Consider the following 72,089-nt stretch of genomic DNA (forward strand, 5'->3'; position numbering starts at 1 on the left):
TTGTGGAATGATAAATTTGGTGGAGGAACTTGGAAAAGAGATCTCTGAAAACTGCTTTAATAACTGCAATATAGTGATACTGCTCTTGAAATATATATTTAGGTAGATAAGTGTTTATGCTAAAAAGATAATGTTCTCGACTATCATTTATCCCAGACTGTAAAAGATAAACTTTATTTTACACCCACATTTCTCTTCCCACAGAGACCTTCTACCAAAGGTACATTAAACATAAAATGTGAGAAAAATGAGCCTGACGTTTCCATAGCCCTGAAATTCCTATCATTCACCCCATAAGTATAAATCTCAGCCTTGACAACCTAATTCATATCTAGCAATAAGACTGCTTTCCAAATTCAGTGTCTTCAGATTGGCTATGGCACATACACTATAATATCTTCCTAATGTTTTTTAACTCTTATCTATCAATATAGTTCTGTAAATCTGGGCAAGGGGAAAACTGTATCTGTCAATTTTAATTTTTCTTCTGTATCATTAGGCTGTTTGTAAATGTTATGAATGGTTTTTGTAAAAATAAAACATGTAATTATAGTTTATCTTTATTGGTGCCTTTACCTATACATCTTGTGTATAATCATATTTAAAAGAGATTATATAAAAATGTTAGGTATATTTCATTTTCAAAGATGATGTTTGTTAGCATAAGTTGAAACTGCCTTCTTGATAATATAAATTTGGGGCTTCCCTGGTGGCGCAGTGGTTGAGAGTCCGCCTGCCGATGCAGGGGACACGGGTTTGTGCCCCAGTCCGGGAAGATCCCACATGCCGCGGAGCGGCTAGGCCCGTGAGCCAATGGCCGCTGAGCCTGCGCGTCCGGAGCCTGTGCTCCGCAACAGGAGAGGCCACAACAGTGAGAGGCCCGCGTAACACACACACAAAAAAAAAAAAAAAAAAAAAAAAATTAATAGGCAACAGTGAGTTTTCATTGTAGAAGAATGGTGATCCCTTATTTTCAGATTTCCTAGAACACAACAGTTTGCTTTCTCGTAGTGTGATGCAAAGCATAGTAATACCTACGGGGTTCTTATTAAATGTTTATTAAGTGGTATAGATTCTCAAATGTATAACATTGTTTCTTTGAGAAAATGGCTTCTAATTTATTGCAGTTTATGATTAAGGGGAATGATAGCAGTAGTACCTAATTTCTGTAGAATTCTTTGCAACATATAAAATGCTTATAGGTGATTAAATGAAGATACTTAAAGTGTTCTTATTGAAGGAGAGTTTAATTGTAGAAAGTTCATGAACTCAAAGAAAAATAAGAAAATTTAATTCGTCTCAGAAGGAGAGAAGATTATGTTTCTTTATTTAAGACTATACTTTTTAGTTCCTTAAGAGGGCCTGATTCTTTGATTAAAGATACCGATTTTGCTGTCAGGTCACAGTTACATTATTTTGAAATAGTCCAGACACTACATGACAACAAAGATTAATCCATTGTCTTGCTTTTCAGGTTTGGATAATATGATATATGGGTAGATAGCACTTCTTTTAATTCAGTGAAATATGTCTCTGACACTCTTGAATGCTGAATTATACCTTTTAAAACTGTCTTGGGAAATATTGAATTCAGAGGATATTTTTCACGTGGACCTTCAGACTGAATTTTATATCAGTAGCCTCTAGTGGTCCTATAAAAGCTAGTTGAACTTGGCATTGCCCTAGAAGCATCTTGAGGTTGGCTGAAAAGCCTCACTTTCAGAGACATGCTGGTCTAAGATTGAATCCCAATCACGTGATGTGCATTAGTTACACTGTAATATTTTTGACCCTCAGTCTTCTCTATAATGGGTTTAATAAAATCTTCATAGAGGTATTGTGAGGAAAGTGTCTGACACAGTGAGATGATAAAAGAACATTTTAATAGCCTTTTGAAGGGAAATATATTCCTAGAGAAAAAACCTGGCTGATGTCCTCCTACCATCCAGCTTTCACAGTCCCATTCTAGAAGATGCCACAAATATACTTCTTTGTCTGTTTCTCTGGTGCATTTAGAGCAGCTGTTTTTTCTCTTGCCATAGCACTAGATATTAACAGGGCATCTTGGTACCAGTGATAAGAAATGAGACCATCATTTTAGGATAAGTATCAAGCAATTTTAGGGGACCAATTTCATATTAAAACAGGTTTGGTGCATAATGAATACAGGTACTCCCAAACTGCCTTTATAACTGGTATGAAAAAAAGACTTCAGGTATCTCCAATATCTAGTACCACTTGAGAGAAAAAGATTGTCTCACCCAGTTAACTGGGCAAGGTGCTTCAATCCATATACATTACACTAAAAAGATTAAAATCTGATTGGTTGTTATTTCTATGTACACAACAATTTAGGAGTCCTGAAATAAGCCATAATTAAACTTGGTTATCAATTAGAACCTCTACTATTAAAATTTGTTACTTTTCTGTTTTAATTAGAAAAACAGGACTTTATTTCTCTGTTAACTGGTATCATTTCACTACTTGTTGCATCCATTCTGCTTTAATTTGGCATCATTTTGCCATTACTTAGGCCTGATTCTCTTGTAGCCTCCTAGTTTGTGCATTTGCCTTGCTACACAAAGTGTGTTCCAGGGACCAACGGTATGGGCTTGTTGTTGGAAGATTCTTGTCCCACTCCAGATGGATTGTATCAGAATCTACATTTTAGCAACATCCCCAAGTGATCCCTATGTTTGAGAAACACTGTTATCAGTGTTTTGTATTTTGTCTAGTGAAACTGTGTTATAGGGAACATCACTTCTGAAAAAGATGATTGGCTACAATATGGGATCTTGTTTTTGATTCAGTCTTGCCATTTATTGTTAAGTTTGATGTTATGAATCTGATGAAGCAAAGGGTTATTCTGGAATACATTATCTAAGCTTGTGGAATGTAGTTTAGCAGAAAGCCCTCAAAACCTCAGCATCAGACTTCCTGGCCTTACCATCTGAGACTCTGTGTCTCAAGTTTTCTTTTGCAAAGTAGAGCGGTAATGCCTGCCACACCTGTTTTTCTGAGGGCTATTAGGAGGATAACTCAAGTGAGATCATGTGTGTGAAAGTGTTTGGCAATACCGCAGAGGTGTACCAGTATAGCTGTTGATACGGATGAAGATGTTGTTCCTTCAGGCTATCTGAGCCCTGCATTTGTCAAGGATAGTGATGGCTTTGCTGAGTGGTTACTGTGGTAATTGGAACATGTCTGTGTATTCTCTTCAACATTACCTCTAGATTTTAACTTGACAGTTTTCTGGCCACAAAAAGTTATGGCTTCCAATTGCAAGGAGCTACTAAGAGGCTTTCATAATGCTTTTTGGATGTTGAGCCACCTAAATAGTTTGATGGCATCTTTTGGGTAAATTGTGTGTCATTAGCATATTTTCACATGTAATGTGTTGATGAATAAAATTTCCATAATTCCAGCAGTTCCTACTATGATTATATGATAGCATTTCCAATGAGATACTACTTTTAAGTCTTTGAAGCAGGGTAATTTCCTTTGATATTATAGGGGTAAGTGTCCTGAGCCCAGAGTAGGATGTAATTGTTTGAACCTTCTACTCACATGAGCTCTGATGACTTTTCTCTTTACATGTGATTGAAATGCCTCTATATTTCTTCTCTGTATTCTCTGTTTAATGCTTATGAAACTAGTATGATACTTTTGGTTCATAGATAGCTTTGGTCCAACAAATAATAATTTATGTTTCCCAAAATTTGGAAGCTGGGAGGTAAGATATATTGAAAACCTTTTTCCGAATAGTTTGTATTCATCTGTTCTTGCTCCTTAAATCCTTTTTGATTTCCTGCTTTATCCAGTTATTTGATATATTGTGTAGGGTGCTATTGTAAGAAAGCAGATATATACTGGAAGACAAACAATTAAAAATGCATCCAGTGAAGAGATGACTGTTTACCCTTTAAGGTGAAATAAGTTTGCTTCTGTTTTTGCATTTTAATAATAGTTATCTTCTGTTCATTGTTAGTCACTGTGCTAGAAACTTTATATGTTGTTTCATTAATATTTTATTACTATGAAGATGGCACATTTGTAGTAAAAGTTGCAAGCAGTACAGAAAGTAAAATGTGAAAGTCTTCTCTACCCTTCCAAATGGCCCAGTCCAACTCTCCAGCAGGAAACAATGTTAGCATTTTCTTATGTCCTTCTAGAAATTATCTGTGTATATACTAACCATACATGTGTGTTTCCGCCACTTTTTTAATGAAATGGATTCATACCACATAGGCTCTTCTGCAGTTAGGTTTTATTCACACATGAAGATGTACTTTGGACTTCTTTCCCTAGCAATAATCCTGATTTAATTCATTCTTTTTTGTTGTGCAGAGTACCCAAGGTATGGATATGACAGAATATAAGTCCCCTATTGATAAGTTAGGTGGTTTCCATTGTTTTTTTTGTTTTCATTGTTACAAGCAGTGGTGCAGTCAGCATCTTTATCCAGACATTTATCTTTACACATTGTTCAAGTATATCCAAAGGGTAAACTCCTAGTAGAATTGTGAGTCAACGGATGAGGGTATTTCAATTTTTGATCAGTAGTGCCATGTTGCTCTTTTAGAAGGTTGCACCAATTTGCATTTCGAACAAATTTAACTCTAAGAAGAATCAAGACTTAGAGACTCTAAGAATGTAAGTAACTTGACCTAGGTTCTCAAAGTTAGTAACCCGTAGAGTCAGCTTTCAAATTCAGACCCACCCAGGTCATTTCTTCTAAGCCACAGATATCTCTGATGCCATTTTAAAACATAATTTCAGCTTTGGAACTAGGAAGCATCATTCCATATTTTTTTATATTCTCATCACTCAGTCAAGCAATAATAATAATTCTTCCATTGTAAATACATAGCCCTTTATGGTTTTCAAAATATTTTTACATTCTCATAGTAATCCTATGAGGTGGACACTGGTTCCCATCCTGATTTCTACGTGTGAAGAGCTGAGGCTCAAAGAAAAATACCTTAAATTTTAAAATGCAATCAAAAGATGGTCTTTGGCCAAAGGCCTTATAGTCAGTCCCCAAACAGCTAAAGCACTCAGGACATAAAAATGCTAGTATAGAAAAGGTGAACTAGGAGGTGTGAGATTAGTGGCTTCGGATGTATTGATATTGGCATGTTATATTCATGTACAACAGGAAATACACTAAAATATCTGGCCATGGGGCTCCATCACACCTCAAGCCAGTGTCTCAAGAATAGCTTTCTTTTGGCAGTCCCTGTGTGTTATGGCCCTGGGGAAAACAGGCGATTTCAACAAAGCTCTTTTAAAATTGTTCATTATATTTGATCCAAAGCTTATTTTAAACTTCCCGCATAAATACTATTATCACTGCATTTATAATCACATAGCATTACATTTATCACAATAATTCATTTTTATGATGTTGAATCTTCCACTCTCTCATCTCTTTTCCTGTTCTCTCAGGCTCAGACCAATTTTTTTTTCTCATTTGTCTCATTTCTAAAGAAATAAGGTCTTTCTCTGTGTGGCCTTAAGGTCAACTCTTGACTTTATTTATTTATTTTTTTTTTTCGCTGTACGAGGGCCTCTCACTGTTGTGGCCTCTCCCGTTGCGGAGCACAGGCTCCGGACGCGCAGGCTCAGCGGCCATGGCTCACGGGCCCAGCCGCTCCGCGGCATGTGGGATCTTCCCGGACCGGGGCACGAACCCGTGTCCCCTGCATCGGCAGGCAGACTCTCAACCACTGCGCCACCAGGGAAGCCGTCAACTCTTGACTTTAGATCGAAACTTTGCTGTTCCCCTGGTCACCTGAATTCTTACACAAATACATCCACTGAACTTAATCTGTAAACATTTCTTAGAACAATTTTTGTCTGCTTTTGCTTTTTTATTATTTTTTACTTATAACCCACAACTTATTTATAAAGTCAATTTGATTGTTCCCATTTTATGATTGAAGAAAGTGAATCCTAGAAAGCTTATATGACTTTCTTCAAATACAAGCCAAAGTCAGAGTTCAAATTATTCTTTACTCTCCACTTGTACCTACTTCATTACAAGAAATCTCCAAGTTACAAAACAAGTTGTGCTCCAGAAATCATTCGTAAGTCAGCTATTTGGCACTTGAACTGCATTTTACCACACTGGGGAAAAAATGTTCTAAATGGTGATTAGGCCCCTTGGCTGGCCTGCAAAAATCTATTTAACTCTTATGTAACTACAGTATGATGCATTTGCAATAAAAATAAGAGAGAATGATAGTTGTAATTCTTGTTACAAAGAAAAAGGAAAATTATTTTTCCTGACGAAAAGCAGATTTAATTAGAAGGTAGGGAAACAGATGAAATTTCAGAGAGTCTAGAGAGGATTTCAGGGTACTTTGATGAGTGTTCCAGGTTGATGGCACTCTGTCTTAAGCCCAGTTTCACTTGAAAACTTTGAGGATGTTTGTTAAATACTTCTCACTAGCGTAACCCACCTGACAGCTGTGATTATAGTCAATAGGGCTGATTGAATTGAATACCAAAAATAGGCTCTCTGAAATGATATTAACCAACCTAGGATGGTCAGAACAAATCGACAAACTAGAAAAAGTCTTCCTTCTGTCCTGATGGAAGGGCCAAGAGGAGGTCTTGATTTTCCCATTCAGCCTAGAAGATTGCATCAGCTCCGGTAGCTTGGCTGAGGTCTGAAGAGAAGGCTTGGGAACATGAGTCATGGGTAGAGGCAAGAGAAAGCTTATGCCCTCTGTGATTTCTGTGGAGTATTTGTACAATGAGAGTTTCTAATTCCAAGAAATGGCAATTTATCTCATCAAGCAATTGCTTCTTACATTTTCTAGACTATCTTTCACTTAACCATACAAATAAACATCTTAAATTTCAATTAACTTTTTAAAAACTCTAGTGCCTTTTTAGATGGCCTTTGATTAATATGTTTTATTGTTTTCAGAACATTTGCATACAGCTTTTTCTTTTGTTAACAACAAAAGGTAGGATATATCCTTCAGTAAAAGGAAGCTTAAGGGAGCAGATCTTGCTGAGATGGCACGTTAAGAAAGTGATGGAAAAAAGATTAGACTTTCTGCCTCCTGGGTCACTTTAGGGCTCTTACCAGTTTATCTACCTTACCTTCCCACTAGTTGGATAATACTTTCAACTACCAATGCTTTGTGTTGGGGATATCATTTGAGTGTTTTATAGGAGGTGTTTATACCCAGGAGTGATTTACTGAAGAAGAGAGCAACTGTGTTTACTACAATTCAAAATCCTTCTCAGGGACTTCCCTGGCAGTCCAGTGGTTAAGATTTCGTGCTTCCACTGCAGTGGCTGTGGATTCATTCCCTGGTCGGGGAACTAAGATTCCACATGCTGTGTGGGTTGGCCCCCCAATAAATCCTTCTCAATGCTCATTATAAAAGGAAGTCGGGATTGCCAGACTACTTTCCAAAGTGACGGTAAGGCTGATGAGAGAAGTGACATCTGCTTGATTTACATGTATGTTTTGATATTTATAAATGCTTTGTCTTTTCCACTACAATAATTTATGAAGAAACTTTTTAATGTCTACATTAATTCTTCCATTTCTTACAGCGTTGATGTTTATATAGCTGAATGGCTGTGTGTGTGTGTGTGTGTGTGTGTGTGTGTTTGAGTGTTTGATGAGCTCTATCTGAGACGAAAATAAGTCAATAATGCTAAATTTGTATCCTAGTACAGTGAGTATCTTCTGGGCATTAGTGTTCACATTGAAACGCTATGCATCATTCTGGCATTCCCTGTTCAGAAATACCCCTGTTGAGCAGTTTATAAATTGGGTGAAAATACGCATAGGAATCTTCCTCGTGGGCGACCTAGGTTTGTCATTACATGTACTCAGACTGAAAAGAGACGATTTCTTCTAGTACCTGTGTGTCTGACAGAGGTGGGGAGAGACTGGAGAGAGATTTCTCCAGAAGCTGTTTTGTCCACTCAGAAAAATGCCATGCCAGAAGGGTTAGTGAGCCAAACAATGGTTTTCTTTTTTTCTTGTTGGCTTTCAAGGGTAGGTTAAATAGACCACTAGCATTTGATGACCTATTTTTCTTATTGCACATTTCCACATTTTGTGTGTATGTTGGTCAGGAGGTGATAAGTGGGCAAGGGGAGAGGAAGAAGGCCGTCTGGTTTTGCCTTTGTTTGTTGACTGGACAGAAAAATATTACTGGTAATTTGAACACGAATTTTTCCTTTACATTGAAGGCCTGGACCCTTTGGTGGAGGGGAAAAACTTAATAACAAAAATCTCACTTGAAGCAAATCCCAGCCATAGTATTCTTTTTCTTATGTGCAAGCATTGTTACCTGTAGGACATAGCATAGAAAACAAATTATTAAGTTCATGGCAACTTATGTGGCATGTTTTATTATTTTTTTAGCATTACATTCATTGGTTTAGGGGATAAAACTTTTGCATCTGATATCTTGGTTGCCACAGTTCTTAGCTTAGCCAATTAGTTTTTATTTTCTTTTGTTTATTCTTATTCTAGGACCTGAGTGACTTAGAGGAAAAATCATATTTTCTTGACATTTTTCAAAGACATAAAACATTCTTAAGATTATCCACATTATCTGAACCTACACAACTAATTGCTTCAGAGTAGCCCTTCATTTTGCCCATTATTCCTATATCAGAACACCCTAAGCATGATATTACTGAAAAGCTAAAGAATGATATTGGTATTTTCTGTCTCTTCTACCCCCTTCCCACCCCCATCCTAAAATGTTCTAATTCTTAACGGACACTTGCACATCTAGGATGAGGAGAGAAGACAGGCACTGAAAATAGAGATGGGGCAGGGAGGAAGTGGTCAGTGGGATAGGAGAGGGTTCTCAAGGTGCATGGTGTAGCTGGGAGGAAAGAAGAGGAGGCCTAACCCATGGCTGGTTCTGTTGCAGGTGAGCTGGGCTTCCCCCAGTGCTTTCACAACTCCTGCAAGAACGCTTGTTTTCAAAGAGCTGTTTTAAAATAGTTTTCCTATCTTCTTTACATAATTGCCTACCTGACTGTAACTGGATGATTTTATATCATTTTCTTTCTTAGGGTCAAGAAATCGGAGCATGGCTATGAACAACGGAAACAACGATTTTGTGGTTCTGAGCAATGGCAGCATCGCCACCAGTGCTACCAGCGCTAGTCCCCTCACCCCCTGTGATGGAGACCCTGCAGCCCAGCAACTCACCCCCAAAGAAGCGCCCAGAACAAAAGTGAGTCCAAATGGATGCCTGCAAGTTAATGGCACAGTTAAATCATCCTTTCTGCCTTTAGACAACCAAAGAACGCCTCAGATGTTATCCCTGTGCTGCCATCCTTGCCCATACCATCACCCTTTGACTACCCATGACAGTCACCAAGAGTGCCATCCCGAGGCTGGCCCTGCAGCACCTCCTGCTTTGGCCTCGTGTTGCATGCAGCCACACTCAGAGTATTCTGCATCTCTCTGTCCAAACCATTCACCTGTTTATCAGACAACGTGCTGTCTTCAGCCCTCTCCATCCTTCTGCCTGCATCATCCGTGGCCTGACCATTTTCAGCATCAGCCTGTGCCACAGCATATAGCCAACATAAGGTGAGTGGTCCAGTTCTTTGCCGAACTTTCTCATTCAACTAATTCCACGTGAATGTGGTTGTTGGTGTTGATTTCTCCCAAAGGAGGAGAGAAAAATGTATCAGGGATGGGAAACCAGTAAAAGCGCATATTTCAGGATTTCCCTGGCGGTCCAGCATTTAGGACTCCACGCTTTCACTGCCGAGGGCCCAGGTTCAATCCCTGGTCGGGGAACTAGGATCCCAAAAGCCACGTGGCGTGGCCAAAAGAACCCAAAAACCAAAACAAAACAAAATGCGTATTTTTTGGATTGTGTGAAGCCTACTAAAATGCAAATGAAGTAATATTATATCTGTTTTATCCATTAACTTCTTAGTCAATTAAACCCTTCCTTCCGTGTTCTCCTTCTGTGAACTGGTTAGATGTCCCTGCTAGGCCTTGAATTATAAAGTTCAGTAAAAGATTTTATTGTTAGTAATTTCCATTATTAAACATGGGGGATAGATATATTTGTGATGAGGCTGCCTAAACAGGAGTCTTATATTTGCTATTATTGATAGTGATCAACATACAAAAAAGAAGTACAAAACCAGTTGCTTCCTTATGGGTATACTCACAATTTCTGTTCATGTGGTTTGGGTGACTGTGTGATATGTTGAGATCGTATGAAGGCAACAGTTCCTTTGAGCAGATGAAACCTATAAATGTGTAGCATAGGGCTTTAAAAAATATTTTTTGTAAAACGTTTTCAGATCCGATAGATTGAAAAGTACTAGAAAAATCTCTATCTTTGCCAGTTCTCCTTCCCATTTCAGGCCATAGTTTCTCTGATATGTTCCTTCCAGCTATTTTTTCTGTGGGTAAGTTAAATCACATGTACTGCAGGTGAGCAATGGTGACATATTTTTAAAAATACTGAATGCTTTATAGAGACCAGGAATTATTTCACATTTTTTGGTAATAAAAAGTCTAAAAAGAGCTAGAAGACAGCCTTCTCATTGAATGTTAGGGTATAATTTATATACAGGGAAATGCACATATTTAAGTGTATAGTTTGATCAGTTTTGACAAATGTATACACTAGTATAATGCACACCTTGGTCAGATGTAGAACATTTCTGTCACCCCAGGAAGTTCCTTTATGCCACTTCTTAGTCATTCCTTCTCTCTTCACCAGAAGCACTGTTCTGAGTTCTGTTACCATAAATTATTTTGTTTGCTCTGAAACTTCATATGAATGGAATCATACAGTAGATACTCTTTTGTGTCTGGCAGTTTTGACTCATAACATTTTTGAGACTGTCTAATTGCTATGTGTATTAGTTTCCCTTTTTATTGCTGAGTAGTAATCCATTGTATGCATATAGTATATTCACTTTTAATTAAAGAGTGAGTACAGACTTCCAGTTCTAAAATAAATGTCATGAGGATGTAATATACAGCATGCTGACCATAGCTAATAATACTGTATTGTATAGCTGAAAGTTGCTAAGAGAGTAGATCTTAAAAGTTCTCATCACAAGAAAAAAAATTTTGTAAATGTGTGTGGTAATGGATGTTAACGAGACTTATCGTGGTGATCATTTTGCAATATATACAAATATCGAATCATTACGTTGTACACCTGAAACTAATGTAATGTTATATGGCAATTATATATCAAGTTTTTAAAAAGTCACATCCAGACAGGGATTAAGTAATAAATACTTTTCACCTTCATCAGATTTTAGATGCTGCTGAGATTATCTGGTTTCACTCTTTTGAAAAGAGAGGAAGAGAAAGATGGGGAAAATGACAAGGGGGGTGGGGGGCAGGGGGAGTCTTCTCTAGCATGTTTCTACAGTTTCTGAATACATTTTTCCATATTAGATGTGAGAGTCTTTTAGTTTATAGAACTATAATAAAAACACTCACCAAAGCCATTTCTTAGAAGATTAGTCCTGACAGCATTGTGCTACATGGCCAGTTTTAGACTCTTTCCACTTTGAATGAAACAGTGTAAGTGGTTAGTTTTGAAATTATATGGTCATAAATATTGATGTTTCAGAATCATAAATTATATGGTTGCAGGATGTGAGATGAGAGAGAATTCTACATTTTGAAGCTGATCCCTCCTTTAAAAAACTTCACGAAGTAGTAAAACAACGGATAAGTAACCAATTGTTTCAATATGATAGGCATTGTCAGTATTTTCAGGACTTTGGCTTAGCATTTCTGAATGACCTAATTTTAAAGGAATGAGTGTCCTATATACATACAACTTTAAATAGAATGGCATTAAAAAACAAACTGATAAAAAGTGCCATATTTGTCCATCAGGAATAGTTGTAGAGGACACTGGAATTTTATGTGAGAAATCTTTCATATTAGAATTTTATCTCAAGAATTTGAGCCTTTTGATAAACTGCAACAGACATAGAATCTTTTTAAAGATGCCTGCGAAGGAATGGTATGTGTCCAGTTGTGTATATTACATACTTTATTGTAAAATGTGTGCTCCCAGAAACTCTTCCCTATCTGCTACATTTATGAATTTACATAATCAACAATATTTACTGAATATTTGTATGTGCCAGGCACCAAAGATGTAGTTCTAAATGAGATGAGACTTTATTTTTTCCTTCATAGAGCTATAAGCTAGTAGGATGGGAGACAGAAAAGCAAACAGGCAGCTACAATATTGTGATAAGAGATACCAAGGAGGGACATACAGGGATGAAAATGAAAAACATTACAAATGGAGAAGAGGTTGTCTTGTAGACAGTGGGAATAGTTTGTGTAAAGCTTTATAAAGTAGTGTAAGCACAGCTCCAGCATAGCTGAGTATGACTAGGCCCTGAAGGAACAAAGAGTAATAGCAAGGGGAGAGGTATATTGGGATTAAATCCTGAGGGGCATTGTGAATCACATTAGGAGATCTCAGGACTTTATCCTGAGGCCAGTGGAGAGGCAGTATAGATTTTTGTGTGTGCACGACTTTTTTATTATGAAAAAATATATAGAACATAAAATTTATCATTTGAACCATTTGTATGTATACAATTCAGTAGCATTAAGTACACTCACATTGTTGTGCAACCATCACCACCCTTCTTTCTCCAGAACATTCTTCATCTTCCCAAACTGAAACTCCATACCCATTAAACAATAATTTTCCGTTCTTCCCTCCCCCAGCCCCTGTCAACCACCGTTCTATTTTCTATCTCCATGAATTTGGCTATTCTAGGTACCTCATATAAGTGGAATCATACAGTATTTGTTCTTTTATGACTGTCTGATTTCACTTAGCATACTGTCTTCAAGGCTTATCCAAGTCATAGCATGTATCAAAATTTTCTTCTTCTGTAAGGCTGAATAATATCCCATTGTATGTATATACCACATTATGTTTATCCATTTATCTGTTGATGGACACTTGGATTGCTCCACCTTTAGGCTATTGTGAATAATGTTGCTATGAACATGTGTATACAATATCTGTTTGAGTTCCTGCTTTCACTTCTTTTGGTTATATACCCAGAAGTGCAATTACTGGGTCATATGGTAATCATATGTTTAACTTCTTGAGGAACCACCAGACTGTTTCCACAGCTGCTGTGCACATCCTTGCTGACACTTGTTCTTTTCTGTTTTTTTTTTTTAATTGTTTTATAATAGCCATCCTAATGGGTGTGGCATTACAGATTTTTAAGCAGAAAAGAAACACTATCAAATTCACATTTTAGAGAGGTCCATAAACTGCATGGTGGAGAGTAGATTGAACTGGGTTAGGACTACTGTAGGGAGGAAGACCGTTAGAAGACTTGTTATAGTAATTCAGGTGAGAGCTGGTGGTGACTTGATCCAGGATTTAGAAGTAATTTCAGCTAGAGAGATTTATGAGGTAGAATCTACTAGGTCTGGTGAACAACTGGATATGGGGGAGGAAGGGAAGAAGAATCACAACTGATTTTCAGTTTCCTGGCTTGAGCAACTAGATGGGTAGATGGTAATGTTGATCACTAAAATGGAGAGGACAGGAGAAGAACTCCAAGCAAGCAGAGCTTTTGGGGATGGAGGGTGGGGCAGTAACAGTGGAAGAGTGTGATCCTTTGAGCTTTCTTGAAAGAATGAGGATGCTGAGTAATACGTAACAATTACATTGAGGGTAACAATACTGTTGGAAATTATCCTAGGATGAAAACTGCAGCTTTTAGGTTCAGCCCAGCATGTATTTATTTGCAGAATTGTGCTATGGGCAAGGAAATAAGCCAGGTGCTGTGTCTGTCTTTCCCAAACCAGTAATATACCCACCAAAGCAAATGTGGACGTGGATATAGCTACTGTGTAAGGGAGAGCAGGGCAGTTGGGGATAGGTTATGCGGGATGTCCTCGCTGAGAAATTCTGTAAATGAGGATGCCATGTGATACTTTGCTGCCTTTTATTAGTTATTCTACCCAACACTTTTAGGAAACTTAGAACGAAGGTTCTAGAGGCTGGTCTCTATCAGGAATGTTAACGCTCTAAATCTATTTTCCTTTTGTGATTTCTTGCATGTTGCTTTTTAAAAAATTGATAATCTCAAATACTTAATGAAGTATTATTCAATTAATGTTTAAGATGTATTCATGACTTGATAAAAGTATATTCACATCACTTAAAAAGTATCTTAAAGGTTGATGGCCTTGGAGTAAAATTGTGTACAGATGGAAGATCCTAGGCACTTTCAATTGCTATTGCTCTTTGCACCTACACCACAAATGCGCCCACCTGGTTGGTATTTTGTTTTATTTTATTTTTATTTATTTATTTATTTATTTGCAGTACGTGGGCCTCTCACTGTTGTGGCCTCTCCTGTTGCGGAGCACAGGCTCCGGACGCGCAGGCTCAACGGCCATGGCTCACGGGCGCAGCCGCTCCGCGGCATGTGGGATCTTCCCGGACCGGGGCACGAACCCGTGTCCCCTGCATTGGCAGGCAGACTGTCAACCACTGCGCCACCAGGGAAGCCCCTGTTTTATTTTGAAAGTTGTTATTTGTTTGTAAAGTACTTAAACTATAGAGAATGTTTTAAAGAGTCAAATAGAAAATATAATTTTATCCCAGGTCATTTGCCGCCTCCTTTCCATCATTCATATTCCCATTTCCCTTTTGCCCACCTTCTGTACTACAGTAAGTTCTGTTTCATCCCTTTTGACGCTTTAAGCTGTAATAAATCTATCTAAAAGATTCATTATAATCAACCACTTATATATGTCTTTTGCTTTTTAAAACTCTCTGTTAAGCTTCTGGTTGATTAAATTAAGTCCATTGCAAGGATCACATTTAGAATATTCTCTTTTGATTCCATTTATCACCAAATATTAAGTAGTTCAAATAGATCTCATTTTAAAGCTTCTGGCTTTTTCATTTGTAGATTCCTATCCTTATACCCATCACTCAGCTGTTAATTAATGTGACTAATTGAGAACACCAAGGAGTTAAAAATGGCAGAAAGTAGTCTCTCCCTACCATGAGACAGAGTCCATACCCGTAAGTCCTAAAGCTGGCTGATCATCAGGGTCACCAGGGGAGTTAAAGAATAAAATAAGTATGATAATAATAAAGAGAAGTTCCTTTTGCAATAGAAACAATAAAGCACTCAGGAGTTCAGAGGTGAGAAGGATCCCTGGAGGTTAGGGGCAGGCTGAGTGAGAAGAGAGAATTTGAGTGACCCTTGAAGGATGACCAGGACATGATAAAGGGACTGCCTGGAGGATGCAGAACGTAGAAGGTGGGGGGAAGTTGGAAGGGGAAAGCGTACAAAAATATAAGTCTACTTAAGGAAGTGTAAAGAGAAGAGGATGGCCAGAGTGAAGGGGTCACTTGGTTGGTCAGGAGAGAGAGCTTTTCCTAATTTTACATCCTGAATACAGTCAAGTTATCTAAAAGGCTGAATGGTAATGATTTGCTCTTTATCCTACAGAGATCTGGAAAATGCTTCTCAGGAACCAGTCACGTTCCATGTGTGCTGGCTGAAGCAAAGTTTTGAATGATTCCTTTGGAAACCTTCTTACTGCCGTATTAAAGTGAAAGGGTAATGGTATTATGACACAATTAATAAGGAGTTCTGCATCCAAAAATAGCATACAAGATTTCTAATCCAAACTGTACTTACGTTTTAATTTGGTGTTGCAAAAAATGTTCTTGATTGTAATAGGGGACTCCATAAATGATACTTGGCAATGGCCATAGACTCATTATCATGGTAGGGAACCTGTGGTAGTTTTGGGTGCCTGCCAAATGCATCTTTATTTCTCTGAAGGTGATTTTGTAGACAGATGGTCACGTTGAATGTTCCCCATGGCACCCTGGAGGAATTAGAGCTATACTGAGTTAAGAAGGCTTGGCACAGAGGGGACCACGGAACTCTAGCATTAGCTCAGCCCCTGAAAGCTTAAGTAAACATGGTCCCTGCCTCCCCATACATTGTGACTATATAATTTTTGTAACCTATATTTCCTTTCTCCTCGGGGGTTCTTTACTAGTTTTCCAATTTCACACTCACTTTTCTCAGAGGTTTTCTTTTTGTTTCCCCTTAGGACACTAGTTACTTTCTATGAAGGGAACTCCTTTTCCTAAAAAGTAAGAAATGAGAATTCTTGTATTATCTTAAAAGAGATAGAATCTACCACTTGAAATCTGCTTCTTCTGTATATGTTGTATCATAACATCCAGGGGTAAATTATAGACCTGAGCATCATTTTCCAAAGGGTCTTACTTTGCTACACCTGGCCTGCAATGCTCTACCCTTCCGCCTTCCCTGAGCCCCGGCAGTTGTGTTATTTTAGTTAGGAAATTTGAACCAAAAATCACTCTGAACACTTCATCAGCAGTGTAGCGTGAACCTTGGCATTAACACTGATCCCAGAGTCTCTGATTTGCCCAAAACGCCAGACTCAACTCAAATGGCTCTTCTAAGATGTCGGAGCAATGAATGGAGAAATTCAAGGTTGCTCACTTATTTAGCAAGAATTTAATGAATACTTAGTAAGTGTTAAGTGCTGGAGACAGAGGTAAAAACTGCAAGCATGGTCCCCAATTTCAAAGATGTAGAGGTAATGTGGACAAGGTAAGATACTTAGATTTCAGCATGGGCTGACCTCAGATAGATAGCCTTCTTTTATCTACAAATATCGACTGCTGTATTCTCTGGAGCACAAAAGTTAAATATCAGAGCTTTTGCAGGAGCACAAGCCAAAAAGAAGAACCAGACTATGTATCGTTTTCTAAATTCATTTTCTCCGCTTTTCCTCTCTTACCATTGGAAGGTTACTGATAGCTAAATAATCATTTGTCTTTATATACAATTGCCATAAATAGTAACCTGGCCAGGACGGCTTGGCAGGTGTCTTTGGCAGGAAGGAATGGTTAAACTGCTTTCTTTAGACCTGTGATGTTCAGGAAGGTCCAATAAGATTAAAAATTCAGTTCTTCTGTCACGCTAGGCACATTTCAAGTGCTCAATATCCAGATGTGACCAGCGGCTACCATATTGGACAGCATAGTTACAGAACATTTCCATCATCACAGAAACTTTCATTGGAGGACTATCTTTCTTGCCTCTGTTAAAGCAACTGAGATCCCCTTTTAACCTCTGTAGCAGCAAATGGAGCACGTATGATGTAGAGTAACAGCAGTATTTGGCAGTAAATACCCTTTTTGGTCAGCATAATTCTAATTAATTGGAGTATGATTGCTTGTATTTTGTTTGAAATATTAACATTAAGAAATGACAAAAGATAAAATCCCTTTTCTTCAAAAATCTGAAAGACTAAAGCCCCATATTATAAAAAATCGTAGCCAGTAGGCAATATCCTTCGACATCTTCTAGAAGCCACAGTTACATCTTACAAAAGCTTCTGCAGATCAAGCCAAAGGCAAAAGTATCAATTTATTGAATTTTTAGTTGCCTGGGCTTTTTGTTTTTTGTGTTTGTTTTTTATTGAAGTATAGTTGATTTATGGCCTGAGCTTTTTGTAAGTAGATCTAAAGTACAAATGTCAAACCAAATTTTTTCTGAAAGGTAGATAAATAAGTACAGTTAGCCTCTAGAAGTAATTGCTTAGTGCTGTATTACAGCTCTCACTTTTCTTTCCTCAATCCTTCCTCCTTTCCTCACTATACAACATGAGGTGGGAAGAGCATGGGCTTTAGAAGGGAATCCCTGTGTTTGAGTGAATCCTGGCTCTGCCATTGAATAGCTTTGTGATCTTGGGTAAATCTGTCTCTGTAAAAATGGAATAACAGTGGTTATTTTTTTCACATAGCATAGTGCCTAGAACCAAATTATTAGTCTCCTTTCTCTTCTCCTTCTATATTTGTTCCTTTCATTTTCTTCTCTTAAATTTTTGTTATTGTTCTTTGCTGTGTGCACTTAATTCTGTTAGTATCGTGGCAGAAAGCAAGCTGTTACTGAATCCTGATTTAAATGAATACACGATGTATTGCTTTTCATTCTGATTTATAAATTGCGTACTTTTTACCCCATCGACCTACAGGAAAGAGCAAGTGGGAAAGATGGTCACTAATTTGCCTTCTAGAAGAGGAAAAGGGGGGTTGTTGAGACTAAATGGGCCTCTACAGCCCCAAAGACTCAGAGCCTTTATCCTTTATACTAATTGTAACATCTGATTATGACAGTTAACTTTAGAAGTCTGGTAAGATTTAATCTTGATTTCACTGAAACCAAGGTGTATTTTTACATTCCTTAAAGTAGTCAAAATTAACTTTTTTAAAACAGGATAATGTTTGTAAAATTTAAAATGTTCCAAGCTTGCTTGCCAAAGTAAGTCAGTTTGGCAGTCAGATTGAGTGAAGGCCTATTTTATTAGTGGGACTTCTTTTAGAGACTCCTTTATACTATAAATGAATTTTAGAGTGTGCTATGCCTCATGGAATGCATTGCACAGTCTGTAATACATTTCAGACTATGAGCCTTGGTCATCTCTTTCTTTAATAATAAATGTCCAGAAACAATACCCTCTTTATTTCTTGAAATTAATATAACATTTTGGAATGAAGCAAATATATTCTTTAATTACCCCCTTTCTATAGTACTCCTACTTGTTTAGCAGGTTCTAGAGAGTAAAGAAAAAAAAGAGGAATGGTTCAAATTTTTCTTTGCGGTTAAAAAGGTAAAATATTTAGCAAACAGTAAAACATAAAAGACATTGTTATGGATCAGTCACATCTCTGACTCCAGGAAAAAAAACCAATTATACTACTGCGTCTTCTTTCCAAACTTAAGTGGATTGTTAGGTGTAATTTAAAAGACTTTATAGAACTTAGCATTTATAGGAGAATTTTCATTGCTATACTATGTTGTATTCTTTTCAGCAAAATTGATTCTACAAAATTATGCCTTTTTTAAAAAAAAACACACAAACCAGAGAGTCAACTGCTTGGTATTTTGGAGTTTAGTGCCTGGGGCATAACTGGAACTCAAATATTTGTTGAGTGAATGATTATCACTCCTCTTCCCCAATTCTCAGGACATCTTTTTTTACAAGAAAAATTGACAAAGCTTAAATTTTTTAAAAACCTCACAAAGTCAGATTGGTCCCTGCCATCAAGCCATTTATTGTCTAATAGGAGAGAGATGATTGGGGCAAAAATAGCCACAGTCTCTGAGAACCAAAATCAGAGTTTAGAGGGTTGTGTGAGTCCCAAAGAGGGAGATGGAGTCATAGGATAGCTTAGAGAAAGCGCCATGGGAGATGAAATGGGTCTTTCAAAAACAGACAGGAGACCGACTGCCTGAAATATGGGAATGGAGGCCGGCAGCACATGGGCGTGGGAGCAAGTGTGAGGCAGCCTGGCAGGCAGTGTCCTTTGTCTGGAGAAGAGCTCAGAGGAGGTGGCCCAGGGCATTGTGCCTATTGGGTTCATCTCATTCGACCTTTGGAGAACAATATGCTATAGTTAGTCAAAGAAGACTGCTCCCCCAAAACAGTGGATTCCAAATGTTGTGGAATCATCATAAAAAGCACTTATTAAGTGTCTAAGTACTTTATATGCAGTAATTACATAGTTCTAATACCTTTGATTCATTGATATTTCCCAAGGCTCGTTTGTTGAACCATTTCTTTTGTACTGCTTTTTGTGTATCTCCAGGGCCTACCAAGGTGCCTGGCATTTAGTAAGCACTCAGAAATTGTTGAATGAAATGAATAAATAATTGGACATCAGTCAAGTCATTTTTATGCAGAACTCAATTTTGTGATGTCTTGATAGTGAAAATCAGGCACATTGGTCTCCTGGAGTAAGATATTTCCCAAACAATGGGAGAAGGTTTAAAAGGCTTTGTTCCCTTAAAAACCCTGTTTTATTAATTGTTGTTTGAGTCTGTTTGCAGGGATAGCTCCTCCTGTCCTTTAAATCACGCCCCCCCCCAATGCCTTGGTTTCTAAATTTTTTTTAAAAAAATTACAGCCTCATTCATGAAGACGTAAGAAAGGAAAGGTAAAGACCCTGTTCACCCCCACAGCTCCTAAGCTACTTTCGTAAATGATTCTGGAGCCCTTTTGAGGAAGACAGGGAGGGGCCAGGAGACTCTCTGCACTGGGGGGAGTCAGCCCAGAATAACCTTTCTGTTTGCTCAGCTCTGGCCACCTCTAGGATATTTGCAAATCTAGTATAAGAGATTTTATAAGCAGTCAGCAGATTATAGAACTGGTGGATGAAACGTAAATTCCTAATTAAGATTTGGGGTTTTTCTTTGTCCATATGTATTTTATGACTTAGAATAAACCGAGAGGGTCCGGGGCCAGATTTGATGCCATATTCTATATTAATATGCTGAGTTGTTGGTTTAGGTAAATTAATTACTTCTCCCCATTTGAATGGTACAGGGAGGGCTCTGATAGTTATCAAATAGCTTGAGATTCAAGCATGATGATTTCTACAGGAATGTGAGCAGTTTACTCTTTCTAAACACTATTTTGTGTGTCTAGTAAGAAACAAGGATGGACAGTTAATACATTCATTCCTTCAGACCCTCTTTGTGCATCTGTGGTCACTTGGGCCTGCCCACCTCCCCCTTCCTAAAACACTGCTTTCATTATGTCACTCCTCTGCTCAGAAATCTTCCATGGTTTCCCCAAACTCCTTGACCTGACAGTGAAGGTCCCTTTAAAGGGATGGAGTGTGTTTTGTGGGGGAAGGAAAGGTAGTTCAGGGAGGAGGAATCTTCTAGCCCTGGTGAGGAACGAGGTGACAGATATCAGTGAATAAGATTACTGTATCAGACTTTTTCCCCCTACACTTTAGAAGTTTAAACAGAAATCTGATTAATGATTGTATCTTCGTTTCCACTTATATATAATCGAGAACTAGACTCAGATACTTTTTTTGGTCCTGGCCAACACTAAATATTCTGAGTCTTTGTTTTCTAGGTATTATTCTGAAACTTTGTTTTTTAGCTGTCAGCCATTGACCTACCTTATTGGCTACCAGAAACTAAAACTACTTCATTGTAAAGCAATCGCCAGGAGAGATTTATTTAAATGTATTATTTGATTGTTAAAAGGTCTCAATCTAATGCAGAATTAAACCCTACATTGAGCTCCAAATTGTACTAATTTTTTTAACCTCCTTACCCCTGACCTCCATCTCCCAAAGCTTAAAATTCTAAGTGAGCAGCATTAGTATCTGGTGAGTATTTTGGCCTGAGGATTTTAAACTTCATTCCAGCATTCATTCCAGCCTCTTAAGTTAGTTAAGTTTAATAAGATTTTTCTGGCTTTCTTATGAGCTTTCCTTGGATCTCCCATTAGTGATGATTATTCACATCTTATTAAGAAAAGTATATATTACACTCTCATTTAGCATGTTTTGTGTGGGGCTCACAGCAACAGTCTGGCATGAAAAAGTTTGAGTTTAAGGGCAAGTGCTTTATAATTTAGTATAACTTTAAAATGTAACACATGGGGCTGTTTGGCTTATAACCTCCAGCTTAACTATGCAAATTTAACTCCATGGGCTGAGGAAGAATGGTTTCTTTCAAGCAAAGCTACTTTTCAGTCATTTAAAAATATTTTTAATTAACCAGTTGTCCTTTTCAGAATGCTAATTGCTTTAAACTGTTTCTTTTTAAAAAAAAGAAAAAGTCATTCTTAGATTCCTCTTTTGGGGTGTGCATTGCACAGGACCAGAACCATGTGAAATTCTGACCTCCGGTACGGCTCCTTCCTCCTCCCCCTTATAAGCGGCAGAGGCAAAATGTATTTGAAAATGAATTTCCCATGCCTTGCTTCCCTCACCGTTTAGTGAACAGCAGAATAGCTGCCCTTTGACTACTGATCTGCTAGTCCTGAAACTCTATCTTTTTAAGAAGAAATAATTATTTAATTATATAAGAGGAAATTACACCCCTCCCTGTTCTCACCCAATTTTGTATAACACAGTTCTTTTCTTGTTTACTGCAATAACTAGGGGGAAAAAATAACATAATTTCTGGCTTGCTTCTTAGGGCCAGGCTCTACTAATAAGAGAATAATTTCTTATTAACTTAAATTGGAACTCAAGCTGTTACATGAAAGCCTGATTTGTTCCAGCTTTACAGAGTTTTGAGTCTGAGTGGGACGGACAGGGAATACTGTACATTATGCACAAAGCATATTTTTCTTGTGGAACATCACACAGAAATGCCTTCATGGGTTACCAGGCTCTGTCACTAATTGATGTAACGTTTAGTAGATCCAATGAGTGTGCAGTTGTGCCTTTCAGCATTCCCATTGGATAGATGTCCTTAAATGTCAGGTATTTTTCTTTTGCCAGCAAGTTTGGTGAAATTGGCATGGGGATTTATAAATATGTGAAAAATGCACATTTTTATCATTCTTCACAGCAGTCTTTTATCACATCTCTGCAGTATTAATGTCTCCAGGGAGAAAACTGTAAATTATATAACAGATAAATTGGAGGTGAGTTTTTCTTAGCTAATCAGTAGCCACTGGCTGCTTAAGCAATAAAGTAGACTGAAATGAAAGACAGCAAAGGAAGTTCAGCAGTAGGATTGCCCATAATCCATGGACATTTCAGCAATTTTCTGCCTTAGACTAACATATTCCTGTCAGTTATAAAGAAAACCTAAATTTTTATATTTAATGTGTAGACATTAATTATTGAAGGTAGGAATGGTCATAATCAGGGGTCTAGATATATCTTGAGAGGTAAATTCAACATGGGTTTAAATATGATTTTAGTATCACATAGTTTAGAAATTAAGTATTTTATTTTTCTTTAGTTAAAAGAACTAATCTCAGATAGTCTGTTTAAAAGTCATGATTTAAAAGAAAAGCAGTTCATCACTGTGAATTAAGTCTATAAAATTTAAACTTCGAGTACACTTAAATGGAACATTATATGTGTTCCATTGATGAAATCTTCATCAAGGTTTCAAAATGGGAAGAGATGAAGAACATTTTGAAGAGGCATATCTCCTCTTTCACCCACAGATATAGGCTTTGCATGGAAATGTAATCACCTATAAAGCATTTCTATGTTAATAATGTACTTGACTATATCTGGTCATGTAAGCAATTAAGAATATTTAGTTCTCCATCAACATTGCAATTTAGATCATATTTAAATTATTTCTTATTCTGCTATCACATGAGTATCTCTTTTGTGTAATTTTATAAAAAGATAACCTTTCTAAGAATTTTAATAGTAAGTTTTATCATTATTACAAATATTCTAAAATATTCCAAAATAATGAATAATAGTCTCTGAGTATAAAGAATTTTTCTGGAGGGTGGGAGGGAGGAAGACGCAAGAGGGAAGAGATATGGGATCATATGTATATGTATAACTGATTCACTTTGTTATAAAGCAGAAACTAACACACCATTGTAAAGCAATTATACCCCAATAAAGATGTTAAAAAACAACAACAACAAAAAAGAATTTTTCTAAATTGTGAAGTAGAACTTGGTCGTGCATTGTACCTGTATTTGGTGAAGAAAATGGACTTTAATGGCATAAGGTCTCAAGTTTATAATAAGAGTATTAATGATTTTATTGAACCCTTACTATATTCCGGACATTGTACTATATTTTACATGCACTCTCTGATTTAATCCTGAAAACAGCCCAAGGAATTCAGAGCTATTACTGTCATTTCCATTTTATAGATGAAGAAACTATGGTTTGGAAAAATTAAATAGTGTTTAAAAGATTAATTAAATGGCTAATAATAACCAGTAGAGCCTGGAATTGAGTCTTGGTCTGTCTGATTGTGAAGCCTTTCCTCTTAGTCACATCTCTGTGCTGCTCAAACGTAAGAGAATGAATTTTTTTTTTTTTTTGCTAAATTTTTTTAGTTTTAGCAGTAGTTCAAGAAACAATTACTGAGTGCTAGCTATGTAGTAAGCACTTGTGCAGATTCATTCTTGAAACCGCAGAGCTGAGATCCCACTGATCACAGATCACACTCATCACAGATCACACAAATAATCATGAGAAGCACAGATAACTTGCCCCAGGCTGCCCAAGTCCTTTTTAGATCACGGAAAGGGTATATTCACAGCGCTTCCTTGCACAGATCCCAAGGAAGAATCCTGCCTGATTTCTCCCATCTGTTTGTACCATGTCCCTAGTGTACTTAAACACTAGTGGGGGGACACACACAAGTAGGTTCTTGGACATGCTAGTAGTAAGAAATAGATTTTCCACCTTTTAGATGTAACATTTCCTTTGTGTCTAAACTGAATTCTCTATCTAAATGTCACACTCCATGCTGTCATCTTCAGGATTTTGGGTGCCTTTGCTCCGGCTCCAAGACTACCAAACAGTGCTCGCTGTAAGAAGACGGAAAGTGTAGACCTTTCTTATTATGACTTCATGCAGCCTGGCATAGCTCAGTCCTCACTGCTAACTCCTAAATGTACTTCCTCCAGCAGCTTTTTCCATGTACGCCTCTGTCTCTAGTTTACTCAAAGCACAGTTTACTCTCTCAACCCCTGGACCATGGGCAGCATCACCTCCTACTATATTATGAAAACAACTGAAACTTTGGTGGAGTGTAGCATAGAGGTTAAGAGGGTGGGCTCTGCAGTAGATTGCCAGGGTTTGAATCCTGCCCCTAACACTAACTGTGTGAGCTTGGCAACTTATTTAACCTCTCTGTGCTTCAGTTCATTGTCCATAAAATCTATACCTACTGCAAAGGATTGTTTTAAGAATTAAAAAATAGTTTCGGGCTTCCCTGGTGGCACAGTGGTTGAGAGTCCGCCTGCCGATGCGGGGGACGCAGGTTCGTGCCCCGGTCCGGGAAGATCCCGCATGCCGCGGAGCGGCTGGGCCCGTGAGCCATGGCCGCTGAGTCTGCGCGTCCGGAGCCTGTGCTCCGCAACGGGAGAGGCCACAGCAGTGAAAGGCCCGCGTACCGCAAAAAAAAAAAAAAAAATGTTTAATATATGTCAAGTGTTTAGGACAGTGTTTGGCACATAGTGAAGTTCTTAAATGTTGACTATTATTATTTTTAATATATCAGTACACTTAATGCTTTTACTTTGTATGACCTCTTTCCTTTTTAATGACTTGCAGTCTGACTTTTACCATCACTCCTTTCCTGGCGATACTGGGGTCAGTGACCTCTTTGAGAAGCTCATCTCATTTGTTCTCCTTAGTTCGAGAGCATGTAATCCCCATTTACCATCCCGTCATAAGCTGTCTTCTTTTTTGCATTTCATGAGTCTATGCTTTTCATCACCCTATGCCTTTCCTTCTTATCCTATGTGCTGTGACCATTTCTGCCCTCTCTCACTGTTGATGGAGCCTCCTTTTCCGCCCTTCACATGACTGTCATTTCCATAATACCTTGCTTATTGTTTATTTCTTACCCCTTCTCAACTGTTAAAAATTTCAGATCCCCATTTCCTGTCTGTAGTTCTCATGGTGATGGAATCCCTATAATTCACAATAGGCTGTAGGACATCTTTATTTAAATATCCTGCCAAACAAAGTATCAGAGGAAGAGCACTTTGTAATCCTTCAACGGAAGCACTTGTACCCTAAGTAAGCATAGCCACGTACTGTAACTAGATATTGTTGACCCAGGAAAGATCTTGAACTTTGGAAGAAACTAAAATTTAAGGAAGCAGAACAATATGGATTTTAAAACATAATCTGTTCAAAAATAACATAATGACAGACAACAATACCAGGACTAGTTTTACTGTAGATCAACAAAGTTCTCTTGCTCATCAAAGGCCTTTTACAGGTAATCTAAGATCTCTACCTTATAAGTCATTTGGACAGGTATTTCTAAAACTTCAAGAGAAAAGATCAATTAAGACTCACTAGGAGTTACCAATTTAAAATGTTACTGGGGGACTTCCTGTTTATCTATGTCCCTAAACTTCAGCTAACCTGAATTTTAGCTATCTAAGATACTTAAACTTTTATCTTTGGCTGTCTTAAAAAGGGTGATCCTTTAGGCAAAACTAATCTATGGTGATAGAAGCCTGAATATTGGTTACTTCTGATTATGTTTATTGATTAGAAGGGGCACGTGCGAGCCTTTGGGGCTTCTGGGAAATGTTCTATATCTTGATCTGAGTGGTGGTTACATGGATGTAAAACCCATCAAGCTGAACACTTAAACTTTGTGCCTCTTATTGAAGAATTGGTGAAATAGGAATGGTTTAAAAGGATGACATAAGGGATTTAAGGATCTCTCCCCTTTAATTCTAAAATATCCTTTCACCTTCTTGGCCAGTCTGTATACACTTGGAAGGCAGGGATAATGTTCTCTTAATTTTTATATTCCTGATTGTACAGTGGGAAGGAGACTGGAGGCAGGAGGAAGGCTTAAGGGCTGGCATACTCACCTCCTCCCAGGAGAATTTCTTAGTAAACCAAGTTCCACTCTGAGCTACCACTTTGCTGTTTAAATATGTATATATTTTTTTTCCTTGATTTGAAGATAGCAAACTTAAGCTACACTTTTAAAAATAAATTTATTTATTTTATTTATTTATTTTGGGCTGCATCGGGCCTTCGTTGCTGCGCATGGGCTTTCTCTAGTTGCGGCGAGCAGGGGCTACTCTTCATTGTGGTGCGTGGGCTTCTCATTGCGGTGGCTTCTCTTGTTGCGGAGCACGGGCTCTAGGCGCGTGGGCTTCAGTAGTTGTGGCACACGGGCTCAGTACTTGTGGCTCACGGGCTCTAGAGCACAGGCTCAGTAGTTGTGGCGCACAGGCTTAGTTGCTCCTCGGCATGTGGGATCTTCCTGGACCAGGGCTCGAACCCATGTCCCCTGAATTGGCAGTCAGATTCTTAACCACTGCGCCACCAGGGAAGCCCCTAAGTTACATCTTTTGAGCTTTTATTTTATTTTTAAATTTTTATTTTATATTGGAGTGAAATTAATTAACAATGTTGTATTAGTTTCAGGTGTACAGCAAAGTGATTGAGTTATACATATACATGTATCTATTCTTTTTAAAATTCTTTTCCTATTTAAGTTATTACAGAATATTGAGCAGAGTTACTTGTGCCATACAGTAGGTCCTTGTTGGTTATCTATTTTGCATATATGAGCTGCATTTTTATTTCGGAATCTGAAAAGTAGAGTATTCGGTGACATAATCACATTCTCGCACATATCTTGCCTTATTTGCTTTCCCACTTGCATCTTCTGTTAGCCTCTCATCTTCCTATTTTGGTACTTGAGAGTAGAAATTGTATTTTTACTGCTCAAAAGTGCTTAGTGAACTGGAATTTCTAGGGCGGAGAAGAGATGACAAAATGAATGATTTAATAATGCTGAGAAAATAAAGGGCTGTCCTTAGGCAGCCTTCCTTAGGGAAGGTAGTAACGCATCTTTCCCATCCTTCTGCCAAAGATTTTATGATAGAGGTAAGCCAAGATTATAAAAAGATTTAAGTTTTCCATATGGAAGAGCCAGATGTAGGGCCAGAAAGAAGGAAAAGAAAGGGTGTTTTTAACATTTATGACAAGAGAGAGCCCTTGGATTCTACATATGTAAGCCTTTTCCTCCAAAATACTTCAACCTTTGACATAAGTTAGGTTCTGGGAAAACTTACTGCACTCAGTTGACTTAAAATTGAATGTGAGTTTACTTTGTAAGAAATATCTGTTCACAAGGAAAGTATATGGGAAACTTGCTGCAATACTGCCCTTGAGGTTCGTGCAGTTAGTTGTCTTGTTATGAAGTTGTTCTGAATGAGCTGAAAAACTTTTGAAATTTCCTTTACAATCTTTGTTCTAGACTGTAATTTACCATGTGCATGTCATTGGAGAGTTAAGGTTCTTGTATTTGGTTGGGGGCCCATTTAATAACCTCTTTTGATCTTTCACTAACTGAAATTGTTTTCAAGTTACAAATGCAAGAATAGTACTGTAAACCTGAAATTGTTTTCAAGTTACAAATGCAAGAATAATACTGTAAACCTGTTAGTTCTTTAAAGGGAATTAGGATTTCCTAAATATATTCCATCCTGGGACTTGGCTATCTTGACTCCAGAGTCACTAAAACAGTGTGATTCTGTGAAAAGAATTGGATCAATGGATCCACTAGGACAGGTGAAACAGACCCTAGCATGTTTTAAACTTTAATAAAGTAAAACTCCTTAAAAACTCAGTGGGCTCCCGACTTCCATCTAACCCCCATTCTCAAACAGGGCCAGACTTACCTTATCTTCTGATCATAGGCTGCCCTCTTTCAGGAAGTAGGGAGGCAGAAAGTGGATCTCCGTATTTCCGTTACTCTCTCAGCCCAGTTTCCCAAAATCTGGCTAACAAAATAGGCACCGACTAACTGAGAGATTTCTGTTACCACTATTGTAGTCCTGGAAGGAGCAGTCAACCTCTAAATCCACATTTGTCCCCATTGATAATTAAACCCAAGTGAACAACTGTTACTAGATGGCGCCAAACTGTGTAGTAGGATGGATTTGGATGGTTCAGCCAGACCATGGAAATTCAGTCTCTTAGCTGAACAGGTGCATCACGATCAGCTCGTTATTCTCACAATATCAAATGCCATATATTTTATAAAAATGAATTTTTGGACTCTACTTTTCCCCTTAAAGTGAGGCCTTACAGAAAATAATAATTGAAGCATCACAAAGTAATAGATTATTACTGGCCTAGATTATTAGTAAGTGGAATTGGGAAAAACTGACATCTGGATCAAGGATATCTCTTTAACTATAAAAGTAGTTATCAAATTACAAAGGAAAATTCCAGCTATTGAAAATTTAAAAATGCATGTCAAAAAATCATGTTAAAAAACATATCACAAACTAGGAAAATTTTGATGTTTCAGAGCTTTAATACTCTTATAAGAGGAAAGATATATATATATAAGCAAAAGAGACATAAAGTAATATATTAATGTGATTACAATCATGTATCTCTATTAAATAAATTTGGGAAATATAATGGAAGATTAATACAGCTACAAAAATCATGTTTTCAGAAGCTTTTAATTACATGGGAAAAACTCATAATCAGAAGTGGTAACACTTTATGCATCCAGTAAGGTCCTAATTGTGTACATAGTTATGGCGTATATTTAAGCACAAAGGAAAAAATACTGAAAGGAAGTAGATCAAAAAAAAAAGAATTACAGAGGTTAGATCGGTATAGTAAGAGTATGGCTGATTTTTTTCTTCATAATTTTCTGCATTTTTCAGGCTTTAAGAAAACTGTATGTTAGTTTTATAATCAGAAAACCAAACTAACATCAAAACAGAAAATACATCTCCTCAGAATAACCCTTTTAACTTGAGCACTCCTTCATGTTTTCTCTTCTGGTAAAACTCACTAGGTTGGTGAAGTAAATGATTCCCCACCACCTCTTATCCCACCAGCATGTTTGATAACTTGGCATGATTTCCTACAGCGTTTTTTCCTCCTTTGATACATACTACCAAAAATGTGTTACTACATCACAGTTCATCCATCTTCATATTTACCTAACATTAGCCTGGGGAACTCTGCCCCATCTTCCTACTTAGCCCTTTTTTTTCATAAACCACTTATCTAGTCATTTAGAAAGCCAATCTCTCTAGCTATTCCTATAAGGAGCACAGCATTCTCTTTCAAAGCATTTTGAAACACTAGTTCTTACCTAGCTTATGCGGGGGGGAAGGGTTTATTGATTATTCATATGAAGTATTTCAACATGGAATTTTGATGAGGGGGACCTGGCTTCCCAGCTTTTGCCATGGCAGAGTGTTGAAATACTTATGTGATGACTTGAACTCTCTGAAATTCCACACGAGAATCCAGTAGAATTTCACAGCAGGAAAGGACCTTAGAAATAATTTAATTCAACTCTCTTTATATTGCAGATGAGAAAATTGAAGCCAGAGTGGTTAAAACCGAAGATTAATCCCCAGTTAATAGCAGGTCTTCTTACTTCTCACTGTGGTCTTTTTAATACATTATTCTTAGAATAAGTTCCTCAGCTTGGTTTCATGGTGTTTGGTATGATAGGTTTTGGGATTGCAGACAGAATCTATGCCGTTATGAATTGAATGCAGTGAACTTAAAGTTTTAGCCTAGTTGCCCTAGCACCAGAATGTAACGAGGACCTCACCACAGCTTGAGAACACATGGTCCCACCATGTTGGGGTTTTCCTCATTCTTCTTCAGAAAATTCTTGTTTATTCTCAGTCTAATTCTTTTAAGCATAGTTGATTTTTTTTTTTAACCTCAGACTTTGAGAAGAAAACCCTTTTCTGTCAGTATTATTTTTATAAAAACTGTATTAGAGTTTTGCTTTGATCTTTTTTATTAAAGCTTCTGACCATTGAGTTATATAAATTTAACTTTTTAGTTAAAGGATAAATATGAGAAACTTTAGTTAAGGAAGAAAAATCAATTTCACTATATGTTGTTTTTCTTAAAAGCATAACTAAAGAATTTCTATAGAAGTTGAGGGAATAATCTATCCTCATCACCAGTAAAATGAAGATATCACAACAGCTGCAAGATATTGGTTACACTGTTGGAATTCATTTTGATACAGTGGATTTTTATTATTTTTTTTAACTTCCCCACCCCCCCCAAAGCTTTTTGGTAGCAGGTGTGACTTTTAACCTTCCAAACTCAAACTTGTATGATACTGAATAACTTGGTGGGGGCCAAAATATGTGGGAAATGAATTTTAAAAAGATTAATAATCTTGTAACATGGAGCTCAAATAATAGTTCTTACATTGAACAAAATGCAGACATGTTATACTAAAAATTGAAGACCAGCAATGTTGGAGAAAATAATTGGCAGGTTTGTGAATTATGATTATGTTTATAATTTTGATCTCTAGTCTAATTGATGAAAGCCTTGTCCTATTAATAAAATAGATAACTTATTTTCAGGAATGCAAATAGACCTTCACTGAGGTGTTTTTATTTTTATAAATTTATTTATTGATTTATTTTTGGCTGTGTTGGGTCTTCGTTGCTGCACGTGGGCTTTCTCTAGTTGCGGCGAGCGGGGGCTACTCTTCGTTGAGGTGCGCGGGCTTCTCACCGCGGTGGCTTCTCTTGTTGCGGAGCACGGGCTCTAGGCGCGCGGGCTTCAGTAGTTGTGGCATGTGGGCTTAGTAGTTGTGGCATGCAGGCTGGAGAGTGCAGGCTCAGTAGTTGTGGTGCACAGGCTTAGTTGCGCCGCAACATGTGGGATCTTCCCGGACCAGGGCTTGAGCCCGTGACCCCTGCATTGGCAGGTGGATTCTCAACCACTGCGCCACCAGGGAAGCCCTTTTACCGAGGTTTTAATTAACATACGAACTCTCAGTTGTATACTTTGTAATGAAAATACAAAACATTTTTACTTTTTTACAGATAAGATCCATAAAATTTTGTGTATCTTTCTTATCTTAATGAAAGTAATAAAATATATTTGTTGAATTAGGCTTAATGTAAACCCCCAAAATATACTTGTAAAACTGTGCCTTCAACTTCCAGATTAACCTCTGGACAACCCCTTTGCGTTGTAATTCAAAGTATCACTAGCTTCATTTCAGTAAGCACCGCAACTATTTTTAATTCATTATATAGAGGTAAGTTAAATGTAGTTTTAGGCATTTCTAATTGTACTTAAAGTACATCATTATATATAAATATTAAACAACCGAGAGTATGGAAGTGTGTTATACATAGAATATATAAACCTTGGTTTATCCAAAATTTCACCAGAATTTTTCTTGTAATATATAAATTTATTTTAATATTATTGATTATATAATTATATATAGTATATTAATTGTATTAATATATTTTATAATTATATAATATGTAGTAATTATATAATTAAAAACATATTGATTATACAATTAATTAAGAATACTATATATTATTATATAATACTATATTTATGACAATAGATACTCATATTTTGATTCACATATGTATGTATAAGGTTCTCAGAGGTCCTCTGAATCATTAAAGGAAGTTTAAAGTCTTTGCCATTTCTTTTCCTCTCAGTACTGTACACCTAGAACCCTACACTAGCTCCCAACCTGATCTTTAGTGTTTCCTGCACCTTGCCACCAGATCATTCATCCTAAAATAGTGTTTTCATTGTATCCATTCTTGCTCAAGAAACTTTAGCAGCTTCCTATTTCTATTGCTTGCTTCCTGCCTACTCCAATAAGCTGCCCTCTGCACTATTCCCTCCTAAGTCCTACTGACATTGCTCACGCTGCTACGGGAAGGTGTCTGGCATAGGTCTTGGCACAATGTTTGTTTCCATTCCCTCTGCTTCCTGTTTATCTGTCTGAAATCTATCTGTCCTTCAAGACCTAGTTCAAATTCTACTTACGTCAAGTTCAGGGGCTACTCTTTGGAGTACTCTGTTCCAATATTATCTCCCTGTTCCCCATTCACTTAATATTTTGTACTATACCTTTAAGTTCCAATTATTTTCTTGTATTATTCTCTAATAATTGTTTCTTGTCTGGAAGTCACATTTTCCTGGCAAATTGTCCAACGCAGTGGTTCAAGCTCTGACTGTGTAAGCTCTATTCCAGAACCTTCTGAACCAGATCCCTGGGAAGGACCCTGGAGATCCCTTTCTTTATTTAAGCTAACCAGGTGATTCCAATGAAGATCAAATTACTTGGTGTCATTTGAACTGTGCAGTAAATATTTGAATTGAACAAAATTAACTATAGATTTTGTATTAAATGTATTTTGTTTTAAGTTCTTTGTTTTTTTTGCGGTACGCGGGTCTCTCACTGTTGTGGCCTCTCCCGTTGCGGAGCACAGGCTCCGGACGCGCAGGCTCAGCGGCCCTGGCTCACGGGCCTAGCCGCTCCGCGGCATGTGGGATCTTCCCGGACCAGGGCACGAACCCGTGTCCCCTGCATCGGCAGGCGGACTCTCAACCACTGCACCACCAGGGAAGCCCTGTTTCAAGTTCTTTGAAAATTTATGATCTGTGTCATAAATTTAGGTCATAATAGGTAGTGTTACCTATTTTCTTCTAGTATATAGTTACCTGGGAGGCTTCCATTCTCCCCAAATTCTGTATCAGTGAGAGAAATTTTCAAAGAAAATATTTCAATCACATGTACCTAAATGAAAGCATGTATAATTTCCCTTTATAAAGTTCTTTTTCACTTCTTTTTAACTTTACAGCTAATCCATGAATACATTCTCATGAAGAATTCAGAAATACAAAGTAAAACTCACTTTTGATTCCTTCTCTCATGGTAAACAAGACTATTGATTTGCCATGTTCCCTTCTGAATTTTTAGCATACATTTACATATTTTGTATATCATTTTTCCCATAAATGCTGGATGAATTATTTTGAAACTTCTCACCTTGTCTTGGTGCTCTTTCCGTATCAGTCTGTGTTTGTATATGTGTATGTGTACGTTTGTGTATTCATTCTGTACAGTGCTCCATAGTATGGATGCACCACCATTTATTTAAGCATCCATTAAAGACGGACCTTTAGGTTGCTCTCACTTTTTTCCTTACTGTAAACCACACCTCAGTGAACATCCTTGCATGTGCACTTTCGTGAACACATACCATCTGCTCTTAAATAAGATCTTCCTGTTCTGCCCTCCTTTTCATTTTTGGTTCACAAGCAGTTTCTCATAATCCGCGTCAGGGTACTCTCTTCCAGGTTGTGGCCAAAAAGTACCGGATCAAGTCAGAAAATTTGCATTCCAGACCTGGCTCTTCATTGACTTGCTCTGTGATCTTGGACCTTTTTCTTCTTTGTTAATGTGAAAACAAAGATTAGAGGGATGACTTTTAGGGTTTCTTACAGTTCTAATGATTTCTTGTTCTAATTAGGCTTGCGGGTGTGATACCGTTTATTTTTGTTATATTCAGCTAGTAGCAAGCACCATTTGAATCTTGTAAAGTAAATCATAAAGGTTCACAGTGCTTATGAATGGAAGGGCACTACACTTTATTCCTCATTAGTCTTCTGCGTTACTGCTTAACTGATGCTCGAATGCCATTTCCAGATGAACTACTCATAATGGTGGTGGTGGTGGTAGCAGAGGATGAGGGGAAGGGGAAGGAGGGGGAGTTAGACCTCTTTTTTCTTTGGATAATGCTCAACAGTTTACAGAAAACTGTTACTCATACAGCTCACTTTCAGGTATTATCCATTTCTCACAAATCCTGCGAAATTAAAGGACTTGTTCAGATCATTCAGCTAATGAGTTTCAGGGTCCAGACTTGAGCCCACATCTTTTTTCTTTCATATATATATTCTTTTTCAGATTCTTTTCCATAATAGGTTATTACAAGACATTGAATATAGTTCCCTGTGCTATACAATGGGTCCTTGTTGTTTATTTTAACTCACATCTTTTGATTACTTAGTTCACTACTTTCTTAAAGACAATTTCCTCCTGCTCAAATATTTATTTAATTTATGCTGAATTTCTTTTATAACATTTATAAAGAGATTGGTACTTATTACATGCTCTTTAAATATTAGTCCTCCACTCCCAACCTTATCCTTGGTCTCCTAGTTTATTTTATATTTTGTGTAGTAGTGGGACTCTGGTCGGTTACAACAGTTTGAGACAGCAAGATGACCAGTACTTTTGAGTCAACAACTCTTGAGCATTCAGGACATGCATTACGCAAGTAGTTGTGGTTATTGTTATCCTTCAAATCACTTGACACAGACCATAAACATTTAGCTCTGGTGCATGAAGATAAATTAGAGACTGAGCTTAGCTTGTCTACAGGGTATCTGTTTCATCTTCACGATAGACCCCAAGTGTGCCAGTGATGATTCATGGAAATACTTAGTGATGAAGATTGGTTTTGTTTTTGTTGGAAATCTTTTAAAGAATGCTCATCAAAGTGTGGATTCTTTATTTTCAGATACTTTCTTCCTAACATACCAGCAATGAGCTAAAGATATTGCTTGCAGAATACCCTTTTACAAAAAGGCAATGTGACACAATCCAATGGGACTAAAGTATGGGACTATTGAGACTAAAATGTGCTACTTTAAGCACTTTCTTATTTAAATTTGGTTACTACCATGAAGTAGAAAATATATGTTCTTCATAGCATTCTAGTTGTTCAGAAATATACAAAGCTCTTTTTTTCTGTAGCTTTGATTTTCCTGAATGCTAGGAAGAGCTATTTGGAATTTGTGAACCTTGATACTGCCCCTTTCTAAGTCGTGATATTAATTCTGCAGCTATGTCAACAATTGAGTTCTCTAGACGGGTAGCATGTTTTCATGTTTTAGTGGTCCCATTTCCCTCTGTCTTCCCAAAAATTATCAAAAGAGAGAGAAAAGATGAGGGAAACCAAAAAAACAGGCCATTTGTAGCTTTTCTACATTTTTTTCTGTTTCTTGTTAACTTTTTCCCTCACATACAAATTACCTTTTAAAAGAATCTTCCTTGCCTCTGTGCATCCCCCAACCCCCATTTTCATGATTACCCCACTCTGCACCCCACACCTTCCCTCCTTCTGAGAACTTTGCAGTGTCGTTAGTTGGTCCCTTGACCGATATATGTGCACATACCACAGTTCACTGGTCATCGGAGCTGGAGCCAAGGTTCTCAACTGCTGTTACAGTTCTCAAGTGTGAAGTGTCAGGGGCAATTAATTACTTATTATGAGTACTGAGTTATAAGTGCCTTATTTATTTTTTTGATAGCAGAGTTGAGCTTAGCCCTACAATCATGTCAGTGTCATCCACTCGCATACAGAAATGCTCTCTTGAGTGGGAGAGAGACACTCCAGCTAGTCATCTGGGGATTGTGCACAACCCAAGCTTATTTATGCTACAGCCTGTGGGAGTGTCATGGGGCATGCAAATGTCATCTGCCTTGGGGCTTTTTCTCAGCAGAAAAAAAGGCTACAACCCTAACCAAAGAACAAGCAGATGTTCCCAACTAAGATGATTATTTTTTATTTGTTTTTTTTTTTTTTTGGCATGAGTTTTGACCAGACAGTATTAAAAGGTGAATGAACCTTCGAAAAACATGGTTTCTCTCTTGTTTGTTTTTACCAGTTGTTATTTAGCAACACAAGACTGAAGTTAGGGGGAAAAAATCATTCTGCAGATTTTATTAGATAGCTATTAAAAGTAGCAAATCGGAAAGAGGGTACAGATGGAGGAAGACTATTTTTTTTTTTGCGGCACGCGGGCCTCTCACTGCCGCGGCCTCTCCCGCTGCGGAGCACAGGCTCCAGACGCGCAGGCCCAGCAGCCACAGCCCACGGGCCCAGCCGCCCCGCGGCACGCGGGATTCTCCCGGATCAGGGCACGAACGCGCTCCCCCCGCATCGGCAGGCAGACCCCCAACCACTGCGCCACCAGGGGAGCCCGAGGAAGACTATTTTTGATCATGAAAGTATGTGGTGGATTCCCTTGTTTGCCTCCTTAAACAGGTATGTTCTGGTAAGAGATTGTAGGGCAGAATTCAAGATGGTAACGTCATGGGCTTCCCTGGTGGCGCACTAGTTGAGAGTCCGCCTGCCGATGCAGGGGACGCGGGTTCGTGCCCTGGTCCGGGAAGATCCCACGTGCCGCGGAGCGGCTGGGCCCATGAGCCGTGGCCGCTGATCCTGCGTGTCTGGAGGTTGTGCTCCGCAACGAGAGAGGCCACGGTAGTGAGAGGCCCGCGTGCCGCAAAAAAAAAAAAAAAAAAAGATGGTAATACCATAAACCATGAATCAAACAGGTTTCATGTTTTACCTGCAGTTGTGGTTTTGGTGTTTCAAACACCTGTTTGTCATGTCCATTAGTATAAAAACTTCAAAGGGAACTTATGTTTTCCCAGGAGGTATCTTTGTGGTAACCTTAGTTTTTCTTTTTCAACTGATGTCAACAATTTCTACTTATTGTCTCCAATTTAACATAAAATGAGGTCTTTACTCAAGCAGAAAGAATGTGATGAATATGTACTTGTTTCTGTCTCTTGGGAGCAAACCAGTCATAGATCCATGAATTTCTCAGTTAAAAAAAAAGTTAATGGGGGTGAGTAGGAGGAAAAAGAATATTTACATTTGTTACAACCCAAAATGTATATAATAAAATATTTTTTTGCAACTGCTTGGTATGATTTACCCCAGAGCTATGGCTCTGGGGATCACCTTGGGTCTAAAGACAACAAAATCTGTTAACTTCTTGTGGAAATTCAAGAGATAGTTTTGAGGATGTGTAACTTGAAAACTGGGAGTGAAAAATTAAGACTTTGTGTACAAGTTAAGTGATTGCTTCTTTGGTCAGTGTCTTACTCTCCCTCTCTGTAAAAAATAAATGTTCTCGCAAAGCTCATTAATAGCTTCATCGTTGGTGTTCAGATAGCATGTTCTTTAAAAAGCAGTGTGTGGTTGTAGTGATGGACACACAACTCTGTGGAAGTACTAAAACCCATTAACTCGTACAGTTTAAATGGATTAATTATATGGTATGTGAATGATATCTCAATAAAATGTATATTTAAAGAATCGATATATAATTATATTTGAGAAGATAGTGAGGTTTTTCCCTTGGTAGATTTACCCCCCAAAACGAGTGCCCTTCATGAGTTCTTCAGTAGCAGACATTTTTATTGAAAGCCCCATTTGTGTAGAGCAAGTTTTCAAGTGCTTCACCAGCTCCTGGGGTTGTAGGTGTGGTCTTTCCCTCTGCGTTCAGATGGCCTGGCTCGACCACATCCACAAAATTGATATTGAATTAGGCATGAGAGAAACAACTGTAAAAGATTTGGGGGGGAAATCACCAAAACTTAGATTATATATTGTAATTAGTGAACTCAGGCTCTTCAAAAGTATCTGAAGTCCTCCAAAACTGGAAATCATAGACAATGCAGTATGATAAGTAAGAAAAGATTGGCAGCTGAGTATACATTTAAATTTAAGTTACAATTAGATATTTAAGGAATGTACATGGCACTTTTTTTAGAATTTTTTACTTTAACCTTTCTGATTAGCTATAAATTAATGAATCCTGCAGCACTGAGGAATAAGAGGCCTCTATTATAGGATTCAGAGGCACAAACGAAAACTTAGAAAATGTAGTAAAGTGGTAAAGGAGCTTAGGATTGGCAGATAGGAATGGGCTGAAGTTACAAAGTGTGTGTGTGTGTGTGTGTGTGTGTGTGTTTAACAGAAAGAGAGATAAACAAATAGAAAATAAAACTAAATTTTCCTATGTTGATATTTATGTCCTCATTTTCTTGCTATCCATTGACTACTGACTTCAAAGCTGTTGAACCTGAGAAAAGTAATAAAAGATGCTCATTCATTAATCAGCAAACTCTGATCTGACATCCACAAAGGACCATACATTCTACTAGGTTATGGAGATGTGAACACAAATAAGATGTGGTTGCTGGGTATGATTTAATGTCAGTTTTTAGCTTTTAAAAGTGAATTCTCTTTATTGTACATATAAAAGAAGAATGCACTTTAGGAGGATTTCTTTAGTAATGCTGTGAATATTCGGTCTCATACTTGCTCGTAAAGCAACAAGTTCTCTTATGCTCTTCTTACTGGAAACTCTGACTTTAAATTCCACATCTCCCAAAAGAAATAATACTTCCTTTCCTGTATGACAGATGAATACTTTATGATTATCCCTATGTCATTTCCCCCCCTGGTATTAAAGACCGACACACACAGGACTGAGAACAGCAAATTACGAATCAAGAAACATGAGTTCTCTCTATAGCTCTGCTCCTACGACCCTGAATGATCAAAGGCAAACTGAGGCCCATCTCTACAAATAGGACTGGGATGAAACAATATCATTTCCAAAACAAAAAAAAAAGTTTAGTGAGATGATTAGTATCATTTCACATTTTTGCAAGTCTCTTTGATGTGTGGCTTCAGAGAAGACAGCAGGATTCTCATACCTGCTTCTGCAATATACTGCAGTCTGCTGTTCGGTTGAAATATACAAAATTATGGAGAAAACCCAGCTTTAAACAGGTATGGGGGTTAGAAAATGGAGACCCTCACAAACTCTGTGAAGGATCTCAGGAACTCCCAGGGATCTTCATCCCACACTGTGAGAACCACTGTATTCCAGAATGGTGAAACATCAGTAGTGATTTGTAGCTGAAGAAGGAATACAATATTTCTGGTTGAAGAAGGTATTGATGTCCTATTTAAAAAAAAAAAAGATGTTGGGGGATCCTTGATAAGTAAGAAGCAGCCTGGATTGGAGACCTGTCTGTGGCTCCTTGTTGTGAGAGAGATGAGGGAGTCTGTAGCTGTAGGTTTGGGGAATGTTACATGGTATGACTATGATTCCCTTAAGAGAGTGTGATAAGAGTCTGGAAAGATGCCACCTACTGGTGTACAAGATGGTCAACATTCATTGTTAAATCCAAAATCTCTCAAATAGAATCCTTTTTAAGCCTTCCAGGATTTTTTTGTAAAGAGAGATAACAAGTAAAATGTTAAATACATATATAAAGCATGTGTTTATATTACAATGCCTGTTTCTGATTGTTTTTCCTTTGCTTTTTTTCCAGCCCATCCAGACCTTTCAAGTTACCAAAAAGGTAAAGTAGTTTGGATTATCTTATTAAATAAGTATGTGCTTTTCCCCTTTTAGTATTTTCTTTACATTTTGCTGCTGTTTTCACCTTCCTCGTTCATATTTTTGTGAAGGAAAACTAAATTTCCTCTGAGTTGGCTGCTTGAGGAATCCTGTACCTCCAAAAGTGGTTTTAATCCCAAGGTTGACATTTAGCCTTTAAATGCTATTTGGGTTTAATCATTTATATTTGCATAATTATTTTGAATTCTTTCCTGTAATGGATTGGCTTCTCAGTGTCCTACTTATTAAGAGAAAAACTGTTCAGCCAACTACCGTGACTTAAATTCATGGCAATTTATTTCAGCTGGGTTGTCTGTGTTTCTAAAAATTTTGCTATCATGTTAAGATGTAGGTATTCTTTTATGTGGAAAATTTTAATTTTAGTTTTATAGTAGAAAAGCAAAATTTTAAATGGACAAGAAGTTCTGAAAAAAGCATTGTCTCATCGGCTGTCCTTGTACATTGTGTACATTGCGGTTCCAGATATAATATTATTTAAGAAATTCTTCGTGATCTTTGAAATTCATTTGCTAAAGAAGCTCAGATGCTAATAACCCTGAAGCCTATCTCAGGAGAGTCATCCTTTCTTTGGAGTAAAATTACTACATAAATTTTAATTAGTAAACTCCTTTCACATTTAAAAAATATTTTTAAAATTGTAATAAAATAGACATAGCATAAAATTAACCATTTTAAAGTATACAATTCTGTGGCATTAAGTACATTCACATTATTATACAGCCTTCACACCGTTCATCTCCAGAACTTTCTTCTACTCTTCAAACTGAACCTCTATACCCATTAAATAGTACCTCCTCATTTCTTTCTCCCCCCAGCTTCTGGCAACCACGATTCTACGCTGTCTCGATGAATCTCATTACTCTAATACCTCATATGAGTGGAAGAGTGCAGTATTTGTCCTTTTGTGACTGGCTGATTTCACTTAGCATAATGTCCTCAAGCTTCATCCATGCTGTAGCATGTGTCAGAATTTCCTTCCTATGTAAGACTGAACAATATTCCGTTGTATGCATATACTACATTTTATTTACCCAATTTTGCAAAAAAATTACAGAAAAAAGATGAAGGAAAGAGGTTTTACAAGTAAATATGGCATATGAAGAAAATGAAATTCCATTTTTCTAGAAATAATAGGGTCTTCTTAAGTGACCAGAAGTTTTATATTTTGAAAGGTTCGTATATATTTGTCTCTGTTAATAGATTGATATTTTTAAAAACCTGAATTTATTCTTTTAGTATATACACATAACAATACAACTTCTTCCTAAAATTAGCCTTTTCTGATTCCCCTTTCCTACCCCAGCTGGAAGTACTCGCTTCCTTCATTGAATTCACAAAACATTTTATCTGTATCCTTCTGTTGACCTGATTTTGTAGGTATTTGTGCACCTGTCTGATTTTCTGAATTAGGCTCTAAGTGCCTTGAGGATAATATCCATGTCTGCTATTATTTTATTCCCAGAATGCCTGCCTTCTTACTATGTAATGTTAATTGTTGAATGAGTTTATTACTTCGCAAGAACGAAAGAGTTCTGTACTGTTTTCCTCTGTGAAATTCCATAAGCTTCAATCATTCCTCCCACTAAATTGGTAGTTGATGCCACTAGAAATGTTATGATTAATGACATTTAGAAATGGGTACCTTTAAAGGCCAAGAGGAATAAGGGAGAGATATTAAAGGAAACAGAAAGAAAGAAACCGAGGAAGAAGAGATTTTTTTAGGAAGCAAGCAGTAGCTAAAGTGTTAAATATTGCTCAGGTCAAAGAAGATGAAAACCAAGAGAGTTAGTTGACTTTGGCAGTTTCAGAAGAGTCATGAGAGCAAAAGCCAAGCTATCGGGGGTTAAGGATTAGGTGGTTGGTCAGGAAAAGGAGGCCTCAAGTCCAAGGTACTCATACTCTCTAAAGCCTGGCTCTCTGCTCAGAAAGGCAGGGGTGAAAGAGAAGAGTGTTTCCAGAAAGGCAGCAAAGGACAAAAGAAAAAAGTCTTTGTAAGCTGAGAGGAAAATTTACTGTGGAGGGCCTTATTGTAATACAAATGGCCCATTTTAAACAGGCTCCCATATAATGTCACTACAGCGTTAAGTTAGCCCTGTAAGACACTTCATTTGTTTTAACAGTTATTTCTGATCTTTTCCCAGAATAAACCCAATAATAAGGTGGCTGAGAATCTATGAGGATACTTGAGGGACTTCCCATTGGATCCTCATGAAAATCCATCATGGCAGGAACAGCCTGGACCAGGGTGCCAAGCAGCCTGCCCACTTACTCAGATCCACAGTTTACCCACAAACGCAATCCATTCATTCTGTTCTTCTGAGTCCTACATATCTGTACTATTTGAGACTTAACCTACTGAGAAGTGCCATGGATACGCTTTTTTATAGAGCAGTGCCATGGGTAGCACCTGCGGGCCTAACCTAAGCAGCAGTAGGGCCTTGAGGAAAACTGTTCCCTGGTCAGTCACTGGAAAATGACTGCCTGCTGTCACCCAGGAGTTACAGAAGTGGATTGCGTTTACAATTATGCTGTGTGGTCTAAAGAGTTACAAGATCAGGCAGATGAAAGACAAGTACTACATGGTACGCAGAGGAACATACTATAGTAAAAAGAGCGGTCCTTTGGAAAATTCTTCCAATGCCCAGAAAAGCATGTGCAGGTTCTTTATTCAAATTTAAACTTAGTTAGAATATGTACCTGGAACCCAGACTCACCATGAAGGGAATTAGCCAAAAAATATAGCGATAAAATTTATAGGTCATTTTTAATTTCCTTTACTTCTCCAGTTTTCCTGCTTTATTAGATGTTTTCCTTAATATTACAACCATTGTCTGGGTTTCGTATTATACATGAAACTTTTGTTTCCCACGTGGTGCCCATAGTTACACAACGTCTTAGAACAGACAGCAGGAAGCAGAAATAGCCTCAGCAGTTTTGTGCTGTTTAGGAGAAACCCTTGTCTGAATGACATTTACTCAGAATAGCTGGGGCTTTCCCCCATGGTGCTTTATGTCCTCAGGATGGTGATTCCATTTCTTAAGTGCGAACAGTTGTCTCTAGGAAAGGTTAGCACGTGAAACATCTGCTTTGTGAGGAAGTGGACTTGTAATATAGTAAGGTTAAACGTGTTTGGAAGAAATGTGCCGAAATCACTAATGCCGTAAAGTTTCCATATGTAGTCAATGCATGGATATGGTATAGAGCAGTGCTGTAAAATCAAAACCAAATGTTTTCAAAGGCAAGAAAAAGCAATTATTGAATGAGGTTTTGAAGGTTGCTCTGCATGTGTGCAGATTCTTCAAGAACACAAACAAAAAGTCATTATATGGGTAAATTAAACCACAGTATGAAAACTAAGCAATTTGGGGCCCACTGCCCTCTATTGATAACATGTTTGTAGGTAAAAATGCATAACTTCTGGTTCATTTGAAAGAAAATTGATCCGTTTAACATAAAGTGTAATGAGTAATTGTGTCAGCCTGGGGCCATTTTCATTTCATAGGGCTGATATTTTAAAGGTCTAAAATGTAAAGGACTCTTTAAGTCTGAAGCAATGAACAGAAAGTCTCAAATGGGCTATTGACAAAGGACTTTATTGCTTCAAACCGGTTACTTTCATCTTAGTTTGCATTTGGTAGAAGAGGAAATGAAGTATAGCGAATATAAGCTTTGGGTGTGTTCTAGAAATACGAACGCTTCTGACCACTTGGTGTTTACATTTGAACAACTACAATCAGCGTATTGTGATTTATTTGTTTTCATTACATTCAGAATTGTTCTTAAAAAGTTATTCCATCTTATCTAGCATAATTTTTCCTTAATGAGTTTTTAAATGCAGAATTTACAGTCTAGTGAATAATGTTCAAACTTGAAGTCCTTTGGGTCTAGGTGATTTTGCATAGAGAAATTAACTATTAGTGTGGCTTAGGAATTTAATTTTCAGATGACAGTTTGGGGAAGCATCTGTTTGTGGCAAGTTGGCTTATTCCTGATGTTTTCTGTTTCTCTTGTGTTTGAAGCAAGAGATGATATCATAGTGGTTAAGAGGCCAGACTCTAGAACCAGACTACGTAGGTTCCTAGCTTTGTGACCTTTTTTTTCTTTTGAGATATTATTGACATGTAACATTATATTAGTTTCAGGTGTATAACATAGTAATTTGATATTCATATGTATTGCAAAATAATCACCACAATAAGTTTCATTAACGTTCATCACCACACATAGTTACAAATTTTTTTTCTTTCTTGTAATGAGAACTTTCAAGATCTACTCTCTAAGCAACTTTCAAGTATGTAATACAGTATTATTAACTATAGTCACCATGCTGTACATTACACCCCCAGGACTTGCTTGTTTTATGAGCTGGGCCAGCTTGTGATGTTGAACAAGTTATTTAACCTGCCTGTGCCTCAGTTTCATCTCATAAAGTTGTTGTGAGAATTATATGAGATGATAATCTATGTAAAGCATGAGAGCAACTGGAACTCCTAGTGGGTGCAGGCTATTATTCTTTATTTTCCTAAGGTTGCTTTTAAAAGAACAATAATGAGGGCTTCCCTGGTGGTGCAGTGGTTGGGAATCTGCCTGCTAATGCAAGGGGCACGGGTTCAAGCCCTGGTCTGGGAGGATCCCACATGCCGTGGAGCAACTAGGCCCGTGAGCCACAACTACTGAGCCTGCGCGTCTGGAGCCTGTGCTCCGCCACAAGAGAGGCCGCGGTAGTGAGAGGCCCGTGCACCGCGATGAAGAGTGGCCCCCGCTTGCCACAACTAGAGAAAGCCCTCGCAGAGAAACGAAGACCCAACACAGCAAAAACAAATAAATAAAAGAACAATAATGAAAAATGCCTGTGTGAGTGCTCCCTTAACGCATAATTATGTTATATTTTAACTTCCGTATTAAAATTTAATTTGAATATCTCTGCAAAGGCAGATCTATGAATTTGAGAGATCAGAATATAAAAATCAGCCGTCTATTCTTAGAGACATATAATAGTTTTTTTCAGAATAATGGTTAGAGCCACTAGCTTTCTTTAAACTGCTAGCATGATTTTGAAGAAAAACTCAAAGCATATGAGCAAGAAGCCTATTTCAAATGAGCCAGAAATAGCCATCAGAGCAGCGCAGTGAGCTAAATAACACTGTTGAGAATTTGAGAATAATTGTCCACAAGTTAAATGTTTCATTTTTTCTCTAATAAAAATTCAAGAAATCTGAAGTTGGCAGAATACATTTTTGTTTGTTTGTTTTGCGATACGCGGACCTCTCACTTGTGGCCTCTCCCGTTGCGGAGCACAGGCTCCGGACGCACAGACCCAGCGGCCATGGCTCACGGGCCCAGCCGCTCCGCGGCATGTGGGATCTTCCTGGACTGGGGCACGAACCCGTGTCGCCTGCATCGGCAGGCAGACTCTCAACCACTGTGCCACCAGGGAAGCCTAGCAGAATACATTTTGAATTTTAGAAAAGTTCAGTCTGGTCAACTTCTATGGAGCACTCAGTTCTTATTGAGATCTGAAAGCATCAGGTTAGGAAGGCATGGTCCAGGACCTTATGGAAGGGCCCATAAACAGATATTTCAGTGGAAGGTGGTGAATGAGGGTGTGGGAAGGGTGTTGGAAGAAATGGCTTAATGGTGGGATTTGGTAACAGAGAGGAGTTTCTGAGGCGTAGTAAGAAACTAAAGCCAGGCTGTGGTGATTAGAGAGTAAAGGGAGGATAGGTACATACATGGGTGTTCATTCATCTAATCAATAGATAGTTACCAAGCACCTTTTAAAAGGCACTGTTCTAGGCACTGATACTACACTAAATCAACCAGTCAGTCAATCAATAGTCTCTGCCCTCATGGAGCTCACAATCTAGTGGATAAGTTCATTTTAGTTTTAGGTTAAAATGGAAGGTTAATAGGTTTATGGGGAGGTTTCAGTTTGGTTTGGTTGTTCTTATGACTTACACTACCTGAACCTGTTTATGGGCTGAGCTCTTTTTCAAGAACTGATGGAGTAAAAGTAGGGAGAAAGGAATAACTGGAGAAACAAAAGTTCTGAAAGAGACTGCAAGGAGGATGGAGCCTCTGTTGAAATATATTTCTTTCCACTTAGAAAGTGTAGATTTAAGAGCTTTTTCCCAGGCACAGATGTAGCAGTGAAATGTTATTTGTCAGGAATGGACATTATTCTTACTCTCAATAGCCTGTAGCAGCTGACCACTGCTACTTTATCACAAACAATGAGAGGACAGTGATCTTCCAATTTTATACCACAATTATGCATAAATGCTTATAATCTCATGAGATCTTTTACTGATAAATACCTGTGCTAGGTCTGAAATAGGAAGATTTAACAAATTGCTCTCTTAGGTAGCAAAAAAACTTTACTCTGCTTCTAAGAGGCTTTCTTTGTGATCTCTCTCTGCTTTTGTAGTTATGCAGCCCTGATAGCAGACTGGCCTGTGGTTGTCTTGGGCATGTGCACTGTGTTCATCGTGGTCTGTGCCTTGGTTGGAGTATTAGTGCCAGAGCTTCCTGATTTCTCTGATCCATTGCTGGTAAGGAGAACTGCACCAGTAGAATCTGTTTATTTTCTTTAGCCCTCAATCATCTCAAAAGATTAAGTATTTTAAAACATGTTGCATTATGTTATTTAGTATCCCATCTGTTTTAAAAACCTTCTCAAGCCATCAGTAGGTATACAATTCTCTTTCTGAAAAGTAGAGACATGTCTGTATTCTCAGGTTCTTAAAAGGGGTCAGGTAACTTGCTCACCATCAAAAATCTGGAAATTTGCTCCTTGGTCTCCATGTTTAAACTAAAAAGCAGAAAATTGGAGAATCTGCAGACTGTAAAAACGTCTTCAAAAAGTCTTGAAGACTGAATGTCACCTTTTCTCCCAAAGACGTTAAAGGAATTTCAGTATGACTGAGAGATAGCAGGGTCTGTTTTCAAGTAAATGTCCCTCGGAAGTGGAATAGTGAGGAAAGTATGAGCAAGGATAATGACAAACTCTTTGTAAAACACTGTTGCATGCATAACACAATTTAATTTGACCATGATTTTTTTATAACATAAAAATAAATGCCAGGTACGAATTTGGAAGAGAAGCTTCAGATAAGTTTTTTTTTCCCTCTTTCCTGAGACATGTAACATACCAAAGAATCAAACTGTTTGTCACAGTAAATAGGTGATCATTATTATGTCAAGTCATCTTGTCTTAATGCAGTTCACCTCTGGAGTAGCTGTGAGGAACGTGTATATTTTCTGTTGAAAGCTATACATCACCTTGACATTGCCTTCCCAAGCTGTTATAGCTATACTTAGCCTAAAATGAAGTACACTAATGGGAATTTGTAATATTTTGCCTTAGGGTTTTGAACCAAGAGGGACTGCAATAGGCCAGAGACTGGTCACGTGGAATAACATGGTGAAAAATACAGGATACAAAGCAACATTAGCAAATTACCCCTTTAAATATGCAGATGAACAAGCCAAAAGGTAATCATTTATTAACTTTTAGACAAACCACTGCTAACAATTCCAGTTTTAAACATTGCCTGAGCAAAAAGATTACATCTAAAATGTGTGGCTCAAAATCTTTGCCACTGAATTTGTTGAAATTGTCACTGTCTTTTAAGATTTTGTTGTATATTAGTGAGGGTTTGGGGTTTTTCTTCCTTTTTCAGAAGTGAGAAAATTAACGCTGGCTGCTTATGTTCATCCTTCCGACAATATCAAGCGCTTCATAGGTCATGACTTTGAGGTTGTATTGTTACCAGTAGGCTTCTCAGCCTTGCAATAGTGGGGACTTGCTTGAAGATCAAACTGTGTTCCATTTCAGCCATCGGGATGACAGATGGTCAGATGATCATTACGAAAGAGAGAAAAGAGAAGTTGACTGGAACTTCCACAAGGACAGCTTTTTCTGTGACGTTCCAAGTGAGTGGCTTTGTAGATGACAAACCTTTCAGAGTTTCCTGGGATTGCACATGATTGATAACCTAGACTGTCAAGAGTAGGTGGCTGGTCACACAGCTTCACTGTTTCTATCGTGCTTAAAGGGGTTTTTGCCTAATTAACTTGTAATTTTACTTCTCTAGGTCAGTCAACCACTAATCTGAATTTAGTTACCTAAAATTAAAAATTAATGAGAGATGATTGAGTTATATTCGGTTTTAAGAAAGATATAAATCTAATAAAATTCTTGACCTTGCCCCGAATCTCAACGCATTTAAAAAATTCCTTGTACATTTTTTGGATTGAACCCTGACATAATCTACAGTATTATCAAAAATTTATATCTACATTGTTGATTCATTCAAAAAGCCTATATTAATAGCCTTCTTGTGCCAGCCTTGTCATTAGACATTACAGGTAGCGAGATGAACAAAATAAAGTCCAGAGGTCCAAAGCTTGAATGCCTCAGGGACCTAGCTCATATATGAATGAGAAAAGTGAGCTGGGTTAAGAATGCAGGAAGTGATGGTGATGGAGGAGAATGCAGCAGAATGTGACCTTGAAAAAAAACAAAACGAGGGCCCAAAGACTGTAAGAAATTCCCGGAGGCCAGGAATCCAGATTTCAATGTGGAATCACCAGATCTCTAAATGTTGGCAGCAAATTCACGAAATAAAATTCGCTGTAGCCTGGAGTCAGCCTGGTCTCTGTGCAGCTGCCAGGAAGGAGGAGTTCATGGCCTCAAGGAAACATGTGTCAGTTTGAAAGTCATTGATTAGCCCTCATGGTTACGGATGAGGAATTGCAATAACTCCAGTTTCTGATTAAGTGAATATTAACATTGAAGCTCTTCTGGTTTCAGCTTTTTGTTGTTGTTGTTGAAATTCCTTCTAAAATTTGTTTTTTCCCTCTCTTCTTAGATCACTAGAGGACCTGATTGGGTCTTTGATGTTTCTAGATCTTGTCAAACCTCAGGGTCTTTATTTGTCTTGAAGACAAGAGTTTACTAAAGAAAACTTCGTGACCATGAAGTTTTTCACGTAATAAAGCTTTATTGATAAATTTGCAAATTGATTTTCTTTGTCAGCACCATTAGGCATTTTAGATCATATAAAACGAATCTACTCCGTTTCAGTTGGTTCATATTAATTTTTTTAATGGCTGAGGAAGCAGAAACAGTATTTACTGAGCACCCCTTTTTCAGTACCTCATTTAATTCTCACACCTATTTGGGAAGGTGTTGCTGTCTTTATTTTACAGGTGAGGAACCAAACCGAGGCTCAGAAAAGTTGTTAGTTGCCTAAGATCATCCAGCTAGTAGATGACAGAACCTGGTTACACCCAGTTCTAACTCTAAAGACCATGCTCTTTCCAGGATATCACACAACCTCCCTTATTCAGAAATATATTTTGTATTAGTATAATTTTCAAAATGTTTTTTCTAGAACTCTGAACACTCAACCAGAATGAGGAGTATGTCTGTGATCCTGGCCAGCGTTCTGTGTTTAGTTGACTGTTTTTAGTGCTTTTAAGCTGATCACTTGCCGTCTTTGCTCTCTAGTTAGCTGCCAAAGAGAACATCCTTATAATCCGTTCTTGATACTCCCTGGTGCATCATTCTTTGATTTTATATACCATTGGGGTGACGTGTTGTGAAATTAAGAGGGAGGCGTTCTGTTGATTTTCTGCTGAAAGTTCCTATGGATTGCTCTTCCTAATTACAGTCTGATCAGAACTAGATATGTTACATAACTTCTATGATTTTTAAGATATAGTGAGTAGACAAAGGCTTTGAGCTAAAGCAATATTATAGCGTTACTCTTTAAAATTTTTTTACATTTTTCTCCTGGAGTTTAATGAAAGACAGGATTCCCTACTGCTAATGAATTGCCCAGGTGGTTTCCCAGTTTGAATTATTTCTGAACGCTGAGTCTTCTGAAATAAATGAATAATTTATAAACCTTTTTCTTTTTTCTCCTATCACCAGGTGACCGATATTCCAGAGTAGTGTTTACTTCAGCTGGAGGGGAGACATTGTGGAATTTACCTGCAATTAAATCAATGTGCAATGTAGATAATTCAAGGGTATGTAAAGTAAAACTGAAATATGTTTAGCACGAATAAGGTTATACTTTTGAAACTCCTTTTACTGCTGACCCTGGTGCCTGATCAGATGAAAGCACTCAAGTGGCTTACCTACCGAGGAGTAAACACCAGCAGAGTGGCCTCGCATTCTTTCGGATCCCAGGATCAAAGTGTCTCTGCTTCCCCACCTTTAAAACAAACCATCTTCCTTAATAAAGAACTCTTTTTCTTTCCCACTCAGTTTTTGTCCATGATAGTCTTTTGTATTATTTCACAGCTTATTTCCTTTCAGGATAATAGTTAAGCCTTTTTTCTTCTTCTTCTTTTGTTGTATTTTATCTTCCTAATCTAGTTTCATTGTTCACTCCATTTTCCCCCTGAGGCGATTGTCAGCATCTTAATTATGCAATGAAATGCTCACCTTTCTGGCAATCAATGGGTCCTTTGGGCCGATGACCTCAAAGGAAAATTTAGGGCACAGGCTAGGAAAGGGGACAGCAAAGGGCATAAATACACTATCTATGGAAATGGCCAAAGTAATCCAATCCAGATTGTTCTGAACTCTAAACACCTTGCTGCTTTACAAGACAGAAAGATGCCAGAAGACAGCACCAGAAAGTGTGAAGTCACCTACCGAGCTTGGATGAGCTGTCAGTTTCATGTGTTCAGAGGTAGTTTCTCCAAGTAGAAGCTGCTGTCTGATGTCACTAATGGCCTTGCCCAAGCACAGTGACCAGGTAGAAAAGGAACTCGTGTTCTTAGCATAATTCCAAAATGTAAAATCACTGGTCAGTTGAAAATCTAATCACATGCCCTGCTGAGAGCTAGACTGACAATCCAGTGCAATGACCTGTTCTATCAACAGGGTTTCTTAATGGAACAGGAGGTAGAAAGGGCTCTTTGAGATAACCCACAGACCAGCATCTCATTGTGCTGATATAAGTACCTTCTGAGAACTGAGTGGCTTACCCAGGTCACCTAGTTGGTTGGTCCCAGATCTCCTGACTTTATTCTTCATTCTGAAAGGCTCTTTATATATTTTGAAAATAACTTTTGCATTGATTAGGATATCGGGATTTTCTGTGAGTGACATCTTGTCTCTGTGCAGCTCCAAATAGACCAAAGTCACAAACTATCTATAAACAACCCAAAGTTTCTTCATCAGTGGTCAATTTTTATTTGTCATATTTTCTTCTGTTCTACAGCTATCAGTAGGTTATTTAGAAGCTATGAACATACTTCTTGTTGTGGGTTACAACCCTTCTCATACAGAAAGTTAACTCTCAAGTAGTGTATATGTAGAGCACTTGCTATGTGCAAGGCTTTATCCTGGGTACTTTACTTCTCTCACAATGGACCTGTGACCTTGGAATAACACCATTTTTTTTTTTATTGGAGTAAAATTGCTTTACAATGTTGTGTTAGTTTCTGCTGTACAATGAAGTGAATCAGCTATACGTATACATGTATCCCCTCGCTCTTGGACCTCCCTCCCCCTCTCCCCCACCATCTAGGTCATCACAGAGCACCAAGCTGAGCTCCCTGTGCTATACAGCAGGTTCCCACTAGTTATCTGTTTTGATGCATTTGCAAAATTTTGGCTATCGAAAAGAATAGATATCTGCTTGTCTGAGTTTTTTTTCCTACTGGGCTCATAATAAGGATTGGATAGCTGTGAGTTCAAGTCTGTAATCCCTGGCAAGAACTAACAATTTGTGATCCTCTTGTGAAAATTCGAGGAACAGACCCAAGACACGTACATCTGAATGAATGGTCAAGCCAATTGTAGATCCACACCAATAAATGAATAAAGAGAATCAAGGCCCCCAAATACTACCTCAAGGAGCATGGTTGTAATTTTAACTTTTTAAATTAAATACTTTTTTGCCAGTTGCAAATGCCCTTGTATTCTAGTCTCAAACTCTGCTATGAACCCAGAATAACATATGTTTCTCATAGAGATAATGTATTCAGTGATATCTTAAATAATAACTATTGGTCAACAGTTCAGATTTCAGATTATTACTGTACTTTTCTGAGTCTCCCAGCTCAAGACCCTTTGAGGATTTTTATTTGTTATGGCGGTTTGAGCAAAATGTGTCCTGAGGCTACTTGGCAGTCTTTCCCTTTTTTCCCCCCTCAAATCCTAGCTATTGTACCTAACCACTTAGTTATTAACAACTATCAAGTTGAATGGGACACACACCAAATGGTACAGAGCAGAAGAGCTTAATTGTTGGTGGGTTGACTCCAGAAAGCATCTGGTAATCAGTGTAATGTCACGAGACCAGGTCTTCCAGTGGCCGCCTGCCTGTGTTGATAATACGTTGAGTTCAAATTCCAGATCCCATTTAAATTACATGCCACTTACACTCATAGTTCAGACGGGCGCTGGTTTCCAGAGTGAAGACCTTCTGTTTCTGATGCTCGTCTACCTCCTCACAGAAATGCTTGGGGTTTTTTTTAGACTCTTTCAAAAGGAGCCTCAGTTGACTCCCCTGATCTCCTTCACTACTTTTTTCTGCACTTTGACATTCCTACGGGGCACACTGGCAGAGTCATTAGTAACAAAGAAGTGTGTGTGTCTCCAATCTTGACTCTGCTGGAAGCCCTTTACCCTATTTCTTAGTCTTTGCATAGTGTAGATGTTGGAGCTCAGAGGAATCAGCTTGTAGAAGGGATTTGGTGACTAAGACCCATTTTACTCGGGTAGCTTTTGTGGACAGCTGGAATGCCCCCCTCACACGCTTAGAGGACCCCAGAAATGTGTTTCCTGATGCTTGTTTTAAAGAGAGCTGTGGAGCCCTTGCTTTCTTCTTCCTCTCTAGGCTCCCTTCAACTTTTAGTACATGAGGAACTTGGTCACGTGGGAAAGGAGTGTCTAGCAGTTGACTGAACCTGGTATTAAGGGCTTAATTTTCTTCCCTTTTTTCTTTCCTTAGCTTCTTAACATATCTCCAACTTGGCCATTAGTTTTGAAAGTTAAGGTATCATTTAAAACTCTGCTGGTTTCTTCTTTTTCTCTCCTCTTCCTTTACTCTTATTTGAGGCCAACTCCACCCCTGCTACTATCTAACTAGGGAAGTGTGCAAAGACGTGTTATCACCACATAAGCAAAATGATCCCTAAAAATCCTGTTTGTGAATACCTAGAATGAAAAGGGCATTCCTCATAAGAGTTGCAAGAAATTGCTCTCGTTAACTCCATCCTTATTTTTATAAACTTCAAAGATTTCAAAAGCATTCCTGTCAATCCCCTTTCCCAAGAATATGGCAAAGATGCAGCTGCCTTCTGCATAAAGATACACCTGCTTGCCAAGCTCTTCAAGCCCCACAGTATAAAATATGACTGTGTTGAGTTATCTCAGTCCCAGATGACTAAGTTGTGCCGTTATCCCATCGCACTTACAGACCTTGGCACTCTGTCCACAGGTTCACATAGACCCTTACACATAATATGCTGCTTCTCATGTTGAATTGTAACGGTTTGTTTTCTTGTCTGATTTCCCTGCCTCACTGTGAGCCACTTGAGGGCAGGACCACTTTGCCTTATTTGTCTTGATAGGTGCTCAATAAATATTTTTCCTTCTGGATGGATGGATGGATGGATGGATGGATGGGGACATACTCCCTGAAAGCCTAGACAATCCTTGAGCTCCATTCCTTTAGATTCAGGGCACTGGCATCCAACTCAGGATAAATGTCTTCTCTCTGTCCTTATTTCTTACCCTGTAAAAGAGTCCTCAGAAACTGTTTTCCAAAGGTTGTACATCAGCCATCACCTTTGAATGTGAGGACTGGCCCTCCAGAGGCTCATTAGCATTTATTTTTGATAGCAGCCATCAAAGTAGTATTTGGTCTGTGTTTGTCATGTCCAACTTTTAAATCTTTGGTCAGATACACACATAGAAAACCCCTGCAATTCTTTGAAAGGGTTATTCAAGGACAGAATTCTGTGCTTTCGTTTCCAGTTTTAGCTGGCAACCCTATCTCCTTTATCTTTGGCTTTTGGTTATTTGAGCAAGTACAAATATGGTCCTTCTAGCTGATAGTGGGTTTCGTAATGGATACAGTTCATTTTCTTCCATCTGAAAACTGTCAGACATTGGGGTTGCGTTACCTTTCTTTCAGTTCACCGGGCTGACCCCAGGGACTTGCCTGTTATTCCTTTGTGGGGTAAACCTGGTTATCTGAGATATGCTATTCCAGGGTTTCCTATTATTTATTAGGTGGTTCAGTTTCCCCTGAGTTAGCACATGTGAATATTTTAACCTAGAAACAATTAAATATTAATTATCCTATTTTATGAAATGTCAAGTAATTATCGCTCTTTAAAAATGAGCTTAAAAATTAAACCTTTGTTAAAATCAACATTATTTTAGTACACTTGTATAATAACCCTTTGACTCATTTTTCTTTACCCCCAATAGAGTATCTTAAAAAAAAAAAACAAAAACCCAACTTTTTATTATGGAAATTTTCAAACAGAGGCAATAGTAGAATGAATCCCTATGTGCAGGTCACCCAACTTCAGCAATTCACAATACGTGGCCAATCTCCTTTCATCTACACCTTGCCCCTGCAGAATAAGTCCCAGTAAAGTGTCTTCACAGCCAAGTTACAAGTAACTTGGTTCTTGGATAAGTCTAAGTTCTACAGAGGTGAATTGTGCCAGCTTCTCTTCTACTTTGAGAAAATATTTCAACGCATGATTGATAAAGCCTACTTTAATAAAAAGGGAAAGGGTGGTTTTAATCTTATTAGAAAAAAAGAATACTCATGCCCTTCTTGAACTTTGGAGTTTCTTCCCTGGAACAACCTTTGGTAAATAGAGATGAGGGAAAGTGATAGGAGTGGGTCATCTTTAGCCCTGGCACTTCCAGAGAAGTCTCTGGACAGGCTCAAGAGCAGGGCGATATCTCTTATTCTCACCCTCAGGGAAGAGGGGCCATCTGTAACTTACAGATTTTTAAGATGATGGGATTGTGCAGGCTTCACTCTAATCTTAGCAATGCCAGCTTTGACATTGGAACAAATTTCAATTTTCCGTAACAAGAACAGCCATAAGGAGGAAAGCCTTCTCCAGGAATAGTGTTCTAAATGAAATACTATCCACATTAAATCCAGAATTGTTATACTTACTAATATGCAGCAGACCCCTGTTTACCAAAACAGAACGTTCCCCAAAAGGGGGAGTTAGCCAACTTGAATAAACTTTGAAAGATGTGGAAGAAATAATTAAATTCCTATTGAAGTATTTTATTACTTGTGTATGTTTATTTAAAATCATATATATGTGTATATATATATATACACACACACATATAATTTTAATTTAGAAACATTTTCCCGCTCTAGTCATGTATCAGGAAACAATTTTATTCCAGGTTTTTCATGCGTCTTTGGCATCACTGCTTCTGATATTACCAGAATCACTTTTTTGAGTCTGACAGTTATCTAGAGACTATCATCTTTGCCTCCAAGTTGATTGAAATATAGTACTTTGTCACCAAAAATTTCACGCTGATTACCAGAAATTTTAGGCAAAGCCACAAATTCGTTTTATATATCAATTGGGCACTTGTTCTCTTAATTAATCCCATAGGTATACATACATAAGCTTCACAGCCTATCCACTTTATTGCTTTTTAAAGTGACTTTGAAAAGGCTTGTTTACTAAAGAGGTGTTAATTTTACCTCCTTTTTGAAACCAAACTGGCATTGATTGAAATTGTTTCACACTTGTATGTCATCCCCAAACTGGAGTTTGTTGTTCAAAATGAAGTAACCTAGTGAGCCTTCTGCAGCAGAAGAGAGCAGATTTGGGGGGAAAACTCACCTTGTGTTCAAACTGCTACCTAATTCAGAGGATGATTCTATAACTTCTGTAACTTTCCTGTCCCTCAAGGCCACCGTCGTTCAGACCTTTCTGTGAACTGATTTTAAACGTCAGTTCTTCCGCGTGTCTCTGTCTCTGCAGATCAGATCTCATCCCCGGTTTGGTGATCTCTGCCAGAGGACCACGGCTGCTTCCTGCTGCCCCAGCTGGACGCTGGGGAACTACATCGCTATTCTGAACAACAGATCATCCTGCCAGAAAATCGTCGAGCGAGACGTTTCTCATACCTTGAAGCTACTTCGGACCTGCGCCAAACACTACCAGAACGGCACCCTGGAGCCAGACTGCTGGGACATGGCGGCCCGGAGGAAGGACCAGCTCAAGTGCACCAACGTGCCACGGAAATGTACCAAGTACAACGCTGTGTACCAGATCCTCCACTACTTGGTGGATAAAGACTTTATGGCCCCAAAGACAGCCGACTACACACCCGCTTTAAAGTACAGCATGCTCTTCTCGCCCACAGAGAAAGGGGAGAGCATGATGAACATTTACTTGGACAACTTCGAAAACTGGAACGCTTCCGACGGCGTCACCACCATCACCGGGATTGAGTTTGGGATCAAACACACTTTGTTTCAGGATTATCTTCTGATGGATACTGTGTATCCTGCCATCGCCATCGTGATCGTCCTTTCAGTCATGTGTGTCTACACCAAGTCCATGTTTATCACTCTGATGACCGTGTTTGCCATCATCAGCTCCTTGATTGTGTCCTACTTTCTCTACCGCGTGGTGTTTAACTTTGAATTTTTCCCTTTCATGAACCTCACCGCGCTCGTTATTTTGGTGGGCGTCGGAGCGGATGATGCCTTTGTCCTGTGTGATGTCTGGAGCTACACCAAATTTGACAAGCCTCACGCGGAGACCTCAGAGGCGGTGAGCATCACGCTGCAACACGCCGCCCTCTCCATGTTCGTCACCAGTTTTACCACAGCGGCTGCCTTTTACGCTAACTACGTGAGCAATATCACAGCCATCAGGTGCTTTGGGGTATACGCGGGGACAGCTATACTGGTGAATTACGTTTTGATGGTCACCTGGCTTCCGGCCGTGGTTGTCCTGCACGAGCGGTATCTTCTCAATACATTCAGCTGCTTCAAGAAGCCCCAGCAGCAAATATACGATAACAAAAGCTGCTGGACAGTGGCCTGTCAGAAGTGCCACAAAGTCCTTTTTGCCATTTCGGAAGCGTCTCGAATTTTTTTTGAAAAAGTATTGCCGTGCCTCGTCATTAAGTTTCGCTACCTATGGCTGGTCTGGTTCCTGGCCTTAACTGTGGGCGGGGCCTACATCGTCTGCATAAACCCAAAGATGAAGCTGCCCTCTTTGGAGCTGTCTGAGTTCCAGGTGTTCAGGTCGTCCCACCCTTTTGAACGTTACGACGCCGAGTACAAAAAGCTTTTCATGTTCGAGCGCGTCCACCACGGAGAGGAGCTCCACATGCCCATCACGGTCATCTGGGGTGTGTCCCCAGAAGACAATGGCAACCCCCTAAACCCTAAGAGCAAAGGGAAGCTGACCTTGGACAGCGGCTTTAACATCGCCAGCCCAGCTTCCCAGGTCTGGATTTTGCAGTTCTGTCAAAAACTGAGAAATCAGACATTCTTTCACCAGACTGACGAGCAGGACTTCACCAGCTGCTTCATTGAGACCTTCAAGCAGTGGATGGAAAACCAGGACTGCGATGAGCCTACCCTGTACCCGTGCTGCAGCCACTGGAGCTTCCCCTATAAGCAAGAGATTTTCGAACTGTGCATCAAGAGAGCCATCATGGAGCTGGAGAGGAGTACGGGCTACCATTTGGATAGCAAAACCCCAGGGCCGAGGTTTGATATCAATGATACCATCAGGGCAGTCGTGCTAGAGTTCCAAAGCACCTACCTCTTCACACTGGCTTATGAAAAGATGCATCAGTTTTATAAAGAGGTGGACGCGTGGATTTCCAACGAGCTGAGTTCTGCACCCGAGGGCCTCAGCCACGGCTGGTTTGTCAGCAACCTGGAGTTCTATGACCTCCAGGACAGCCTCTCCGATGGCACCCTCATCGCCATGGGGCTCTCGGTGGCCGTGGCCTTTAGTGTGATGTTGCTCACAACTTGGAACATCATCATAAGCCTTTATGCCATCATCTCGATCGCCGGAACTATATTTGTCACCGTTGGTTCTCTCGTCCTGCTGGGCTGGGAGCTAAACGTTTTGGAGTCGGTCACTATTTCGGTTGCGGTCGGCCTGTCTGTAGACTTTGCCGTCCATTATGGGGTTGCTTACCGCTTGGCCCCGGACGCCGACCGAGAAGGGAAGGTGATCTTCTCTCTGAGTCGCATGGGCTCTGCCATTGCCATGGCCGCACTCACCACCTTCGTGGCTGGGGCCATGATGATGCCCTCCACGGTTCTGGCTTACACCCAGCTGGGCACCTTCATGATGCTCATCATGTGTATCAGCTGGGCTTTCGCCACCTTCTTTTTTCAGTGCATGTGCCGGTGCCTTGGGCCGCAGGGTACCTGTGGTCAGATTCCTTTACCTAAAAAACTCCAGTGCAGTGCCTTCTCCCACACCTTGTCGACAAGTCCTGGTGACAAGGGACAAAGCAAGACACACGCCGTGAATGCTTATCACTTAGATCCCAGGGGCCAAAAAGCTGAAATGGAGCATGAGTTTTACGAATTAGAACCTCTGGCAGCCCACAGCTGTATGGCCTCCGAGAAGACCACTTATGAAGAGACCCACATCTGCTCTGAATTTTTCACCAGCCAGGCAAAGAAGTTAGGGATGCCTGTACACGCAGCTTACAATAGCGAACTCAACCAAAGCACCAAAAATGAAGCCAGCTCTGCCTTGTTGCAGCCCTGTCTTGAACAGCACACCATGTGTCACTTCTTCTCTCTGAATCAGAGATGTAGCTGCCCAAATGCCTACCAGCCTTTGAAATATGGCCTGCCGTCTTGCCAGCAGATGGGTGACTGCTTGTGCCACCAGTGCGCTCCGACTGCCAGCAGCTTCATGCATGTCCAGAACGGCCTGGCCCCTCTGAAGGCTGCACACCAAGCCCCCGAGGGCTTCGTGCATCCCATCCCACACATCCACCACTGTCCCTGCCTACAGGGCAGAGTGAAACCTCCTGGAATGCAGAATTCTCTGCCCAGGAGTTTTTTCCACCACCCGGGTCAGCACATTCAGGCCCAAGAAAAACTCGGTAAGACCAGCGTACACAGTCTTCAGAGCCTAGAAGAGCAACTTCCAAAGATGGCAGAGACGTCGTCATTGGTCTGCAGAAGCGCTGGAGCTTCACACAAAGCATGCTGTGCTCCTGAGACGCACCAAAGGGGACTCTGTAAAAACAGAGACATCGGGAACGTGGAGGGCAGTGGAGGGGCTGCAAACAAGGACTCCGGTTCAGTGAGTCTGACTGACAAGGCAGAAAGGCAAGTGGAGCCAGGCCTGTCACAGACTGATGTCATCGTAAACTCAGAACACTTAAGTCAGAATGAACCCCAGTTCATCTTTAACCATTTAATGGGGGAGGCTGGTTATAGGTCCTGCCCAAACAATCCACAAAATCGTGGCGGGATTGTGAGAGTTAAGTGCAGTTCTGTGGACTGTCAAATACCAAACATTGAAGCCAACGTGCCTGCTGTATTAACACACTCGGAACTTTCTAGCGAAAGTTTGTTAATAAAAACACTTTAATAAATATTGTATTAAACCAGTGCCTCAATTGTTCCTTTGAAATGGAAGTAAAATCCAGAAGTTTAGAAAGGGAGTCCAAAAATACAGGAACAAGCATGTTTAACTTTGTCAAAAAACATGAGATGTTTTCAGATTCCGTATGAACAATCAACAAACTCACCTATCTAATAAGTGTTAGCCATTTGGGATTTTGTATTTTCAAAAAGTACAGTTGTATTTTTTCATTTATACCCAGCTTGAAAAGTTATTGTCTCTCTCTCTCATAGCAGTGAGTCAGAGATTTAGAGTTTGGACTATCTAGAACTTTCATTTCTCCCTGGCAGTTGTATTTACCTGATACCCTTATTCTGGTGCCTTTGTTTTTCAGTAAAAAGGACTTTTGATGGCTCCAAACAAACACTGATTTTAAGAGAGCTACTTCAGTTGGGCTCCAGTAACTAAACAACATTAAAATTTCTATTTTTGGTGAGGCTTCATTCAGAAATGAATCGCCAAGCATTTAAATAGTGCATTCCACCTGTCTGCACAGGTAGACTTTACATGAAGCCAATGACCCATTTATATCTAAATTGGTATGTTTTGTCCACATTAGCCAAAATGTATAGTTGTTCCATGGTTACATCTATTCACCCAGGAATCATGGGCACCATCTTGTGTCAGGCGACAGTGATGTTAGTGTCACAGAAGGGAAAGCACAGATGAAGAGAGGTGATTACCTGAAATTGTGCTACATTTCTTAAGATAAGTTGCATCTTGACCAAGAGAGCCCCAGGTCAGATGAGCCCCAGCCCCCTGAAGCAGTCAGAATAGAGGAACTTGTTCTATGCAGGTTTGTTTCCATCTCTGCCCCTCAGGGGATGTGTTCAGTCGGCTGCTTTCTCCTGGGTTCAAGTGTCTCAGGATGTGCACGGATGATTTTACTGGGCAACTATCACCTGGAAATGCTGAGCCTGTAGCCAGCATCTTAAATGACACTCATGCGTCTTGTATTAGCTCAAGCTCCAGTCCTTGAGCTGTTGGAGCACACTTTCTGGGTAATTCTTCAGATGACATAGCCTCCTTACAGGGTGTCATCTGATACTGTGTGCATTCCTGCCCCAGACAGGGAGAGTTCCACTGCATTCTTCTTCCTTCTGGGAAGTTTGGTCCTCTGAAGAATATGGGAGGGAATATTTCTAAATACAATGTTCTTTCCAAAAGTTATTTTCTAAGGATGGTTTTCCAACTTAGATCTGCGTGTTATTCAGGACCTGAAAACAGCTGTCAAGAGTTGGGAGGGCAGGCTTCCCTGGTGGTGCAGTGGTTAAGAATCCGCCTGCCAATGCAGGGGACACAGGTTCAAGCCCTGGTGGGGGAAGATCCCACGTGCCGCGGAGCAACTAAGCCCGTGCACCACAACTACTGAGCCTGCACTCTAGAGCCTGCGAGCCACAACTACTGAAGCCCATGCGCCTAGAGCCCGAGCTCTGCAACAAGAGAAGCCACCGCAATGAGAAGCCCGCGCACCGCAACAAAGAGTAGCCCCCGCTCGCCGCAACTAGAGAAAGCCACGCACAGCAACAAACACCCAACGCAGCCAAAAAGAAATAATAATAAATAAAATAAATATTAAAAGAAAAAGTTGGAAGGGGTCTTGTGATTCATTGACTCCAACCCACCTGCACCAAACCACATTTCCGTTAAGTAGCTTTCCAGCTTTTGCTTGAATACTTCAGTGACAAGAAACTTACTACCTGACTACCCTGGTTGAACTCAACTCTGTTGTCCTGTAGTTTTTCTACACTGTTTGGCCCTCATTCTGTTCTCTGAAGTGAAAACACACATCTTTCATCTCTCTGCCAGATGACATCCCTAAAGAGATTTGAAAACAGTAATCATGTCCTCCCACTAACATCCCCAGTTCACTCAACTGTTCTTCTCATGACCAGGTTTTAAGCATTTCAAACACTGACTGAGCAATTATGGTCTCTGGATAAGTAAGGTTATCAAACTCCCTGCCCAAGTGTGGTACCCAAAACAAGACTCCAATACAACACAGGAAGGAGGACCAGCCCCAGGGAGACAGGATGGTACTTCTGGCGGTTCACTTAGAGATGGAAATAACTTTTGGCTCAAGCCTTACAGCTGCCTCTCATGCAGCTTCAAGGAAACTCAACCCACTAGGTCTCTCCCACACATACTGCTGCTAAGCTGCCTCTTCGGACCAGTTCCTTTGTAACCCTGACGTTTGGGATCATATGTGCATCCCTAGTGCACTGAATTCTTTTTTTTTGTGGTACGCGGGCCTCTCACTGTTGTGGCCTCTCCCGTTGCGGAGCACAGGCTCTGGACGCGCAGGCCCAGCGGCCATGGCTCACGGGCCCAGCCGCTGCGCGGCACGCGGGATCCTCCCGGACCAGGGCACGAACCCACGTCCCCTGCATCGGCAGGCGGACTCTCAACCACTGCGCCACCAGGGAAGCCCTTCTTTTTTTTTTTTAAATGGATTTATTGGAGTCTAATTGCTTTACAGTGGTGTGTTAGTTTCTGCTGTACAACAAAGTGAATCAGCTATACGTATACATGTATCCCCATATCCCCTCCCTCTTGCATCTCCCGCCCACCCTCCCTATCCCACCCCTCTAGGTGGTCACAAAGCACCGAGCTGACCTCCCTTCAGTGCACTTAATTCTGTTAGAAAAAATCCAAGGAAGAGAAGGGAACACTTGAAAATAGGACTCACAATCCCCAACACTAGATTCTTTGTTTTTCTTCTGAAATGTGTAAACATAAAGTTGGCCAGTGAAAATGTAGTGACCCAAAATTTGTTTGTTTTATTTTTTTTTTGCTTTTTTTTTTTTTTAACTGAGCATGGACACAGATTGAATTGAAGGGCAAAGGAGAAGCAAACTTCTTTCCAGAGAGTTCAACCTGAAAGACTTTCAGGTGAGCTGTCGTTTCATTTAGAAAATAAAAACTGGAGTGAAAGGGACCCAGGAGGAGGAGAGAAGTCCTTTGTCTTCTCCCTTGGGCCTCAGTCCTGTGCTGCTCCTGACCTGCTCTGCACCTACTCTGGTTCCAGGATGCCAGGGGGCCCTGTCTTCCCTCCCACCCCCACCCCTTCTGCTTAATTACCCTCAACCTTGACTGTGGCCGGAACCTTTCCACACTGATTTCATCTACAGACTTTGGACTTTAATTTGACTGTATTTTTCATGCAGGAATTTTCTAGAGAATTTGTTACCTGGGACTAGAAAGCTTTTTAAAAAATATTATTCCTCATTGCTGGGCAGCAAAGGATCACTATTTCTAGCTCTGTTTCACAAAGACATTTCATCCATTGTCCTAGAGGGACTGCAAAGCAGAGAAGAGGCTAAACTGTAGTAGGGGAAAAGAGTCCTTTCACTGTGAAATATTTGTAACTTGAAGGGTATTTGCTCATGAAAGGGATGTTCTTACTCTCTGTTACTGCAGCCGAACACACCTCTGAGGTTCGATTCCATGTTACCAAGTTTGTTCCAGACTTCTTCCTTGCAAGGTCACTTTTTCATGGGCCTCTCACTGCCGAGGCCTCTCCCGTTGCGGAGCACAGGCTCCGGACGCGCAGGCTCAGCAGCCATGGCTCACGGGCCCAGTCGCTCCGCGGCATGTGGGACCTTCCCGGACCGGGGCACGAACCCGTGTCCGCTGCATCGGCAGGCGGACTGCCAACCACTGCGCCACCAGGGAAGCCCCGCAAGGTCACTTTTTAAACCCCTACTTGATTGAAAAGTGTAATAGGCCAAGAGCACAAAGTTTTTCACAGAGAAGAGCTGTATTGTTTGAAATAAACTATTCAAACAATTTTGAATCGTTTATTCAAACCTATTTTTTCCTTTTTCTTTTCTTGTAAGATAATATACACAGCCTCATCTGTGTAATATTCATTTCTTGCGTATAATTGCTATAAAATACACATCCTCCTAAAACAACGTCCTTTAAAGTTTGCTAAGCTGTTATTATATTAAATTTCATTACGATAATCTTTGCCCCAGCCTTAAACATTCCCAATTTTAAAACTTTTGCAACGGGTGATTTGAAGAGTAGTTTTACAAATGTGGTCTTACAGGAGATTAGGAAGTGTTCCTCGTTCACATAGTCTCACATGGAAACCATCTTTCTGCCAGGGGTTAGGACGGATTCTGAAGGAAATATGAGGAAACAATGAGTTTGAAAACAGCTGTGTCTTTTCTCTTTAATGAGGAGAGTCATTTTAGAAGAAAAAGTTAAGCCTATGGTAAAAGAAATCCAAAGACTCCATTGGGTTTTTTTCATAAGCTTCAGACATAATCATGAAAATAGAAATTTGTTGAATCTCCAGAGGAGATTTTTTTTTTTTTTTTCAATGCAGAAAGAACTATCGTGTTCAAATACCCTTTATACCCTAGTGGATATTTCCAAAATGTTTGCTGACATTTAGTTTATCTCTAGTTGTTATGTTAATCTACAGTGTTTTTTTTTTATAAAACAGCCACTTTCATTAATGTTTAATTTCGTACACTAAGAAGTTTCCTATCTTTGCATTAAATATACAGGAAAAAAAGATAAGTAATGTATATCCATGGTTGATTAGTGGAATCTTGTGCCTTTTGTTCTTAACAATATTTTAACTGCCCTAATTTTGGATTTTTCATGGGAAAAAAGTGTCATTTCTCTTTTCATCGGCTTTTGAAACCACAGCATGCACACATAAAAACAACTCATTAAGTAACCAAAATCAACACAGTTTCTTTCAACTCCCCTAATCCATCAGTTAGAACATGAACTTGACAACACAAGTGCCAACTAGGACATGGTTTCCTAACTCAGCAGAGCCTAATGGATGTTTGCTGCCCATAAGTCTGACTTACTGAGATTGGGGGCACGAGAGTGCTGTATGAAGTTGGGAGTGGGGCAGGAAATAAAGCAATGATATTCTGAGTTCAGAAGTCATAGTATAAGAAATGACTCTTCCAACCCTGGACGTTCCACAAGGATTTTCTTTTAGGGAACCTTGGGAACCATATACTTTTAATTTTCAGTAAGAAGATTTAATTTTCAGTAAGAAGTAAGTCAGTCGCCCAACTTGTTAATAGGAGCTCTGTAGAGCACCTGCCCTCTTCTTAGGGGATTTAAGCCAGGATTTATGCTGGTCAACATTTCACCGTTCTCACCTGACACCTAAAATTGGATACATTTCATGATTTTTGTGCTTATTATTAAAGACTCTGTGGTATCCCTGACCCTGTGACTATTGTGGTGAAGCTGGAGTTGCATATGATGTCCTCAAATCTACTGGAATAGCTATACTGTGACATTTACCCATCTAATCATATTTTTTTCCACGTAATTTTCTGTAATGTAATCTACAGCTTCCAAAAAGTGAAGGGTAGATTCTTTGCAGCAAGAGATACTTTTCTTTGGAACCAGGTAAGGCTCTTATAAGAAGAGCTGGTTTTAATTTGCAACAAAGTAACAATCAGGGTAAAATTTGCTCATCCTCTATCCACTAATGGGACATTTTTGATCAATGAAATGGAATTGAGTTTTCCACTATTTAAGGGGGAAAGGATTTGCTACATAAGTCAATAATCCAAACACGATTACAAAGAGCCCGTTCAGCCTGCTTAAGAAAACCAACCTCTAAGAGTTTAAAAAACTACTGTAGTGTTACTGCCTTTGCAACATCACATGATCATTTACAAATATCACTGATTAAAAAAAAACAGGTCCAGTAGGAGTATCTCTAAGCAAAACTTTACCAGATGTTTTCAATACTAGTTGAGACTATCAAATAGCATCTGTTTTTAAATAGTCTTAAATGTGATCTTTGTTGGAGGCTCCCCACTCCCGTGAGAGCCATTGTTCTACCTTGGGAAGCTCTCTGGTCTGCGGGGTGACCTAGTCCTCTGCATTCTGGCAGCAAGCAAGTGCTTAATTCAATGTAGCCTTAAAGGACGAGATGTGTAAAGCCACAAGCTTTATCGTCCCTCCCGCACAACTTCCTTTCCTGCAGAGATCTGAGGAAAGGCTTTGAGAAACATGCAAATCTCTGGCAACGTCCTCACTCAGACTGAAGTTCACTCATGTTTGTTCTTTTCTACAGTTTGATCTCTTTACCTTCAGTTTTCTGAAGAGTGTATGTGTTATTAGTCACATATATCAGGTAGGACAGATAGATACTGAATAATCTTGAATTGCTGAATAATTCTTTCACAGATCCCAACTTGAATTTCTTTGCCCTGCCCTGAAAAGGACCCTAGGCTCTGTGTGATTTGTAGGTTCAGTAAATTTCCTTTGATGAGTGACTTCCTGGCCAATCATGACAAATTATACAGCACTTTGGTAAATATCTACACATTGCCATCAGAGAGTAAGCAGAGGTTAGAAAAGCCCATTTTGAGACAAAATTCAATCCTTCCTCTGAATCACTATGATCCAGAAAACTAATTTAGGCACAAATCCTGCCTTGGTAACAAAAACTGCGATTTTTTTTCATCTGTGGGTTGATTCTTTAAAACCACCCTGGGCCGGGAGAACTCATCTTGAACCCCGTCAGAGATAGAGGGAAGGTTTTATATTCTGTGTTTTGATGTCATATTTGGGTCTTGGGAGACTCCGACTAATCAATCTTTTTAAGCAGTTTGGGCCATTCTGAAGGGAGCTACAGGTAATTAGAGTAGGGAGTCTCTCTGATACCAAGGTTTGCTATCTGCATCCATCACCTGCTATTATAATTGTCTGATTATCTGTCTCTCTCACTAGACTAAACTCTTGGGATCAGGCACTCTTCAGCACCTTGCTGTGCTGAAGTAACAAAACTTTACCCAAAGTCCATTGCATTCAGGGCACAGCGGAGGGCCTCTGATGATGTAGAATCTCGGCTTTCAAGAAAGCTACAGTCCTTAAAAAGCAAAATTGATGCCCTCCAAGAAAAAAGAATTTGCACAGCAAGTAATTGCACAAGAAAGACTTTTTTTTTAGTGGGAGATATGAAAAATATTGAAACTAGGATTCAAAGAAACTCAAACATTTTTAGAATCATTCTGATATGAAGCAGCAAGGCCTTAAAACATATCAAGGGATTTGGAGTTTAAAAACCAGAGACTTAGGTTGAAGAGCAAGACGAGCCCCTTTTGAATACCTCAGCTTCCCCATCTATAAAGCTGATAATACCTACCTCACAGGGTTGCAAGGATGAAATGAGAGGAGACCTGGTAAAGCCACCGCTTATAGACATCACTGTCCCGGGAGTTGTTATGCCCCTTGTGTCATTCTGGTCTCCTTGGAGCACAACCTGCAAAGACTGAGCAGCCATCCTTGGTGAGCTGATTCTGTGTCACACAGATGCCATCTATATACCTGCCTGCATTGCAACTATTGTGTATATTGTAGAGTATATAAATGTGTGTACGTACATATTTTCAGTATATATATTTGTGCAAATACTTCAGTATAATAAAAACTTTATCCCACTCCAGTCTGTCTCACTATGACCATCATCGTGTTTTAAATAAGCTGTATTTACTTATGTTCCAAAAGTTGTATCAATGTTTTCATCCACTATATTCTTGGGGTACCACAGAAATATTTTCTACTCCAACTTTATAACCTATATTGTTTAAAGTTATCTTTCATATTATGGTTGTAGAATATTTGTTCATAGTTTGTAACTTACCTTTACATGATCCTCATTTAAATTAATTCAACCTACACTGTGAGGTGTCTGCTAAGTTTTGAATGAATGAATAAGTAAACTGATGGATGGTTGGATGGATGGATGGATGTGTTACCAAGCCCAAGCTCATGTTGCTCGCCACACCAGAGGCCAATAAATTGAGAGACGAGTTGTTGGGGCAAGAAATAGTCACTTTATTCGGAAAGTCAGCAGACCAAGAAGATGGCGGACTAGTGTCCCAAAGAACCATCTTACGCAAGTTAGAATTCAGGCTTCTTTTATACTAAAAGGAGAGGGGGTGTGCTTGGTTGCTGCAAACTTCTTGGTGTGAGACTCCTTTGTTCTTACACCTGTCCACTTGAGTCAGGTCATGATGTTCCTGTAAACCTCCAACAAGAAAATATTATCCCCCTTTCTGCAACTTTTTATCTCTATATGAATGGAAAAGTGTTATACCTTTAGAGGTCACAGCCTTGAGAATGGGCTATCCTGTATATTTCAGGCTATAGGCAACACTCTTAACTTGTAGCAAAAGCAATAGAATACAAAGGTTAAAGTAAAAGAAACAGAGCCAATATGGAGTCAGATTTGTTCTTCCCTATTACAGATGGTTGGTTGAAGTAGTCTAGACAGATATTTTTGCCCTATTTAATGATGAAATTGAGGTTAAAGTAGTCTAGACAGATATTTTTGCCCTATTTAATGATGAAATTGAGGTTAAGGGACTTAACTTCATCACTCAACTGACAAGTGCCAAGCTAGGAGTCCAGGGTTTTTTCCAGGATATGAACATACCATGATTAAGTCATTTTTAAAAATAATTAATCATTCCTTGATATTATCTTAATTTTAACAGTCTGTATGACCACTCTTATGATGCAATTATTCATTAGCCTGTTAATATTTATTTAGTTCTTATTCAAGGTAGATACATATTTTTCTAGGTTTTCTTTTTTTTTTTTTACTATTTATACACGTGAATACTGCCACATAAAATTCGTTTCATATTTATTTTGAGGGGTTGAAAAACAAAACTCAAGATCCACAGTGATTTTTACTGCAGTGAACTGAACTGAAAATGAAAACTTCAGAAAATGGAAAAACACTATTCACATGTTTCAGAAGATACACTTTATTTTAAAATCTCCTAACGTGGAATTTTTACTAAAACAGACTGATTTTTCCTTGACTTGCCTGCCATCCATTGTACAATAGATTCACTCATTTATGCAACAGATCTTGCTGAGATCCTGCACTGAGCCAACTGCTGTCTCAGGAGCGGTACCTGCAGACAATAAGATCCGTGCTTTCCAAGAGCCCAGAGGAGTAACCAGATCTTTACAAAAGACAAATGACTGCCTGGAGGAAAAAGCAGTTTCATAACACCTGTAACAGATGGAGGATGACTATCTCTATCATACAAATTGAAAAGAAGAGGACCCCCAGTTGAAAAATGGGCAAATGATATAAACAAGCACTTTACAGAAGGAGGGATATAAATGGACAATCTGCTCACTAGATGACTTACCATTTTAACCAGTCAGGTTGGCCAGAATGTTAAAGATGGATAAGGTCCAGTGTTGGAGAGAATGTGGGGAAAGAGACACTGTTTGGATGAGTGAAAATCAACACAATATTTTGAAAGGGCAGACTCTGACAATGATTGTGAATGTTTATAGTCTGTGATACAAGAGTCCCATTCTAGGAATCCTTCCTTCAGAAGGGACAGCATGAGTATGATGCAGATGTTCGTGACAAGAATCTGAAACCAACTTAATGTCCACCAACAGACCCCTGGTTAAACGAAACTATGCAATTCTTTGTATTGCCCTTAAGAGATGATGCAGGTATTTAAAAGCTAACTATGGTATATTGTTAAGTGGGAAAGAAATAAAGAGCTGCGAATAAAGTGTTTAGAATGACATACACAGACCTTTTAGCAGAGGGTGCCTTTGGGGAGTAGAGTCCAATGTGGGACTAATTATTAACGAAAGAGTAATTTCATGTTATTTATATACTTTTTTCAATATGCTTATAATATAAGTGATTTTAACTTTGTTTTAAATATTTTTAAAATAAGACAATTGGGAAATTCCCTGGCGTCCGGTGGTTAGGACTCCACGCTTTCACTGCCATAGCCTGGGTTCAATCCCTGGTCAGGGAACTAAGATCCCACAAGGCACAGCCAAAAAAAAAAAAAAGGAAAACATTAAATGTCCAAAGCCCTGACATACAAAGAAGATTCTAGTCACTGTAGGTTGCCGTGCCTTAGGGGAGTCGTATCTTAAGGAAAAAAACCTGAGATAGCTTTTCTGCTGCCCAGAACAATTTAGGAGAGCGGGGCCTGTCTGCTGGGATTAGTGTTGGGCCTGGAGAGGGGATTAAACCACGTGAGGCCAGTCTTGTGGGTAAATGATGCTCTAGATCTCTGTCCTCTTTGGAGTTAGAGGCAGAATTATTTTTGTTTATTTAATGAGCAAAGTTTTGTTAAAACAAAAACAAAGACTGAGACCAGCAATTGAATATTGAGCGGGACAGTTTTATTGTCCAGTAGGGAACCCAGCTCATCAGCTGAGGCTCAGGACAAGAAATGGGGTAGATCTTTTAAGCCAACAGCCTGTGACCTGTCTCTGCCACATTCGGAAAGCAAAGACTGGCGTCACCAGCTTGCCTAAGGGTGAGCTGGACAGAGGAGACAGGGCCTGTAGTGTCCACCTGGGTCACAGGAATCTGTCTCTGCTGGATCCAGGAGGTGCCAGCCTGGCAGGCCATCTGCTGCTGCTCGGCTCTGCCTGGCGCTGTTACCGAGTCCAAGCTGGTACTCCTCGCCACAGCACAGGCCAATAAATTGAGAGACGAGTTGTTCGGACAAGGAATAGTGACTTTATTCAGAAAGCCAGCAGACCAAGAAGATGGTGGACTAGTGTCCCAAAGAACCATCTTACGCAAGTTAGAATTCAGGCTTCTTTTGTACTAAAAGGCGAGGGGTTGTGCTTGGTTGTTACAGGCTTCTTCGTGCTGGAATGTGCTGGAATCATTTGCTCTTGCAGCTGTTAGTGCCTGAGATCTAGTCACAATGTTCCCGTAACGCTTCAAAAAGACGATTGCTATTCTCTGTTCTGCAACTTTTTATCTCTATGTGAATGGAAAAGTGCTATGTCTTTAAAGGTCAGAGCCCTGAGAATGGGCTCGCCTGTGTATTTCAGGCTATCGGCAACATTCTTTTACAAAAGGTGCAGAGCCAGCATGACTAAGCCGCAGGCCGCAGAGCACAAGGGTCAGAGCTAAGGGAATAGATCCAATATGGAGTCAGGTTTGTTCTTCTCTGTTATGGTGTCAGCTGGCTGGGTGGCCAGTGGGGTTGGTCAGCTTCTTATCTGGGCTGCCATCAGGTGCAGAGGTAAGGTGGCCCTGGAGGGGGAGAAGGGGCCTGTCTTCTGCGCAAAGTGACGTGGTTTACTGTGGGTTCATTCTTACAGGATGCCCGGGGCCATGCTGGCCTGGGCCCTTTCTCGCCACTGTCCTGCTTGCTGGTACTTGCCTTGGACCCCCGTCCCCTGCTTTCTCACACTGAAGGCCCTGTGGCACCCACCAGACCCCCTGGGAAAAAGCCCACTGGGAAGCGGCTGCCTGGAGTCGGGCAGGAAACACGCAGGGCGCCGGGAGAGAATGGGCTCCTCTTCCTTATCTATGGGCCGGAGCAGGTTGTGAGGAGTAAACAGGAGGCCGCCCCAGGCCTGGAAATTCCTGAGCGCGCTATTCCTTTTTAACTGGAAAGAAGGGATATCCTGACATTGATCAGCGAGATGGGCCCTGCTCGGCATCTTTTCCAGACCCACAAGAGGAAGGGCCGGGACATGGGCTTTGTCCTGTGAACCGAAGGCCAGGACGCTCCCAGGCCAGGCTTGGAGGGACAGCGCAGAGGGAGACCAAGGGCCTGGGCGCCCTGGCTGTGGGGATGCAAGTCCGGCTCCACCCCCCTCGCCACTGACAATTAAAGCCCATCCCTTCGCCTGCCTGGGTCTGGGCTGTAAGTGGGAACGGCGCTGCTTGCCTTCCCAGGCTGTGTGGGACCTTGGTCCCAGGTGGGCCTCCTCTAGGACACCCACAGGCTTGTTCCCCTGTCATTCAGAAGCAACGTCTTGACTGTGAGGGCAGGAACGTGAATAGGGGCCACCTGTCCCAAGGCACTTGGTCTCTCCGCGCTGGTCCCTCTTCTGCAGAGACCCTGGAGGACAGAGCCTAAGGGGACATAGTGGCCACCCGGTGACCAGGAACTGCAGGTCTGGGTTGGAGCCTGGGTGGAGCTGGGGACACCAGCTGGGAGCTGGCCCACATTGCTGGTCCCTGTTAGACACACGCAGACCCCAGCCAAATCTGGAACGGGGACCCTCTGAGGACGCAGGGAGGACCCCCGAGGAGGAGGCACGAACCTCTACTGCATCTGGGCAACAGGGCAGAGCTGGAAATGAACAGTGAGGCCCGATAGCCACCAGCCTCCGGTGTCTATTGAGCACTTAAAATGTGTCTCAGGTGACTGAGGAACTGAATTTTGAATTCTAATTTATTTCCTCTTAAACGGCTACGCATGGCTAGCGGCTGCCGCAGTGGACAGTCCAAGCCAGGCCTCGATGGTTCTCAAACTTTCATAAACATGAGCATCGCCCAAGCAGCTCGGTGAAAAGTGGGCTCACAGTGGACTCTCAGACCCTGGGTTTCTGCAGGTCGGGAGAGAGGCCCTGAGGGGTTGGTGATGAGCCATCCAACTGACTCGGGTCACCGTCCAGATGCCCCTCCCCCTCCTTCGTTTCTCCCAGGCCCCGGCCTTCTCTGTCACTGTCTTCTTTCTTCTTTCCCTCCACCACTTAATTTCCGTCCTCCTCTGCAAATCTAACTGAACAGGCCAATGAGTGCAGAAGGGCTGTGATGCAGGCTGGATGGTGGAGGACTGAGGTGCGGAGGCCAGACCGTGCCCGCTCAGCCTGGGCCGGTGGAGTCAGATGGACTTGTGAGGGTGGACACTAATTCTCTGAACCTCGGTTTCCTCATCTGAAGAGGAGGGTTGCAACACTTACGGTCCAAGACGTCTGAAGGGCTCAGTGGCACATGGTGGAATCCAACAGTGGCAGGTT

General features: G+C 39.7%; 1 protein-coding gene across 1 annotated transcript; it reads left to right on the forward strand.

The window, feature by feature from the left end:
- Nucleotides 1-7,145: 7,145 nt before the first annotated feature.
- DISP1 (dispatched RND transporter family member 1) lies at nucleotides 7,146-59,597 on the forward strand. Its single transcript, XM_022579281.2, has 7 exons — nucleotides 7,146-9,592; nucleotides 39,565-39,594; nucleotides 46,081-46,204; nucleotides 47,020-47,147; nucleotides 47,491-47,588; nucleotides 49,594-49,691; nucleotides 55,671-59,597. Exons 1-7 carry the CDS (start codon nucleotides 9,084-9,086, stop codon nucleotides 59,280-59,282), a joined length of 4,599 nt encoding a protein of 1,532 aa, XP_022434989.1. The 5' UTR covers nucleotides 7,146-9,083; the 3' UTR covers nucleotides 59,283-59,597.
- The last annotated feature ends 12,492 nt before the right edge of the window (nucleotides 59,598-72,089 follow it).

This window comes from Delphinapterus leucas, chromosome 1 (assembly GCF_059928025.1).
Source record: "Delphinapterus leucas isolate spDelLeu-1000000601 "Yukka" chromosome 1, BTC_Dleu_Yukka2, whole genome shotgun sequence".
Lineage (NCBI taxonomy): Eukaryota > Metazoa > Chordata > Mammalia > Artiodactyla > Monodontidae > Delphinapterus > Delphinapterus leucas.

Excerpts from the sequence above, each read along its gene's own strand:
- DISP1 (XM_022579281.2), top strand. The coding sequence starts at position 9,084 with ATGGCTATGAACAACGGAAACAACGATTTTGTGGTTCTGAGCAATGGC. Across the intron at positions 9,593-39,564 it reads CAGCATATAGCCAACATAAG|CCCATCCAGACCTTTCAAGT; the intron begins GTGAGTGGTCCA and ends CTTTTTTTCCAG. Across the intron at positions 39,595-46,080 it reads CCTTTCAAGTTACCAAAAAG|TTATGCAGCCCTGATAGCAG; the intron begins GTAAAGTAGTTT and ends CTGCTTTTGTAG.